The 71267-nt window shown below is 44.5% G+C and overlaps 2 protein-coding genes across 6 annotated transcripts; both read left to right on the forward strand.

The window, feature by feature from the left end:
• Positions 1 to 40735: 40735 nt before the first annotated feature.
• LOC148162099 (endogenous retrovirus group K member 13-1 Env polyprotein-like) lies at positions 40736 to 48148 on the forward strand. Of its 3 annotated transcripts, XM_088020294.1 has the most exons (3): positions 40736 to 40919; positions 45703 to 45813; positions 46134 to 48148. In XM_088020294.1, the coding sequence occupies exon 3, from the start codon at positions 46493 to 46495 to the stop codon at positions 48092 to 48094; it is 1602 nt and encodes a 533-aa protein (XP_087876420.1). In that variant the 5' UTR covers positions 40736 to 40919; positions 45703 to 45813; positions 46134 to 46492; the 3' UTR covers positions 48095 to 48148. The 3 variants fall into 3 exon arrangements, with proteins under 3 accessions (XP_087876420.1, XP_087876421.1, XP_087876419.1); XM_088020295.1 differs by lacking the exon at positions 45703 to 45813; XM_088020293.1 differs by lacking the exon at positions 40736 to 40919 and having other exon boundaries at positions 45397 to 45813.
• Positions 48149 to 52853: 4705 nt separating this feature from the next.
• LOC148162100 (endogenous retrovirus group K member 13-1 Env polyprotein-like) lies at positions 52854 to 60266 on the forward strand. 3 transcript variants are annotated; one of them, XM_088020291.1, is made up of 3 exons: positions 52854 to 53037; positions 57821 to 57931; positions 58252 to 60266. In XM_088020291.1, exon 3 carries the CDS (start codon positions 58611 to 58613, stop codon positions 60210 to 60212), a length of 1602 nt encoding a protein of 533 aa, XP_087876417.1. In that variant the 5' UTR covers positions 52854 to 53037; positions 57821 to 57931; positions 58252 to 58610; the 3' UTR covers positions 60213 to 60266. The 3 variants fall into 3 exon arrangements, with proteins under 3 accessions (XP_087876417.1, XP_087876418.1, XP_087876416.1); XM_088020292.1 differs by lacking the exon at positions 57821 to 57931; XM_088020290.1 differs by lacking the exon at positions 52854 to 53037 and having other exon boundaries at positions 57515 to 57931.
• Positions 60267 to 71267: the final 11001 nt, after the last annotated feature.

Here is a 71267-nt window from a genome sequence, read left to right on the forward strand (position 1 = left end):
TTGAGACCTGATTTGGGACCTAGGATGTGATCCATTCTGGAGAATGTTCCATGGGCACTAGAGAAGAAAGTGTATTCCGTTGCTTTGGGATGGAACGTTCTGCATATGTCTGTGAAGTCCATTTGCTCCAGTGTGTCATTTCAAGTCTTTATTTCCTTGTTGATCTTTTGCTTAGATGATCTGGCCATTTCCGTTAGGGGGGTGTTAAACTGCCCCACTATTATTGTATTGTTGTCAATGTGTTTCCTTGCTTTTCTTATTAATTGCCTTATATAATTGGATGCTCCTATGTTCGGGGCATAGATATTTACAATTGTTAGATCTTCTTGTTGGATAGACCCTTTAAGTAGGACATAGTGTCCTTCTTCATCTCTTATTACAGTCTTTGTTTTTTATTGCTTTGTTAATCACCATGTACTACATCATTTGTTTTTGTGTAGTGTTCCATGATTCATTGTTTGTTCCTAACACACGGTGCTCCATGCGGAATGTGCCCTCTTTAATACCCATCACCAGTCTAACCCATCCCCCTACTCACCTCCCGTCTTGAAACCTCAGTTTTTTTTTCAGAGTCCATCATCTCTCCTGGTTCGTCTCCCCGTCTGACTATCTCCCCTTCATTCTTCCTCTCCTGCTATCTTCTCCTTTTTCTTTATTCTTAAAATTTGTTGCTTTATTTGTTTCAGAAGTACAGATCTGTGATTCAACAGTCTTACACAATTCACAGCGCTCACCGTAGCTCATACCCTCCCCAACGTCTATCACCCAGCCACCCCATCCCTCCCACCCCCGACCACTCCAGCAACCCTCAGTTTGTTCCTGACATTAAGAATTCCTCATATCAGTGAGGTCATATGATACATGTCTTTCTCTGATTGACGTATTTCACTAATCATCGGACCCTCCTGTTCCATCCACGTCGTTGCACATGGCAAGATCTCATTCCTTTTGATGGCTGCATAATATTCCATTGTGTATATGTATACCACCTCTTCTTTATCCATTCCTCTGTCGATGGACATCTTGGCTCTTTCCACAGTTTGGCTATTGTGGACATTGCTGCTATAAACAACGGGGTGCACGTACAGCTTCGGGTCCCTACCTTTGTATCTTTGGGGTAAATACCCAGGAGTGCCATTGCTGGATCGAATGGTGCTCTAATTTCAACTGTTTGAGGAACCTCCATACTGTTTTCCAGAGGGGTTGCGCCAGCTTGCATTCCCACCAACACTGTAGGAGGGTTCCCCTTTCTCCACATCCCCGCCAACATCTGTCGTTCCCTGACTTCTTAATTTTAGCCCTTCTGACGGGTGTGAGGTGGTGTCTCATTGAGGTTTTGATTTGGATTTCCCTGATGCCGAGCCGTGTTGAGCACTTTTTCATGTGCCTGTTGGCCATTTGGATGTCTTCTTTGGAAAAATGTCTGTTCATGGCTTCTGCCCATTTCTTGATTGGGTTATTTGTTCTTTGGCTGTTGAGTTCGATAAGTTCTTTATAGATTTTGGATAGTAGCCCTTTATCTGATATGTCATTTGCAAATATTTTCTCCCATTGTGTCGGGTGTCTTTTGGTTTTGTGGACTGTTTCTTTTGCTGTGCCAAAGCTTTTTATCTTGATGAAATCCCAATAATTCATTTTGGCCCTGGCTTCCCGTGCCTTTGGTGATGTTTCTAGGAAGAAGTTGCTGCGGCTGACGTCGAAGAGCTTGCTACCTGTGTTCTCCTTTAGGATTTTGATGGACTCCTGTCTCACAGTGAGGTCTTTCACGCATTTGGAGTCTATTTTTGTGGGTGGTGTATGGAAATGGTCCAGTGTCATTCTTCTGCATGTGGCTGTCCAGTTTTCCCAACACCCGTTGTTGAAGAGGCTGTCTTTTTGCCATTGGACATTCTTTCCTGCTTTGTCAAAGGTAAGTTGACCATAGAGTTGAGGGTCCATTTCTGGGCTCTCGATTCTGTTCCATGGATCTATGTGTCTGTTTTTGTGCCAGTACCATACTGTCTTGACGAGGACAGCTTTGTCATAGCGCTCGAAGTCCAGAATTGTGATGCCGCCCGCTTTGCTCTTCTTTTTCAATACTCCTCTGGCTATTCGGGGTCTCTTCTGGTTCCATTCAAAATTTAGGATTATTTGTTCCATTCCTTTGAAAAAAGTGGATGGTATTTGATGGGGATTGCATTGAATGTGTAGATTGCTCTAGGGAGCATTGACCTCTTCACAATGTTGGTTCTCCCAATCCATGAGCATGGAACGTTTTTCCATTTCTTTGTGTCTTCTTCAATTTCATTCCTGAGTATTCTGTAGATTTCTGAGTACAGATCCTTTGCCTCTTTGGTTCAATTTATTCCTAGGTATCTTATGGTTTTGGGTGCAATTGTGAATGGGATCGACTCCTTGATTTGTCTCTCTTCTGTCTTGTTGTTGGTGTAGAGGAATGCCACTGATTTCTGTGCATTGATTTTATAGCCTGCTCCTTGACTGAATTCCTGTGTGAGTTCTAGCAGTTTTGGGGTGGAGTCTTTGGGGTTTTCCACATAAAGTATCATATCAACTGCAAAGAGTGAGAGTTTGACTTCCTCTCTGCCGATTGGGATGCCTTTGATATCTTTTTGTTGTCTGATTGCTGTGGCTAGGACTTCGAATACTATGTTGAGTAGCAGTGTTGAGAGTGGCTCTGCCTGCCGCGTTCCTGACCTTAGGGGAAAAGCTCTCAGCTTTTCCCCATTGAGAATGGTATTCGCTGTAGGTTTTTCGTAGATGGCTTTTATGATATTGAGGTATGTACCCTCTGTCCCTATACTCTGAAGAGTTTTGATCAAGAAAGGGTGCTGTACTTTGTCAAATGCTTTTTCTGCATCTATTGAGAGGATCCTATGATTCTTGTTCTTTCTTTTGTGAATGTATTTTATCACGTTGATTGATTTGCGGATGTTGAACCAGCCTTGCGGCCCAGGGATAAATCCCACTTGGTCGTGGTGAATAGTCCTTTTAATGTACTGTTGGATCCTCTTGGCTAGTATTTTGGTGAGGATTTTTGCATCGATGTTCATCAAGGATATGGGTCTGTAATTCTCCTTTTTGATGGGATCTTTGTCTGGTTTGGGGATCAAGGTAACGGTGGCCTCGTAAAATGAATTTGGAAGTTTTCCTTGCCTTTCTACCTTTGGGAACCGTTTCAGGAGACTAGGTATTATTTCTTCTTTAAATGTCTGATAGAATTCCCCTGGGAAGCCACCTGGCCCTGGGCTTTGGTTTCTTGGGAGACCGTTGATGACTGTTTCAATTGCCTTCGTGGTTATAGGACTCTTTAGGTTTTCTATTTCTTCCTGCGTCAGTTTTGGTAGTTGACACATCTCTAGGAAGGCACCCATTTCTTCCAGGTTATCTAATTTGCTGCCATAGCGTTGCTCATATTATGTTCTTATCATTGTTTGTATTTCTTTGGTGTTGGTTGTGATCTCTCTTCTTTCATTCCTGATTTTGTTGATTTGGGTCATTTCTCTTTTCTTTTTGATCAGCCTGGCCAGGGGTTTATCAACCTTGTGAATTCTTTCAAAGAACCAGCTCCTAGTTCCGTTGATCTGTTCTCCTGTTCTTTTCGGTTCTAGTTCATTGATTTCTGCTCTGATCTTCATGATTTCTCTTCTCCTGCTGGGTTTAGGCTTTCTTTGCCGTTCTTTCTCCAGCTCCTTTAGCTGTAGGGTTAGGTTGTGTATTTGAGACCTTTCTTGTTTCTTGACAAAGGCTTGTATTGCTATCTACTTTCCTCGCAGGACTGCCGTGGGTGTATCCCAACGATTTTGGGCAGTTGTGTTTTCATTTTCATTGGTTGCCGTGAGTTTTTTAAAATCTTCTTTAATTTCCTGGTTGACCCATTCATTCTTTAGTAGGAGGCTCTTTAGCCTCCATGTATTTGAGTTCTTTCCGACTTTGCTCTTGTGATTGAGTTCTAATTTCAAAGCATTGTGGTCTGAAAATGTGCAGGGAATGATCCCAATCTTTTGGTACCAGTTGAGACCTGATTTGGGACCTAGGATGTGATCCATTCTGGAGAATGTTCCATGGGCACTAGAGAAGAAAGTGTATTCCGTTGCTTTGGGATGGAACGTTCTGCATATGTCTGTGAAGTCCATTTGCTCCAGTGTGTCATTTCAAGTCTTTATTTCCTTGTTGATCTTTTGCTTAGATGATCTGGCCATTTCCGTCAGGGGGGTGTTAAAGTGCCCCACTATTATTGTATTGTTGTCAATGTGTTTCTTTGCTTTTCTTATTAATTGCCTTATATAATTGGATGCTCCCATGTTCGGGGCATAGATATTTACAATTGTTAGATCTTCTTGTTGGATAGACCCTTTAAGTAGGACATAGTGTCCTTCTTCATCTCTTATTACAGTCTTTGTTTTTTATTGCTTTGTTAATCACCATGTACTACATCATTTGTTTTGGTGTAGTGTTCCATGATTCATTGTTTGTTCCTAACACACGGTGCTCCATGAGGAATGTGCCCTCTTTAATACCCATCACCAGGCTAACCCATCCCCCTACCCACCTCCCGTCTTGAAACCTCAGTTTGTTTTTCAGAGTCCATCATCTCTCCTGGTTCGTCTCCCCGTCTGACTATCTCCCCTTCATTCTTCCTCTCCTGCTATCTTCTCCTTTTTCTTTATTCTTAAAATATGTTGCGTTATTTGTTTCAGAAGTACAGATCTGTGATTCAACAGTCTTACACAATTCACAGCGCTCACCGTAGCTCATACCCTCCCCAATGTCTATCACCCACCCACCCCATCCCTCCCACCCCCGACCAGTCCAGCAACCCTCAGTTTGTTCCAGACATTAAGAATTCCTCATGTCAGTGAGGTCATATGATACATGTCTTTCTCTGATTGACGTATTTCACTAATCATCGGACCCTCCTGTTCCATCCACGTCCTTGCACATGGCAAGATCTCATTCCTTTGGATGGCTGCATAATATTCCATTGTGTATATGTATACCACCTCTTCTTTATCCATTCCTCTGTCGATGGACATCTTGGCTCTTTCCACAGTTTGGCTATTGTGGACATTGCTGCTATAAACAATGGGGTGCACGTACCGCTTCGGGTCCCCACCTTTGTATCTTTGGGGTAAATACCCAGGAGTGCCATTGCTGGATCGAATGGTAGCTCTAATTTCAACTGTTTGAGGAACCTCCATACTGTTTTCCAGAGGGCTTGCGCCAGCTTGCATTCCCACCAACACTGTAGGAGGGTTCCCCTTTCTCCACATCCCCGCCAACATCTGTCGTTCCCTGACTTGTTAATTTTAGCCATTCTGACGGGTGTGAGGTGGTATCTCATTGAGGATTTGATTTGGATTTCCCTGATGCCGAGCCGTGTTGAGCACTTTTTCATGTGCCTGTTGGCCATTTGGATGTCTTCTTTGGAAAAATGTCTGTTCATGGCTTCTGCCCATTTGTTGATTGGGTTATTTGTTCTTTGGCTGTTGAGTTCGATAAGTTCTTTATAGATTTTGGATAGTAGCCCTTTATCTGATATGTCATTTGCAAATATTTTCTCCCATTGTGTCGGGTGTCTTTTGGTTTTGTGGACTGTTTCTTTTGCTGTGCCAAAGCTTTTTATCTTGATGAAATCCCAATAGTTCATTTTGGCCCTGGCTTCCCGTGCCTTTGGTGATGTTTCTAGGAAGAAGTTGCTGCGGCTGACGTCGAAGAGCTTGCTACCTGTGTTCTCCTTTAGGATTTTGATGGACTCCTGTCTCACAGTGAGGTCTTTCACGCATTTGGAGTCTATTTTTGTGTGTGGTGTATGGAAATGGTCCAGTGTCATTCTTCTGCATGTGGCTGTCCAATTTTCCCAACACCCGTTGTTGAAGAGGCTGTCTTTTTGCCATTGGACATTCTTTCCCGCTTTGTCAAAGGTAAGTTGACCATAGAGTTGAGGGTCCATTTCTGGGCTCTCGATTCTGTTCCATGGATCTATGTGTCTGTTTTTGTGCCAGTACCATACTGTCTTGATGAGGACAGCTTTGTCATAGCGCTCGAAGTCCAGAATTGTGATGCCGACCGCTTTGCACTTCTTTTTCAATACTCCTCTGGCTATTCGGGGTCTCTTCTGGTTCCATTCAAAATTTAGGATTATTTGTTCAATTCCTTTGAAAAAAGTGGATGGTATTTTGATGGGGATTGCATTGAATGTGTAGATTGCTCTAGGGAGCATTGACCTCTTCACAATGTTGGTTCTCCCGATCCATGAGCATGGAACGTTTTTCCATTTCTTTGTGTCTTCTTCAATTTCATTCCTGAGTATTCTGTAGATTTCTGAGTACAGATCCTTTGCCTCTTTGGTTCAATTTATTCCTAGGTATCTTCTGGTTTTGGGTGCAATTGTGAATGGGATCGACTCCTTGATTTGTCTCTCTTCTGTCTTGTTGTTGGTGTAGAGGAATGCCACTGATTTCTGTGCATTGATTTTATAGCCTGCTCCTTGACTGAATTCCTGTGTGAGTTCTAGCAGTTTTGGGGTGGAGTCTTTTGGGTTTTCCACATAAAGTATCATATCATCTGCAAAGAGTGAGAGTTTGACTTCCTCTCTGCCGATTGGGATGCCTTTGATTTCTTTTTGTTGTCTGATTGCTGTGGCTAGGACTTCGAATACTATGTTGAGTAGCAGTGGTGAGAGTGGCTCTCCCTGCCGCGTTCCTGACCTTAGGGGAAAAGCTCTCAGCTTTTCCCCATTGAGAATGATATTCGCTGTAGGTTTTTCGTAGATGGCTTTTATGATATTGAGGTATGTACCCTCTGTCCCTATACTCTGAAGAGTTTTGATCAAGAAAGGGTGCTGTACTTTGTCAAATGCTTTTTCTGCATCTATTGAGAGGATCCTATGATTCTTGTTCTTTCTTTTGTGAATGTATTTTATCACGTTGATTGATTTGCGGATGTTGAACCAGCCTTGCGGCCCAGGGATAAATCCCACTTGATCGTGGTGAATAGTCCTTTTAATGTACTGTTGGATCCTCTTGGCTAGTATTTTGGTGAGGATTTTTGCATCGATGTTCATCAAGGATATGGGTCTGTAATTCTCCTTTTTGATGGGATCTTTGTCTGGTTTGGGGATCAAGGTAACGGTGGCCTCATAAAATGAGTTTGGAAGTTTTCCTTGCCTTTCTACCTTTGGGAACCGTTTCAGGAGACTAGGTATTATTTCTTCTTTAAATGTCTGATAGAATTCCCCTGGGAAGCCACCTGGCCCTGGGCTTTGGTTTCTTGGGAGATCTTTGATGACTGCTTCAATTGCCTTCGTGGTTATAGGACTCTTTAGGTTTTCTATTTCTTCCTGGGTCAGTTTTGGTAGTTGACACATCTCTAGGAAGGCACCCATTTCTTCCAGGTTATCTAATTTGCTGCCATAGGGTTGCTCATATTATGTTCTTATCATTGTTTGTATTTCTTTGGTGTTGGTTGTGATCTCTCCTCTTTCATTCCTGATTTTGTTGATTTGGGTCATTTCTCTTTTCTTTTTGATCAGCCTGGCCAGGGGTTTATCAACCTTGTGAATTCTTTCAAAGAACCAGCTCCTAGTTCCGTTGATCTCTTCTCCTGTTCTTTTGGGTTCTAGTTCATTGATTTCTGCTCTGATCTTCATGATTTCTCTTCTCCTGCTGGGTTTAGGCTTTCTTTGCCGTTCTTTCTCCAGCTCCTTTAGCTGTAGGGTTAGGTTGTGTATTTGAGACCTTTCTTGTTTCTTGACAAAGGCTTGTATTGCTATCTACTTTCCTCGCAGGACGGCCGTGGGTGTATCCCAACGATTTTGGGCAGTTGTGTTTTCATTTTCATTGGTTTCCGTGAGTTTTTTAAAATCTTCTTTAATTTCCTGGTTGACCCATTCATTCTTTAGTAGGAGGCTCTTTAGCCTCCATGTATTTGAGTTCTTTCCGACTTTCCTCTTGTGATTGAGTTCTAGTTTCAAAGCATTGTGGTCTGAAAATGTGCAGGGAATGATCCCGATCTTTTGGTAACGGTTGAGACCTGATTTGGGACCTAGGATGTGATCCATTCTGGAGAATGTTCCATGGGCACTAGAGAAGAAAGTGTATTCCGTTGCTTTGGGATGGAACGTTCTGCATATGTCTGTGAAGTCCATTTGCTCCAGTGTGTCATTTCAAGTCTTTATTTCCTTGTTGATCTTTTGCTTAGATGATCTGGCCATTTCCGTTAGGGGGGTGTTAAACTGCCCCACTATTATTGTATTGTTGTCAATGTGTTTCCTTGCTTTTCTTATTAATTGCCTTATATAATTGGATGCTCCTATGTTCGGGGCATAGATATTTACAATTGTTAGATCTTCTTGTTGGATAGACCCTTTAAGTAGGACATAGTGTCCTTCTTCATCTCTTATTACAGTCTTTGTTTTTTATTGCTTTGTTAATCACCATGTACTACATCATTTGTTTTTGTGTAGTGTTCCATGATTCATTGTTTGTTCCTAACACACGGTGCTCCATGCGGAATGTGCCCTCTTTAATACCCATCACCAGTCTAACCCATCCCCCTACTCACCTCCCGTCTTGAAACCTCAGTTTTTTTTTCAGAGTCCATCATCTCTCCTGGTTCGTCTCCCCGTCTGACTATCTCCCCTTCATTCTTCCTCTCCTGCTATCTTCTCCTTTTCCTTTATTCTTAAAATTTGTTGCTTTATTTGTTTCAGAAGTACAGATCTGTGATTCAACAGTCTTACACAATTCACAGCGCTCACCGTAGCTCATACCCTCCCCAACGTCTATCACCCAGCCACCCCATCCCTCCCACCCCCGACCACTCCAGCAACCCTCAGTTTGTTCCTGACATTAAGAATTCCTCATGTCAGTGAGGTCATATGATACATGTCTTTCTCTGATTGACGTATTTCACTAATCATCGGACCCTCCTGTTCCATCCACGTCGTTGCACATGGCAAGATCTCATTCCTTTGGATGGCTGCATAATATTCCATTGTGTATATGTATACCACCTCTTCTTTATCCATTCCTCTGTCGATGGACATCTTGGCTCTTTCCACAGTTTGGCTATTGTGGACATTGCTGCTATAAACAATGGGGTGCACCTACCGCTTCGGGTCCCTACCTTTGTATCTTTGGGGTAAATACCCAGGAGTGCCATTGCTGGATCGAATGGTAGCTCTAATTTCAACTGTTTGAGGAACCTCCATACTGTTTTCCAGAGGGGTTGCGCCAGCTTGCATTCCCACCAACACTGTAGGAGGGTTCCCCTTTCTCCACATCCCCGCCAACATCTGTCGTTCCCTGACTTGTTAATTTTAGCCCTTCTGACGGGTGTGAGGTGGTGTCTCATTGAGGTTTTGATTTGGATTTCCCTGATGCCGAGCCGTGTTGAGCACTTTTTCATGTGCCTGTTGGCCATTTGGATGTCTTCTTTGGAAAAATGTCTGTTCATGGCTTCTGCCCATTTGTTGATTGGGTTATTTGTTCTTTGGCTGTTGAGTTCGATAAGTTCTTTATAGATTTTGGATAGTAGCCCTTTATCTGATATGTCATTTGCAAATATTTTCTCCCATTGTGTCGGGTGTCTTTTGGTTTTGTGGACTGTTTCTTTTGCTGTGCCAAAGCTTTTTATCTTGATGAAATCCCAATAGTTCATTTTGGCCCTGGCTTCCCGTGCCTTTGGTGATGTTTCTAGGAAGAAGTTGCTGCGGCTGACGTCGAAGAGCTTGCTACCTGTGTTCTCCTTTAGGATTTTGATGGACTCCTGTCTCACAGTGAGGTCTTTCACGCATTTGGAGTCTATTTTTGTGGGTGGTGTATGGAAATGGTCCAGTGTCATTCTTCTGCATGTGGCTGTCCAGTTTTCCCAACACCTGTTGTTGAAGAGGCTGTCTTTTTGCCATTGGACATTCTTTCATGCTTTGTCAAAGGTAAGTTGACCATAGAGTTGAGGGTCCATTTCTGGGCTCTCGATTCTGTTCCATGGATCTATGTGTCTGTTTTTGTGCCAGTACCATACTGTCTTGACGAGGACAGCTTTGTCATAGCGCTCGAAGTCCAGAATTGTGATGCCGCCCGCTTTGCTCTTCTTTTTCAATACTCCTCTGGCTATTCGGGGTCTCTTCTGGTTCCATTCAAAATTTAGGATTATTTGTTCCATTCCTTTGAAAAAAGTGGATGGTATTTTGATGGGGATTGCATTGAATGTGTAGATTGCTCTAGGGAGCATTGACCTCTTCACAATGTTGGTTCTCCCAATCCATGAGCATGGAACGTTTTTCCATTTCTTTGTGTCTTCTTCAATTTCATTCCTGAGTATTCTGTAGATTTCTGAGTACAGATCCTTTGCCTCTTTGGTTCAATTTATTCCTAGGTATCTTCTGGTTTTGGGTGCAATTGTGAATGGGATCGACTCCTTGATTTGTCTCTCTTCTGTCTTGTTGTTGGTGTAGAGGAATGCCACTGATTTCTGTGCATTGATTTTATAGCCTGCTCCTTGACTGAATTCCTGTGTGAGTTCTAGCAGTTTTGGGGTGAAATCTTTGGGGTTTTGCACATAAAGTATCATATCATCTGCAAAGAGTGAGAGTTTGACTTCCTCTCTGCCGATTGGGATGCTTTGATTTCTTTTTGTTGTCTGATTGCTGTGTCTAGGACTTCGAATACTATGTTGAGTAGCAGTGGTGAGAGTGGCTCTGCCTGCCGCGTTCCTGACCTTAGGGGAAAAGCTCTCAGCTTTTCCCCATTGAGAATGGTATTCGCTGTAGGTTTTTCGTAGATGGCTTTTATGATATTGAGGTATGTACCCTCTGTCCCTATACTCTGAAGAGTTTTGATCAAGAAAGGGTGCTGTACTTTGTCAAATGCTTTTTCTGCATCTATTGAGATGATCCTATGATTCTTGTTCTTTCTTTTGTGAATGTATTTTATCACGTTGATTGATTTGCGGATGTTGAACCAGCCTTGCGGCCCAGGGATAAATCCCACTTGGTCGTGGTGAATAGTCCTTTTAATGTACTGTTGGATCCTCTTGGCTAGTTTTTGGTGAGGATTTTTGCATCGATGTTCATCAAGGATATGGGTCTGTAATACTCCTTTTTGATGGGATCTTTGTCTGGTTTGGGGATCAAGGTAACGGTGGCCTCATAAAATGAGTTTGGAAGTTTTCCTTGCCTTTCAACCTTTGGGAAACGTTTCAGGAGACTAGGTATTATTTCTTCTTTAAATGTCTGATAGAATTCCCCTGGGAAGCCCCCTGGCCCTGGGCTTTGGTTTCCTGGGAGATTTTTGATGACTGCTTCAATTGCCTTCGTGGTTATAGGACTCTTTAGGTTTTCTATTTCTTCCTGGGTCAGTTTTGGTAGTTGACACATCTCTAAGAAGGCACCCATTTCTTCCAGGTCATCTAATTTGCTGCCATAGCGTTGCTCATATTATGTTCTTATCATTGTTTGTATTTCTTTGGTGTTGGTTGTGATCTCTCCTCTTTCCTTCCTGATTTTGTTGATTTGGGTCATTTCTCTTTTCTTTTTGATCAGCCTGGCCAGGGGTTTATCAACCTTGTGAATTCTTTCAAAGAACCAACTCCTAGTTCCGTTGATCTGTTCTCCTGTTCTTTTGGGTTCTAGTTCATTGATTTCTGCTCTGATCTTCATGATTTCTCTTCTCCTGCTGGGTTTAGGCTTTCTTTACCGTTCTTTCTCCAGCTCCTTTAGGTGTAGGGTTAGGTTGTGTATTTGAGACCTTTCTTGTTTCTTGACAAAGGCTTGTATTGATATGTACTTTCCTCGCAGGACTGCCGTGGGTGTATCCCAACGATTTTGGGCAGTTGTGTTTTCATTTTCATTGGTTTCCATGAGTTTTTTAAAATCTTCTTTAATTTCCTGGTTGACCCATTCATTCTTTAGTAGGAGGCTCTTTAGCCTCCATGTATTTGAGGTCTTTCCGACTTTCCTCTTGTGATTGAGTTCTAGTTTCAAAGTATTGTCGTCTGAAAATGTGCAGGGAATGATCCCAATCTTCTGGTACCGGTTGAGACCTGATTTGGGACCTAGGATGTGATCCATTCTGGAGAATGTTCCATGGGCACTAGAGAAGAAAGTGTATTCCGTTGCTTTGGGATGGAACGTTCTGCATATGTCTGTGAAGTCCATTTGCTCCAGTGTGTCATTGCAAGTCTTTATTTCCTTGTTGATCTTTTGCTTAGATGATCTGGCCATTTCAGTCAGGGGGGTGTTAAAGTGCCCCACTATTATTGTATTGTTGTCAATGTGTTTCTTTACTTTTCTTATTAATTGCCTTATATAATTGGATGCTCCCATGTTCGGGGCATAGATATTTACAATTGTTAGATCTTCTTGTTGGATAGACCCTTTAAGTAGGACATAGTGTCCTTCTTCATCTCTTATTACAGTCTTTGATTTTTATTGCTTTGTTAATCACCATGTACTACATCATTTGTTTTGGTGTAGTGTTCCATGATTCATTGTTTGTTCCTAACACACAGTGCTCCATGCGGAATGTGCCCTCTTTAATACCCATCACCAGGCTAACCCATCCCCCTACCCACCTCCCGTCTTGAAACCTCAGTTTGTTTTTCAGAGTCCATCATCTCTCCTGGTTCGTCTCCCCCTCTGACTAACTCCCCTTCATTCTTCCTCTCTTGCTATCTTCTCCTTTTTCTTTATTCTTAAAATATGTTGCGTTATTTGTTTCAGAAGTACAGATCTGTGATTCAACAGTCTTACACAATTCACAGCGCTCACCGTAGCTCATACCCTCCCCAATGTCTATCACCCAGCCACCCCATCCCTCCCACCCCCGACCACTCCAGCAACCCTCAGTTTGTTCCTGACATTAAGAATTCCTCATGTCAGTGAGGTCATATGATACATGTCTTTCTCTGATTGACGTATTTCACTAATCATCGGACCCTCCTGTTCCATCCACGTCGTTGCACATGGCAAGATCTCATTCCTTTTGATGGCTGCATAATATTCCATTGTGTATATGTATACCACCTCTTCTTTATCCATTCCTCTGTCGATGGACATCTTGGCTCTTTCCACAGTTTGGCTATTGTGGACATTGCTGCTATAAACAATGGGGTGCACGTACCGCTTCGGGTCCCTACCTTTGTATCTTTGGGGTAAATACCCAGGAGTGCCATTGCTGGATCGAATGGTAGCTCTAATTTCAACTGTTTGAGGAACCTCCATACTGTTTTCCAGAGGGGTTGCGCCAGCTTGCATTCCCACCAACACTGTAGGAGGGTTCCCCTTTCTCCACATCCCCGCCAACATCTGTCGTTCCCTGACTTCTTAATTTTAGCCCTTCTGACGGGTGTGAGGTGGTATCTCATTGAGGATTTGATTTGGATTTCCCTGATGCCGAGCCGTGTTGAGCACTTTTTCATGTGCCTGTTGGCCATTTGGATGTCTTCTTTGGAAAAATGTCTGTTCATGGCTTCTGCCCATTTGTTGATTGGGTTATTTGTTCTTTGGCTGTTGAGTTCGATAAGTTCTTTATAGATTTTGGATAGTAGCCCTTTATCTGATATGTCATTTGCAAATATTTTCTCCCATTGTGTCGGGAGTCTTTTGGTTTTCTGGACTGTTTCTTTTGCTGTGCCAAAGCTTTTTATCTTGATGAAATCCCAATACTTCATTTTGGCCCTGGCTTCCCATGCCTTTGGTGATGTTTCTAGGAAGAAGTTGCTGCGGCTGACGTCGAAGAGCTTGCTACCTGTGTTCTCCTTTAGGATTTTGATGGACTCCTGTCTCACAGTGAGGTCTTTCACGCATTTGGAGTCTATTTTTGTCTGTGGTGTATGGAAATGGTCCAGTGTCATTCTTCTGCATGTGGCTGTCCAATTTTCCCAACACCCGTTGTTGAAGAGGCTGTCTTTTTGCCATTGGACATTCTTTCCTGCTTTGTCAAAGGTAAGTTGACCATAGAGTTGAGGGTCCATTTCTGGGCTCTCGGTTCTGTTCCATGGATCTATGTGTCTGTTTTTGTGCCAGTACCATACTGTCTTGACGAGGACAGCTTTGTCATAGCGCTCGAAGTCCAGAATTGTGATGCCGCCCGCTTTGCTCTTCTTTTTCAATACTCCTCTGGCTATTCGGGGTCTCTTCTGGTTCCATTCAATATTTAGGATTATTTGTTCCATTCCTTTGAAAAAAGTGGATGGTATTTTGATGGGGATTGCATTGAATGTGTAGATTGCTCTAGGGAGCATTGACCTCTTCACAATGTTGGTTCTCCCGATCCATGAGCATGGAACGTTTTTCCATTTCTTTGTGTCTTCTTCAATTTCATTCCTGAGTATTCTGTAGATTTCTGAGTACAGATCCTTTGCCTCTTTGGTTCAATTTATTCCTAGGTATCTTCTGGTTTTGGGTGCAATTGTGAATGGGATCGACTCCTTGATTTGTCTCTCTTCTGTCTTGTTGTTGGTGTAGAGGAATGCCACTGATTTCTGTGCATTGATTTTATAGCCTGCTCCTTGACTGAATTCCTGTGTGAGTTCTAGCAGTTTTGGGGTGGAGGCCTTTGGTTTTTCCACATAAAGTATCATATCATCTGCAAAGAGTGAGAGTTTGACTTCCTCTCTGCCGATTGGGATGCCTTTGATTTCTTTTTGTTGTCTGATTGCTGTGGCTAGGACTTCGAATACTATGTTGAGTAGCAGTGGTGAGAGTGGCTCTCCCTGCCGCGTTCCTGACCTTAGGGGAAAAGCTCTCAGCTTTTCCCCATTGAGAATGATATTCGCTGTAGGTTTTTCGTAGATGGCTTTTATGATATTGAGGTATGTACCCTCTGTCCCTATACTCTGAAGAGTTTTGATCAAGAAAGGGTGCTGTACTTTGTCAAATGCTTTTTCTGCATCTATTGAGAGGATCCTATGATTCTTGTTCTTTCTTTTGTGAATGTATTTTATCACGTTGTTTGATTTGCGGATGTTGAACCAGCCTTGCGGCCCAGGGATAAATCCCACTTGGTCGTGGTGAATAGTCCTTTTAATGTACTGTTGGATCCTCTTGGCTAGTATTTTGGTGAGGATTTTTGCATCGATGTTCATCAAGGATATGGGTCTGTAATTCTCCTTTTTGATGGGATCTCTGTCTGGTTTGGGGATCAAGGTAACTGTGGCCTCATAAAATGAGTTTGGAAGTTTTCCTTGCCTTTCTACCTTTGGGAACCGTTTCAGGAGACTAGGTATTATTTCTTCTTTAAATGTCTGATAGAATTCCCCTGGGAAGCCACCTGGCCCTGGGCTTTGGTTTCTTGGGAGATCTTTGATGACTGCTTCAATTGCCTTCGTGGTTATAGGACTCTTTAGGTTTTCTATTTCTTCCTGGGTCAGTTTTGGTAGTTGACACATCTCTAGGAAGGCACCCATTTCTTCCAGGTTATCTAATTTGCTGCCATAGGGTTGCTCATATTATGTTCTTATCATTGTTTGTATTTCTTTGGTGTTGGTTGTGATCTCTCCTCTTTCATTCCTGATTTTGTTGATTTGGGTCATTTCTCTTTTCTTTTTGATCAGCCTGGCCAGGGGTTTATCAACCTTGTGAATTCTTTCAAAGAACCAGCTCCTAGTTCCGTTGATCTGTTCTCCTGTTCTTTTGGGTTCTAGTTCATTGATTTCTTCTCTGATCTTCATGATTTCTCTTCTCCTGCTGGGTTTAGGCTTTCTTTGCCGTTCTTTCTCCAGCTCCTTTAGGTGTAGGGTTAGGTTGTGTATTTGAGACCTTTCTTGTTTCTTGACAAAGGCTTGTATTGATATGTACTTTCCCCGCAGGACTGCTGTGGGTGTATCCCAACGATTTTGGGCAGTTGTGTTTTCATTTTCATTGGTTTCCATGAGTTTTTTAAAATCTTCTTTAATTTCCTGGTTGACCCACTCATTCCTTAGTAGGAGGCTCTTTAGCCTCCATGTATTTGAGGTCTTTCCGACTTTCCTCTTGTGATTGAGTTCTAGTTTCAAAGCATTGTGGTCTGAAAATGTGCAGGGAATGATCCCAATCTTTTGGTACCGGTTGAGACCTGATTTGGGACCTAGGATGTGATCCATTCTGGAGAATGTTCCATGGGCACTAGAGAAGAAAGTGTATTCCGTTGCTTTGGGATGGAACGTTCTGCATATGTCTGTGAAGTCCATTTGCTCCAGTGTGTCATTGCAAGTCTTTATTTCCTTGTTGATCTTTTGCTTAGATGATCTGGCCATTTCAGTCAGGGGGGTGTTAAAGTGCCCCACTATTATTCTATTGTTGTCCATGTGTTTCTTTGGTTTTCTTATTAATTGCCTTATATAATTGGATGCTCCCATGTTCGGGGCATAGATATTTACAATTGTTAGATCTTCTTGTTGGATAGACCCTTTAAGTAGGACATAGTGTCCTTCTTCATCTCTTATTACAGTCTTTGTTTTTTATTGCTTTGTTAATCACAATGTACTACATCATTTGTTTTGGTGTAGTGTTCCATGATTCATTGTTTGTTCCTAACACACGGTGCTCCATGCCGAATGTGCCCTCTTTAATACCCATCACCAGGCTAACCCATCCCCCTACCCATCTCCGGTCTTGAAACCTCAGTTTTTTTTTCAGAGTCCATCATCTCTCCTGGTTCGTCTCCCCGTCTGACTCTCTCCCCTTCATTCTTCCTCTCCTGCTATCTTCTCCTTTTTCTTTATTCTTAAAATATGTTGCGTTATTTGTTTCAGAAGTACAGATCTGTGATTCAACAGTCTTACACAATTCACAGCGCTCACCGTAGCTCATACCCTCCCCAATGTCTATCACCCAGCCACCCCTTCCCTCCCACCCCCGACCACTCTAGCAACCCTCAGTTTGTTCCTGACCTTAAGAATTCCTCATGTCAGTGAGGTCATATGATACATGTCTTTCTCTGATTGACGTATTTCACTAATCATCGGACCCTCCTGTTCCATCCACGTCCTTGCACATGGCAAGATCTCATTCCTTTGGATGGCTGCATAATATTCCATTGTGTATATGTATACCACCTCTTCTTTATCCATTCCTCTGTCGATGGACATCTTGGCTCTTTCCACAGTTTGGCTATTGTGGACATTGCTGCTATAAACAATGGGGTGCACGTACCGCTTCGGGTCCCTACCTTTGTATCTTTGGGGTAAATACCCAGGAGTGCCATTGCTGGATCGAATGGTAGCTCTAATTTCAACTGTTTGAGGAACCTCCATACTGTTTTCCAGAGGGGTTGCGCCAGCTTGCATTCCCACCAACACTGTAGGAGGGTTCCCCTTTCTCCACATCCCCGCCAACATCTGTCGTTCCCTGACTTGTTAATTTTAGCCCTTCTGACGGGTGTGAGGTGGTATCTCATTGAGGATTTGATTTGGAATTCCCTGATGCCGAGCCGTGTTGAGCACTTTTTCATGTGCCTGTTGGCCATTTGGATGTCTTCTTTGAAAAAATGTCTGTTCATGGCTTCTGCCCATTTGTTGATTGGGTTATTTGTTCTTTGGCTGTTGAGTTCGATAAGTTCTTTATAGATTTTGGATAGTAGCCCTTTATCTGATATGTCATTTGCAAATATTTTCTCCCATTGTGTCGGGTGTCTTTTGGTTTTGTGGACTGTTTCTTTTGCTGTGCCAAAGCTTTTTATCTTGATGAAATCCCAATAGTTCATTTTTGCCCTGGCTTCCCGTGCCTTTGGTGATGTTTCTAGGAAGAAGTTGCTGCGGCTGACGTCGAAGAGCTTGCTACCTGTGTTCTCCTTTAGAATTTTGATGGACTCCTGTCTCACAGTGAGGTCTTTCACGCATTTGGAGTCTATTTTTGTGTGTGGTGTATGGAAATGGTCCAGTGTCATTCTTCTGCATGTGGCTATCCAATTTTCCCAACACCCGTTGTTGAAGAGGCTGTCTTTTTGCCATTGGACAATCTTTCCTGCTTTGTCAAAGGTAAGTTGACCATAGAGTTGACGGTCCATTTCTGGGCTCTCGGTTCTGTTTCATGGATCTATGTGTCTGTTTTTGTGCCAGTACCATACTGTCTTGATGAGGACAGCTTTGTCATAGCGCTCGAAGTCCAGAATTGTGATGCCGCCCGCTTTGCTCTTCCTTTTCAATACTCCTCTGGATATTCGGGGTCTCTTCTGGTTCCATTCAAAATTTAGGATTATTTGTTCCATTCCTTTGAAAAAAGTGGATGGTATTTTGATGGGGATTGCATTGAATGTGTAGATTGCTCTAGGGAGCATTGACCTCTTCACAATGTTGGTTCTCCCAATCCATGAGAATGGAACGTTTTTCCATTTCTTTGTGTCTTCTTCAATTTCATTCCTGAGTATTCTGTAGATTTCTGAGTACAGATCCTTTGCCTCTTTGGTTCAATTTATTCCTAGGTATCTTCTGGTTTTGGGTGCAATTGTGAATGGGATCGACTCCTTGATTTGTCTCTCTTCTGTCTTGTTGTTGGTGTAGAGGAATGCCACTGATTTCTGTGCATTGATTTTATAGCCTGCTCCTTGACTGAATTCCTGTGTGAGTTCTAGCAGTTTTGGGGTGAAGTCTTTGGGGTTTTCCACATAAAGTATCATATCATCTGCAAAGAGTGAGAGTTTGACTTCCTCTCTGCCGATTGGGATGCCTTTGATTTCTTTTTGTTGTCTGATTGCTGTGGCTAGGACTTCGAATACTATGTTGAGTAGCAGTGGTGAGAGTGGCTCTCCCTGCCGCGTTCCTGACCTTAGGGGAAAAGCTCTCAGCTTTTCCCCATTGAGAATGATATTCGCTGTAGGTTTTTCGTAGATGGCTTTTATGATATTGAGGTATGTACCCTCTGTCCCTATACTCTGAAGAGTTTTGATCAAGAAAGGGTGCTGTACTTTGTCAAATGCTTTTTCGGCATCTATTGAGAGTCTCCTATGATTTTTGTTCTTTCTTTTGTGAATGTATTTTATCACGTTGATTGATTTGCGGATGTTGAACCAGCCTTGCGGCCCAGGGATAAATCCCACTTGGTCGTGGTGAATAGTCCTTTTAATGTACTGTTGGATCCTCTTGGCTAGTATTTTGGTGAGGATTTTTGCATCGATGTTCATCAAGGATATGGGTCTGTAATTCTCCTTTTTGATGGGATCTTTGTCTGGTTTGGGGATCAAGGTAACGGTGGCCTCATAAAATGAGTTTGGAAGTTTTCCTTGCCTTTCTACCTTTGGGAACCGTTTCAGGAGACTAGGTATTATTTCTTCTTTAAATGTCTGATAGAATTCCCCTGGGAAGCCACCTGGCCCTGGGCTTTGGTTTCTTGGGAGATCTTTGATGACTGCTTCAATTGCCTTCGTGGTTATAGGACTCTTTAGGTTTTCTATTTCTTCCTGGGTCAGTTTTGGTAGTTGACACATCTCTAGGAAGGCACCCATTTCTTCCAGGTTATCTAATTTGCTGCCATAGGGTTGCTCATATTATGTTCTTATCATTGTTTGTATTTCTTTGGTGTTGGTTGTGATCTCTCCTCTTTCATTCCTGATTTTGTTGATTTGGGTCATTTCTCTTTTCTTTTTGATCAGCCTGGCCAGGGGTTTATCAACCTTGTGAATTCTTTCAAAGAACCAGCTCCTAGTTCCGTTGATCTCTTCTCCTGTTCTTTTGGGTTCTAGTTCATTGATTTCTGCTCTGATCTTCATGATTTCTCTTCTCCTGCTGGGTTTAGGCTTTCTTTGCCGTTCTTTCTCCAGCTCCTTTAGCTGTAGGGTTAGGTTGTGTATTTGAGACCTTTCTTGTTTCTTGACAAAGGCTTGTATTGCTATCTACGTTCCTCGCAGGACTGCCGTGGGTTTATCCCAACGATTTTGGGCAGTTGTGTTTTCATTTTCATTGGTTTCCATGAGTTTTTTAAAATCTTCTTTAATTTCCTGGTTGACCCATTCATTCTTTAGTAGGAGGCTCTTTAGCCTCCATGTATTTGAGGTCTTTCCGACTTTCCTCCTGTGATTGAGTTCTAGTTTCAAAGCATTGTGGTCTGAAAATGTGCAGGGAATGATCCCAATCTTCTGGTACCGGTTGAGACCTGATTTGGGACCTAGGATGTGATCCATTCTGGAGAATGTTCCATGGGCACTAGAGAAGAAAGTGTATTCCGTTGCTTTGGGATGGAACGTTCTGCATATGTCTGTGAAGTCCATTTGCTCCAGTGTGTCATTGCAAGTCTTTATTTCCTTGTTGATCTTTTGCTTAGATGATCTGGCCATTTCAGTCACGGGGGTGTTATAGTGCCCACTATTATTGTATTGTTGTCCATGTGTTTCTTTGCTTTTCTTATAAATTGCCTTATATAATTGGATGCTCCCATGTTCGGGGCAGAGATATTTACAATTGTTAGATCTTCTTGTTGGATAGACCCTTTAAGTAGGACATAGTGACCTTCTTCATCTCTTATTACAGTCTTTGTTTTTTATTGCTTTGTTAATCACCATGTACTACATCATTTGTTTTGGTGTAGTGTTCCATGATTCATTGTTTGTTCCTAACACACGGTGCTCCATGCGGAATGTGCCCTCTTTAATACCCATCACCAGGCTAACCCATCCCCCTACCCACCTCCCCTCTAGAAACCTCAGTTTGTTTTTCAGAGTCCATCATCTCTCCTGGTTCGTCTCCCCCTCTGACTAACTCCCCTTCATTCTTCCTCTCCTGCTATCTTCTCCTTTTTTTTATTCTTAAAATATGTTGCGTTATTTGTTTCAGAAGTACAGATCTGTGATTCAACAGTCTTACACAATTCACAGCGCTCACCGTAGCTCATACCCTCCCCAATGTCTATCACCCAGCCACCCCATCCCTCCCACCCCCGACCACTCCAGCAACCCTCAGTTTGTTCCTGACATTAAGAATTCCTCATGTCAGTGAGGTCATATGATACATGTCTTTCTCTGATTGACGTATTTCACTAATCATCGGACCCTCCTGTTCCATCCACGTCGTTGCACATGGCAAGATCTCATTCCTTTGGATGGCTGCATAATATTCCATTGTGTATATGTATACCACCTCTTCTTTATCCATTCCTCTGTCGATGGACATCTTGGCTCTTTCCACAGTTTGGCTATTGTGGACATTGCTGCTATAAACAATGGGGTGCACGTACCGCTTCGGGTCCCTACCTTTGTATCTTTGGGGTAAATACCCAGGAGTGCCATTGCTGGATCGAATGGTAGCTCTAATTTCAACTGTTTGAGGAACCTCCATACTGTTTTCCAGAGGGGTTGCGCCAGCTTGCATTCCCACCAACACTGTAGGAGGGTTCCCCTTTCTCCACATCCCCGCCAACATCTGTCGTTCCCTGACGTGTTAATTTTAGCCCTTCTGACGGGTGTGAGGTGGTGTCTCATTGAGGTTTTGATTTGGATTTCCCTGATGCCGAGCCGTGTTGAGCACTTTTTCATGTGCCTGTTGGCCATTTGGATGTCTTCTTTGGAAAAATGTCTGTTCACGGCTTCTGCCCATTTCTTGATTAGACTATTTGTTCTTTGGCTGTTGAGTTCGATAAGTTCTTTATAGATTTTGGATAGTAGCCCTTTATCTGATATGTCTTTTGCAAATATTTTCTCCCATTGTGTCGGGTGTCTTTTGGTTTTGTGGACTGTTTCTTTTGCTGTGCCAAAGCTTTTTATCTTGATGAAATCCCAATAGTTCATTTTGGCCCTGGCTTCCCGTGCCTTTGGTGATGTTTCTAGGAAGAAGTTGCTGCGGCTGACGTCGAAGAGCTTGCTACCTGTGTTCTCCTTTAGGATTTTGATGGACTCCTGTCTCACAGTGAGGTCTTTCACGCATTTGGAGTCTATTTTTGTGGGTGGTGTATGGAAATGGTCCAGTGTCATTCTTCTGCATGTGGCTGTCCAGTTTTCCCAACACCCGTTGTTGAAGAGGCTGTCTTTTTGCCATTGGACATTCTTTCATGCTTTGTCAAAGGTAAGTTGACCATAGAGTTGAGGGTCCATTTCTGGGCTCTCGATTCTGTTCCATGGATCTATGTGTCTGTTTTTGTGCCAGTACCATACTGTCTTGATGAGGACAGCTTTGTCATAGCGCTCGAAGTCCAGAATTGTGATGCCGCCCGCTTTGCTCTTCTTTTTCAATACTCCTCTGGCTATTCGGGGTCTCTTCTGGTTCCATTCAAAATTTAGGATTATTTGTTCCATTCCTTTGAAAAAAGTGGATGGTATTTTGATGGGGATTGCATTGAATGTGTAGATTGCTCTAGGGAGCATTGACCTCTTCACAATGTTGGTTCTCCCAATCCATGAGCATGGAACGTTTTTCCATTTTTTTGTGTCTTCTTCAATTTCATTCCTGAGTATTCTGTAGATTTCTGAGTACAGATCCTTTGCCTCTTTGGTTCAATTTATTCCTAGGTATCTTCTGGTTTTGGGTGCAATTGTGAATGGGATCGACTCCTTGATTTGTCTCTCTTCTGTTTTGTTGTTGGTGTAGAGGAATGCCACTGATTTCTGTGCATTGATTTTATAGCCTGCTCCTTGACTGAATTCCTGTGTGAGTTCTAGCAGTTTTGGGGTGGAGGCCTTTGGTTTTTCCACATAAAGTATCATATCATCTGCAAAGAGTGAGAGTTTGACTTCCTCTCTGCCGATTGGGATGCCTTTGATTTCTTTTTGTTGTCTGATTGCTGTGGCTAGGACTTCGAATACTATGTTGAGTAGCAGTGGTGAGAGTGGCTCTCCCTGCCGCGTTCCTGACCTTAGGGGAAAAGCTCTCAGCTTTTCCCCATTGAGAATGATATTCGCTGTAGGTTTTTCGTAGATGGCTTTTATGATATTGAGGTATGTACCCTCTGTCCCTATACTCTGAAGAGTTTTGATCAAGAAAGGGTGCTGTACTTTGTCAAATGCTTTTTCTGCATCTATTGAGAGGATCCTATGATTCTTGTTCTTTCTTTTGTGAATGTATTTTATCACGTTGTTTGATATGCGGATGTTGAACCAGCCTTGCGGCCCAGGGATAAATCCCACTTGGTCGTGGTGAATAGTCCTTTTAATGTACTGTTGGATCCTCTTGGCTAGTATTTTGGTGAGGATTTTTGCATCGATGTTCATCAAGGATATGGGTCTGTAATTCTCCTTTTTGATGGGATCTTTGTCTGGTTTGGGGATCAAGGTAACTGTGGCCTCATAAAATGAGTTTGGAAGTTTTCCTTCCCTTTCTACCTTTGGGAACCGTTTCAGGAGACTAGGTATTATTTCTTCTTTAAATGTCTGATAGAATTCCCCTGGGAAGCCACCTGGCCCTGGGCTTTGGTTTCTTGGGAGACCGTTCATGACTGCTTCAATTGCCTTCGTGGTTATAGGACTCTTTAGGTTTTCTATTTCTTCCTGGGTCAGTTTTGGTAGTTGACACATCTCTAGGAAGGCACCCATTTCTTCCAGGTTATCTAATTTGCTGCCATAGCGTTGCTCATATTATGTTCTTATCATTGTTTGTATTTCTTTGGTGTTGGTTGTGATCTCTCCTCTTTCATTCCTGATTTTGTTGATTTGGGTCATTTCTCTTTTCTTTTTGATCAGCCTGGCCAGGGGTTTATCAACCTTGTGAATTCTTTCAAAGAACCAGCTCCTAGTTCCGTTGATCTGTTCTCCTGTTCTTTTCGGTTCTAGTTCATTGATTTCTGCTCTGATCTTCATGATTTCTCTTCTCCTGCTGGGTTTAGGCTTTCTTTGCCGTTCTTTCTCCAGCTCCTTTAGCTGTAGGGTTAGGTTGTGTATTTGAGACCTTTCTTGTTTCTTGACAAAGGCTTGTATTGCTATCTACTTTGCTCGCAGGACTGCCGTGGGTGTATCCCAACGATTTTGGGCAGTTGTGTTTTCATTTTCATTGGTTTCCGTGAGTTTTTTAAAATCTTCTTTAATTTCCTGGTTGACCCATTCATTCTTTAGTAGGAGGCTCTTTAGCCTCCATGTATTTGAGTTCTTTCCGACTTTGCTCTTGTGATTGAGTTCTAGTTTCAAAGCATTGTGGTCTGAAAATGTGCAGGGAATGATCCCAATCTTTTGGTACCGGTTGAGACCTGATTTGGGACCTAGGATGTGATCCATTCTGGAGAATGTTCCATGGGCACTAGAGAAGAAAGTGTATTCCGTTGCTTTGGGATGGAACGTTCTGCATATGTCTGTGAAGTGCATTTGCTCCAGTGTGCCATTTCAAGTCTTTATTTCCTTGTTGATCTTTTGCTTAGATGATCTGGCCATTTCCGTCAGGGGGGTGTTAAAGTGCCCCACTATTATTGTATTGTTGTCAATGTGTTTCTTTGCTTTTCTTATTAATTGCCTTATATAATTGGATGCTCCCATGTTCGGGGCATAGATATTTACAATTGTTAGATCTTCTTGTTGGATAGACCCTTTAAGTAGGACATAGTGTCCTTCTTCATCTCTTATTACAGTCTTTGTTTTTTATTGCTTTGTTAATCACCATGTACTACATCATTTGTTTTGGTGTAGTGTTCCATGATTCATTGTTTGTTCCTAACACACGGTGCTCCATGCGGAATGTGCCCTCTTTAATACCCATCACCAGGCTAACCCATCCCCCTACCCACCTCCCGTCTTGAAACCTCAGTTTGTTTTTCAGAGTCCATCATCTCTCCTGGTTCGTCTCCCCGTCTGACTATCTCCCCTTCATTCTTCCTCTCCTGCTATCTTCTCCTTTTTCTTTATTCTTAAAATATGTTGCGTTATTTGTTTCAGAAGTACAGATCTGTGATTCAACAGTCTTACACAATTCACAGCGCTCACCGTAGCTCATACCCTCCCCAATGTCTATCACCCAGCCACCCCATCCCTCCCACCCCCGACCACTCCAGCAACCCTCAGTTTGTTCCTGACATTAAGAATTCCTCATGTCAGTGAGGTCATATGATACATGTCTTTCTCTGATTGACGTATTTCACTAATCATCGGACCCTCCTGTTCCATCCACGTCCTTGCACATGGCAAGATCTCATTCCTTTGGATGGCTGCATAATATTCCATTGTGTATATGTATACCACCTCTTCTTTATCCATTCCTCTGTCGATGGACATCTTGGCTCTTTCCACAGTTTGGCTATTGTGGACATTGCTGCTATAAACAATGGGGTGCACGTACCGCTTCGGGTCCCTACCTTTGTATCTTTGGGGTAAATACCCAGGAGTGCCATTGCTGGATCGAATGGTAGCTCTAATTTCAACTGTTTGAGGAACCTCCATACTGTTTTCCAGAGGGGTTGCGCCAGCTTGCATTCCCACCAACACTGTAGGAGGGTTCCCCTTTCTCCACATCCCCGCCAACATCTGTCGTTCCCTGACTTGTTAATTTTAGCCATTCTGACGGGTGTGAGGTGGTTTCTCATTGAGGATTTGATTTGGATTTCCCTGATGCCGAGCCGTGTTGAGCACTTTTTCATGTGCCTGTTGGCCATTTGGATGTCTTCTTTGGAAAAATGTCTGTTCATGGCTTCTGCCCATTTGTTGATTGGGTTATTTGTTCTTTGGCTGTTGAGTTCGATAAGTTCTTTATAGATTTTGGATAGTAGCCCTTTATCTGATATGTCATTTGCAAATATTTTCTCCCATTGTGTCGGGTGTCTTTTGGTTTTGTGGACTGTTTCTTTTGCTGTGCCAAAGCTTTTTATCTTGATGAAATCCCAATAGTTCATTTTGGCCCTGGCTTCCCGTGCCTTTGGTGATGTTTCTAGGAAGAAGTTGCTGCGGCTGACGTCGAAGAGCTTGCTACCTGTGTTCTCCTTTAGGATTTGGATGGACTCCTGTCTCACAGTGAGGTCTTTCACGCATTTGGAGTCTATTTTTGTGGGTGGTGTATGGAAATGGTCCAGTGTCATTCTTCTGCATGTGGCTGTCCAGTTTTCCCAACACCCGTTGTTGAAGAGGCTGTCTTTTTGCCATTGGAAATTCTTTCCTGCTTTGTCAAAGGTAAGTTGACCATAGAGTTGAGGGTCCATTTCTGGGCTCTCGATTCTGTTCCATGGATCTATGTGTCTGTTTTTGTGCCAGTACCATACTGTCTTGACGAGGACAGCTTTGTCATAGCGCTCGAAGTCCAGAATTGTGATGCCGCCCGCTTTGCTCTTCTTTTTCAATACTCCTCTGGCTATTCGGGGTCTCTTCTGGTTCCATTCAAAATTTAGGATTATTTGTTCCATTCCTTTGAAAAAAGTGGATGGTATTTTGATGGGGATTGCATTGAATGTGTAGATTGCTCTAGGGAGCATTGACCTCTTCACAATGTTGGTTCTCCCAATCCATGAGCATGGAACGTTTTTCCATTTCTTTGTGTCTTCTTCAATTTCATTCCTGAGTATTCTGTAGATTTCTGAGTACAGATCCTTTGCCTCTTTGGTTCAATTGATTCCTAGGTATCTTCTGGTTTTGGGTGCAATTGTGAATGGGATCGACTCCTTGATTTGTCTCTCTTCTGTCTTGTTGTTGGTGTAGAGGAATGCCACTGATTTCTGTGCATTGATTTTATAGCCTGCTCCTTGACTGAATTCCTGTGTGAGTTCTAGCAGTTTTGGGGTGGAGTCTTTTGGGTTTTCCACATAAAGTATCATATCATCTGCAAAGAGTGAGAGTTTGACTTCCTCTCTGCCGATTGGGATGCCTTTGATTTCTTTTTGTTGTCTGATTGCTGTGGCTAGGACTTCGAATACTATGTTGAGTAGCAGTGGTGAGAGTGGCTCTCCCTGCCGCGTTCCTGACCTTAGGGGAAAAGCTCTCAGCTTTTCCCCATTGAGAATGGTATTCGCTGTAGGTTTTTCGTAGATGGCTTTTATGATATTGAGGTATGTACCCTCTGTCCCTATACTCTGAAGAGTTTTGATCAAGAAAGGGTGCTGTACTTTGTCAAATGCTTTTTCTGCATCTATTGAGAGGATCCTATGATTCTTGTTCTTTCTTTTGTGAATGTATTTTATCACGTTGATTGATTTGCGGATGTTGAACCAGCCTTGCGGCCCAGGGATAAATCCCACTTGGTCGTGGTGAATAGTCCTTTTAATGTACTGTTGGATCCTCTTGGCTAGTATTTTGGTGAGGATTTTTGCATCGATGTTCATCAAGGATATGGGTCTGTAATTCTCCTTTTTGATGGGATCTTTGTCTGGTTTGGGGATCAAGGTAACGGTGGCCTCGTAAAATGAGTTTGGAAGTTTTCCTTGCCTTTCTACCTTTGGGAACCGTTTCAGGAGACTAGGTATTATTTCTTCTTTAAATGTCTGATAGAATTCCCCTGGGAAGCCACCTGGCCCTGGGCTTTGGTTTCTTGGGAGACCGTTGATGACTGCTTCAATTGCCTTCGTGGTTATAGGACTCTTTAGGTTTTCTATTTCTTCCTGGGTCAGTTTTGGTAGTTGACACATCTCTAGGAAGGCACCCATTTCTTCCAGGTTATCTAATTTGCTGCCATAGCGTTGCTCATATTATGTTCTTATCATTGTTTGTATTTCTTTGGTGTTGGTTGTGATCTCTCCTCTTTCATTCCTGATTTTGTTGATTTGGGTCATTTCTCTTTTCTTTTTGATCAGCCTGGCCAGGGGTTTATCAACCTTGTGAATTCTTTCAAAGAACCAGCTCCTAGTTCCGTTGATCTGTTCTCCTGTTCTTTTGGGTTCTAGTTCATTGATTTCTGCTCTGATCTTCATGATTTCTCTTCTCCTGCTGGGTTTAGGCTTTCTTTGCCGTTCTTTCTCCACCTCCTTTAGGTGTAGGGTTAGGTTGTGTATTTGAGACCTTTCTTGTTTCTTGACAAAGGCTTGTATTGCTATCTACTTTCCTCGCAGGACTGCCGTGGGTGTATCCCAACGATTTTGGGCAGTTGTGTTTTCATTTTCATTGGTTTCCATGAGTTTTTTAAAATCTTCTTTAATTTCCTGGTTGACCCATTCATTCTTTAGTAGGAGGCTCTTTAGCCTCCATGTATTTGAGTTCTTTCCGACTTTCCTCTTGTGATTGAGTTCTAGTTTCAAAGCACTGTGGTCTGAAAATGTGCAGGGAATGATCCCAATCTTTTGGTACCGGTTGAGACCTGATTTGGGACCTAGGATGTGATCCATTCTGGAGAATGTTCCATGGGCACTAGAGAAGAAAGTGTATTCCGTTGCTTTGGGATGGAACGTTCTGCATATGTCTGTGAAGTCCATTTGCTCCAGTGTGTCATTTCAAGTCTTTATTTCCTTGTTGATCTTTTGCTTAGATGATCTGGCCATTTCAGTCAGGGGGGTGTTAAAGTGCCCCACTATTATTGTATTGTTGTCCATGTGTTTCTTTGCTTTTCTTATTCATTGCCTTATATAATTGGATGCTCCCATGTTCGGGGCATAGATATTTACAATTGTTAGATCTTCTTGTTGGATAGACCCTTTAAGTAGGACATAGTGTCCTTCTTCATCTCTTATTACAGTCTTTGTTTTTTATTGCTTTGTTAATCACCGTGTACTACATCATTTGTTTTGGTGTCGTGTTCCATGATTCATTGTTTGTTCCTAACACACGGTGCTCCATGCGGAATGTGCCCTCTTTAATACCCATCACCAGGCTAACCCATCCCCCTACCCACCTCCCGTCTTGAAACCTCAGTTTGTTTTTCAGAGTCCATCATCTCTCCTGGTTCGTCTCCCCGTCTGACTATCTCCCCTTCATTCTTCCTCTCCTGCTATCTTCTCCTTTTTCTTTATTCTTAAAATATGTTGCGTTATTTGTTTCAGAAGTACAGATCTGTGATTCAACAGTCTTACACAATTCACAGCGCTCACCGTAGCTCATACCCTCCCCAATGTCTATCACCCAGCCACCCCATCCCTCCCACCCCCGACCACTCCAGCAACCCTCAGTTTGTTCCTCACATTAAGAATTCCTCATATCAGTGAGGTCATATGATACATGTCTTTCTCTGATTGACGTATTTCACTAATCATCGGACCCTCCTGTTCCATCCACGTCGTTGCACATGGCAAGATCTCATTCCTTTGGATGGCTGCATAATATTCCATTGTGTATATGTATACCACCTCTTCTTTATCCATTCCTCTGTCGATGGACATCTTGGCTCTTTCCACAGTTTGGCTATTGTGGACATTGCTGCTATAAACAATGGGGTGCACGTACAGCTTCGGGTCCCTACCTTTGTATCTTTGGGGTAAATACCCAGGAGTGCCATTGCTGGATCGAATGGTAGCTCTAATTTGAACTGTTTGAGGAACCTCCATACTGTTTTCCAGAGGGGTTGCGCCAGCTTGCATTCCCACCAACACTGTAGGAGGGTTCCCCTTTCTCCACATCCCCGCCAACATCTGTCGTTCCCTGACGTGTTAATTTTAGCCCTTCTGACGGGTGTGAGGTGGTGTCTCATTGAGGTTTTGATTTGGATTTCCCTGATGCCGAGCCGTGTTGAGCACTTTTTCATGTGCCTGTTGGCCATTTGGATGTCTTCTTTGGAAAAATGTCTGTTCATGGCTTCTGCCCATTTCTTGATTGGATTATTTGTTCTTTGGCTGTTGAGTTCGATAAGTACTTTATAGATTTTGGATGGTAGCCCTTTATCTGATATGTCATTTGCAAATATTTTCTCCCATTGTGTCGGGTGTCTTTTGGTTTTGTGCACTGTTTCTTTTGCTGTGCCAAAGCTTTTTATCTTGATGAAATCCCAATAGTTCATTTTTCCCCTGGCTTCCCGTGCCTTTGGTGATGTTTCTAGGAAGAAGTTGCTGCGGCTGACGTCGAAGAGCTTGCTACCTGTGTTCTCCTTTAGGATTTTGATGGACTCCTGTCTCACAGTGAGGTCTTTCAACCATTTGGAGTCTATTTTTGTGTGTGGTGTATGGAAATGGTCCAGTGTCATTCTTCTGCATGTGGCTGTCCAATTTTCCCAACACCCGTTGTTGAAGAGGCTGTCTTTTTGCCATTGGACATTCTTTCCTGCTTTGTCAAAGGTAAGTTGACCATAGAGTTGAGGGTCCATTTCTGGGCTCTCGATTCTGTTCCATGGATCTATGTGTCTGTTTTTGTGCCAGTACCATACTGTCTTGATGAGGACAGCTTTGTCATAGCGCTCGAAGTCCAGAATTGTGATGCCGCCCGCTTTGCTCTTCTTTTTCAATATTCCTCTGGCTATTCGGTGTCTCTTCTGGTTCCATTCAAAATTTAGGATTATTTGTTCCATTCCTTTGAAAAAAGTGGATGGTATTTTGATGGGGATTGCATTGAATGTGTAGATTCCTCTAGGGAGCATTGACCTCTTCACAATGTTGGTTCTCCCAATCCATGAGCATGGAACGTTTTTCCATTTCTTTGTGTCTTCTTCAATTTCATTCCTGAGTATTCTGTAGATTTCTGAGTACAGATCCTTTGCCTCTTTGGTTCAATTGATTCCTAGGTATCTTATGGTTTTGGGTGCAATTGTGAATGGGATCGACTCCTTGATTTGTCTCTCTTCTGTCTTGTTGTTGGTGTAGAGGAATGCCACTGATTTCTGTGCATTGATTTTATGGCCTGCTCCTTGACTGAATTCCTGTGTGAGTTCTAGCAGTTTTGGGGTGGAGTCTTTGGGGTTTTCCACCTAAAGTATCATATCATCTGCAAAGAGTGAGAGTTTGACTTCCTCTCTGCCGATTTGGATGCCTTTGATTTCTTTTGGTTGTCTGATTGCTGTGGCTAGGACTTCTAATACTATGTTGAGTAGCAGTGGTGAGAGTGGCTATCCCTGCCGCCTTCCTGACCTTAGGGGAAAAGCTCTCAGCTTTTCCCCATTGAGAATGATATTCGCTGTAGGTTTTTCGTAGATGGCTTTTATGATATTGAGGTATGTACCCTCTGTCCCTATTCTCTGAAGAGTTTTGATCAAGAAAGGGTGCTGTACTTTGTCAAATGCTTTTTCTGCATCTATTGAGAGGATCCTATGATTCTTGTTCTTTCTTTTGTGAATGTATTTTATCACGTTGATTGATTTGCGGATGTTGAACCAGCCTTGCGGCCCAGGGATAAATCCCACTTGGTCGTGGTGAATAGTCCTTTCAATGTACTGTTGGATCCTCTTGGCTAGTATTTTGGTGAGAATGTTTGCACCGATGTTCATCAAGGATATGGGTCTGTAATTCTCCTTTTTGATGGGATCTTTGTCTGGTTTGGGGATCAAGGTAGCGGTGGCCTCCTAAAATGACTTTGGAAGTTTTCCTTGCATTTCTACTTTTTGGAACAGTTTCAGGAGACTAGGTATTAATTCTTCTTTAAATGTCTGATAGAATTCCCCTGGGAAGCCATCTGGCCCTGGGCTTTTGTTTCTTGGGAGATTTTTGATGACTGCTTCAATTGCCTTCGTGGTTATAGGACTCTTCAGGTTTTCTATTTCTTCCTGGGTCAGTTTTGGTAGTTGACACATCTCTAGGAAGGCACCCATTTCTTCCAGGTTATCTAATTTGCTGCCATAGGGTTGCTCATATTATGTTCTTATCATTGTTTGTATTTCTTTGGTGTTGGTTGTGATCTCTCCTCTTTCATTCCTGATTTTGTTGATTTGGGTCATTTCTCTTTTCTTTTTGATCAGCCTGGCCAGGGGTTTATCAACCTTGTGAATTCTTTCAAAGAACCAGCTCCTAGTTCCGTTGATCTGTTCTCCTGTTCTTTTGGGTTCTAGTTCATTGATTTCTGCTCTGATCTTCATGATTTCTCTTCTCCTGCTGGGTTTAGGCTCTCTTTGCCGTTCTTTCTCCAGCTCCTTCAGGTGTAGGGTTAGGTTGTGTATTTGAGACCTTTCTTGTTTCTTCACAAAGGCTTGTATTGCTATGTACTTTCCTCGTAGGACTGCCGTGGGTGTATCCCAAAGATTTTGGGCGGTTGTGTTTTCATTTTCATTGGTTTCCATGAATTTTTTAAATTCTTCTTTAATTTCCTGGTTGACCCATTAATTCTTTAGTAGGACGCTCTTTAGCCTCCATGTATTTGAGTTCTTTCCGACTTTCCTCTTGTGATTGAGTTCTAGTTTCAAAGCATTGTGGTCTGAAAATGTGCAGGGAATGATCCCAATCTTTTGGTACCGGTTGAGACCTGATTTGTGACCGAGGATGTGATCCATTGTGGAGGATGTTCCTTGGGCACTAGAGAAGAATGTGTATTCCGTTGCTTTGGGATGGAACGTTCTGAATATGTCTGTGAAGCCCCTTTGGTCCAGTGTGTCATTTAAAGTCTTTATTTCCTTGTTGATCTTCTGCTGAGATGATCTGGCCATTTCAGTCGGGGGGTGTTAAAGTGCCCCACTATTATTGTGTTGTTGTCCATGTGTTTCTTTCCTTTTCTTATTCATTGCCTTATATAATTGGATGCTCCCATGTTCGGGGCATAGATATTTACAATTGTTAGATCTTCTTGTTGGATAGACCCTTTAAGTAGGACATAGTGTCCTTGTTCATCTCTTATTACAGTCTTTGTTTTTTATTGCTTTGTTAATCACCGTGTACTACATCATTTGTTTTGGTGTCGTGTTCCATGATTCATTGTTTGTTCATAACACACAGTGCTCCATGCGGAATGTGCCCTCTTTAATACCCGTCACCAGGCTAACCCATCCCCCTACCCACCTCCCCTCTAGAAACCTCAGTTTGTTTTTCAGAGTCCATCATCTCTCCTGGTTCGTCTCCCCCTCTGACTAACTCCCCTTCGTTCTTCCTCTCCTGCTATCTCCTTCTTTTTCTTTATTCTTAAACTATGTTGCGTTCTTTGTTTCAGAAGTACAGATCTGTGATTCAACAGTCTTTCACAATTCACAGCGCTCACCGTAGCTCATACCCTCCCCAATGTCTATCAGCCAGCCACCCCATCCCTCCCACCCCCGACCACTCCAGCAACCCTCAGTTTGTTCCTGACATTAAGAATTCCTCATATCAGTGAGGTCATATGATACATGTCTTTCTCTGATTGACGTATTTCACTAATCATCGGACCCTCCAGTTCCATCCACGTCGTTGCACATGGCAAGATCTCCTTCCTTTTGATGGCTGCATAATATTCCATTGTGTATATGTATACCACCTCCTCTTTATCCATTCATCTGTCGATGGACATCTTGGCTCTTTCCACAGTTTGGCTATTGTGGACAATGCTGCTATAAACAATGGGGTGCACGTACCGCTTCGGGTCCCTACCTTTGTATCTCTGGGGTAAATACCCAGGAGTGCCATTGCTGGATCGAATGGTAGCTCTAATTTCAACTGTTTGAGGAACCTCCATACTGTTTTCCAGAGGCCTTGCGCCAGCTTGCATTCCCGCCAACACTGTAGGAGGGTTCCCCTTTCTCCACATCCCCGCCAACATCTGTCGTTCCCTGACTTGTTAATTTTAGCCATTCTGACGGGTGTGAGCTGGTCTCTCATTGAGGTTTTGATTTGGATTTCCCTGACGCCGAGCCGTGTTGAGCACTTTTTCATGTGCCTCTTGGCCATTTGGATGTCTTCTTTGGAAAAATGTCTGTTCATGTCTTCTGCCCCTTTCTTGACCGGATTATTTGCTCTTTGGCTGTTGAGTTCGATAAGTTCTTTATAGATTTTGGATAGTAGCCCTTTATCTGATATGTCATTTGCAAATATTTTCTCCCATTGTGTCAGGTGTCTTTTGGTTTTGTGGACTATTTCTTTTGCTGTGCCAAAGCTTTTTATCTTGATGAAATCCCAATAGTTCATTTTGGCCCTGGCTTCCCGTGCCTTTGGTGATGTTTCTAGGAAGAAGTTGCTGCGGCTGACGTCGAAGAGCTTGCTGCCTGTGTTCCCCTTTAGGATTTTGATGGACTCCTGTCTCACAGTGAGGTCTTTCAACCATTTGGAGTCTATTTTTGTGTGTGGTGTATGGAAATGGTCCAGTGTCCTTCTTCTGCATGTGGCTGTCCAATTTTCCCAACAGCCGTTGTTGAAGAGACTGTCTTTTTGCCATTGGACATTCTTTCCTGCTTTGTCAACGGTAAGTTGACCATAGAGTTGAGGGTCCATTTCTGGGCTCTCGATTGTGTTCCATGGATCTATGTGTCTGTTTTTGTGCCAGTACCATACTGTCTTGCTGATGACAGCTTTGTCATAGCGCTCGAAGTCCAGAATTGTGATGTCGCCCGCTTTGCTCTTCTTTTTCAATATTCCTCTGGCTATTCGGGGTCTCTTCTGGTTCCATTCAAAATTTAGGATTATTTGTTCCATTTCTTTGAAAAAAAGTGGATGGTATTTTGATGGGAATTGCATTGAATGTGTAGATTGCTCTAGGTAGCATTGACATCTTCACAATGTTGCTTCTCCCAATCCATGAGCATGGAACGTTTTTCCATTTCTTTGTGTCTTCTTCCATTTCATTCCTGAGTATTCTCTAGTTTTCTGAGTACAGATCCTTTGCCTCTTTGGTTCAATTTATTCCTAGGTACCTTATGGTTTTGGGTGCAGTTGTGAATGGGATCGACTCCTTGATTTGTCTCTCTTCTGCCTTGTTGTTGGTGTATAGGAATGCCACTGATTTCTGTGCATTGATTTTATGGCCTGCTCCTTGACTGAATTCCTGTGTGAGTTCTAGCAGTTTTGGGGTGGAGTCTTTTGGGTTTTCCACCTAAAGTATCATATCATCTGCAAAGAGTGAGAGTTTGACTTCCTCTCTGCCGATTGGGATGCCTTTGATTTCTTTTTGTTGTCTGATTGCTGTGGCTAGGACTTCGAATACTATGTTGAGTAGCAGTGGTGAGAGTGGCTCTCCCTGCCGCGTTCCTGACCTTAGGGGAAAAGCTCTCAGCTTTTCCCCATTGAGAATGATATTCGCTGTAGGTTTTTCGTAGATGGCTTTTATGATATTGAGGTATGTACCCTCTGTCCCTATACTCTGAAGAGTTTTGATCAAGAAAGGGTGCTGTACTTTGTCAAATGCTTTTTCTGCATCTATTGAGAGGATCCTATGATTCTTGATCTTTCTTTTGTGAATGTATTTTATCACGTTGATTGATTTGCGGATGTTGAACCAGCCTTGCGGCCCAGGGATAAATCCCACTTGGTCGTGGTGAATAGTCCTTTCAATGTACTGTTGGATCCTCTTGGCTAGTATTTTGGTGAGAATGTTTGCACCGATGTTCATCAAGGATATGGGTCTGTAATTCTCCTTTTTGATGGGATCTTTGTCTGGTTTGGGGATCAAGGTAGCGGTGGCCTCCTAAAATGACTTTCGAAGTTTTCCTTGCATTTCTACTTTTTGGAACAGTTTCAGGAGACTAGGTACTAATTCTTCTTTAAATGTCTGATAGAATTCCCCTGGGAAGCCATCTGGCCCTGGGCTTTTGTTTCTTGGGAGATTTTTGATGACTGCTTCAATTGCCTTCGTGGTTATAGGACTCTTCAGGTTTTCTATTTCTTCCTGGGTCAGTTTTGGTAGTTGACACATCTCTAGGAAGGCACCCATTTCTTCCAGGTTATCTAATTTGCTGCCATAGGGTTGCTCATATTATGTTCTTATCATTGTTTGTATTTCTTTGGTGTTGGTTGTGATCTCTCCTCTTTCATTCCTGATTTTGTTGATTTGGGTCATTTCTCTTTTCTTTTTGATCAGCCTGGCCAGGGGTTTATCAACCTTGTGAATTCTTTCAAAGAACCAGCTCCTAGTTCCGTTGATCTGTTCTCCTGTTCTTTTGGGTTCTATTTCATTGATTTCTGCTCTGATCTTCATGATTTCTCTTCTCCTGCTGGGTTTAGGCTCTCTTTGCCGTTCTTTCTCCAGCTCCTTCAGGTGTAGGGTTAGGTTGTGTATTTGAGACCTTTCTTGTTTCTTCACAAAGGCTTGTATTGCTATGTACTTTCCTCGTAGGACTGCCGTGGGTGTATCCCAAAGATTTTGGGCGGTTGTGTTTTCATTTTCATTGGTTTCCATGAATTTTTTAAATTCTTCTTTAATTTCCTGGTTGACCCATTAATTCTTTAGTAGGACGCTCTTTAGCCTCCATGTATTTGAGTTCTTTCCGACTTTCCTCTTGTGATTGAGTTCTAGTTTCAAAGCATTGTGGTCTGAAAATGTGCAGGGAATGATCCCAATCTTTTGTTACCGGTTGAGACCTGATTTGTGACCGAGGATGTGATCCATTGTGGAGAATGTTCCTTGGGCACTAGAGAAGAATGTGTATTCCGTTGCTTTGGGATGGAACGTTCTGAATATGTCTGTGAAGCCCCTTTGGTCCAGTGTGTCATTTAAAGTCTTTATTTCCTTGTTGATCTTCTGCTGAGATGATCTGGCCATTTCAGTCAGGGGGGTGTTAAAGTGCCCCACTATTATTGTGTTGTTGTCCATGTGTTTCTTTCCTTTTCTTATTCATTGCCTTATATAATTGGATGCTCCCATGTTCGGGGCATAGATATTTACAATTGTTAGATCTTCTTGTTGGATAGACCGTTTAAGTAGGACATAGTGTCCTTGTTCATCTCTTATTACAGTCTTTGTTTTTTATTGCTTTGTTAATCACCGTGTACTACATCATTTGTTTTGGTGTCGTGTTCCATGATTCATTGTTTGTTCATAACACACAGTGCTCCATGCGGAATGTGCCCTCTTTAATACCCGTCACCAGGCTAACCCATCCCCCTACCCACCTCCCCTCTAGAAACCTCAGTTTGTTTTTCAGAGTCCATCATCTCTCCTGGTTCGTCTCCCCATCTGACTAACTCCCCTTCGTTCTTCCTCTCCTGCTATCTCCTTCTTTTTCTTTATTCTTAAACTATGTTGCGTTCTTTGTTTCAGAAGTACAGATCTGTGATTCAACAGTCTTACACAATTCACAGCGCTCACCGTAGCTCATACCCTCCCCAATGTCTATCAGCCAGCCACCCCATCCCTCCCACCCCCGACCACTCCAGCAACCCTCAGTTTGTTCCTGACATTAAGAATTCCTCATATCAGTGAGGTCATATGATACATGTCTTTCTCTGATTGACGTATTTCACTAATCATCGGACCCTCCAGTTCCATCCACGTCGTTGCACATGGCAAGATCTCCTTCCTTTTGATGGCTGCATAATATTCCATTGTGTATATGTATACCACCTCCTCTTTATCCATTCATCTGTCGATGGACATCCTGGCTCTTTCCACAGTTTGGCTATTGTGGACGTTGCTGCTATAAAAATGGGGTGCACGTACCGCTTCGGGTCCCTACCTTTGTATCTTTGGGGTAAATACCCAGGAGTGCCATTGCTGGATCGAATGGTAGCTCTAATTTCAACTGTTTGAGGAACCTCCATACTGTTTTCCAGAGGGGTTGCGCCAGCTTGCATTCCCGCCAACACTGTAGGAGGGTTCCCCTTTCTCCACATCCCCGCCAACATCTGTCGTTCCCTGACTTGTTAATTTTAGCCATTCTGACGGGTGTGAGCTGGTCTCTCATTGAGGTTTTGATTTGGATTTCCCTGACGCCGAGCCGTGTTGAGCACTTTTTCATGAGCCTCTTGGCCATTTGGATGTCTTCTTTGGAAAAATGTCTGTTCATGTCTTCTGCCCCTTTCTTGACCGGATTATTTGCTCTTTGGCTGTTGAGTTCGATAAGTTCTTTATAGATTTTGGATAGTAGCCCTTTATCTGATATGTCATTTGCAAATATTTTCTCCCATTGTGTCGGGTGTCTTTTGGTTTTGTGGACTGTTTCTTTTGCTGTGCCAAAGCTTTTTATCTTGATGAAATCCCAATAGTTCATTTTGGCCCTGGCTTCCCGTGCCTTTGGTGATGTTTCTAGGAAGAAGTTGCTGCGGCTGACGTCGAAGAGCTTGCTGCCTGTGTTCCCCTTTAGGATTTTGATGGACTCCTGTCTCACAGTGAGGTCTTTCAACCATTTGGAGTCTATTTTTGTGTGTGGTGTATGGAAATGGTCCAGTGTCCTTCTTCTGCATGTGGCTGTCCAATTTTCCCAACAGCCGTTGTTGAAGAGACTGTCTTTTTGCCATTGGACATTCTTTCCTGCTTTGTCAAAGGTAAGTTGACCATAGAGTTGAGGGTCCATTTCTGGGCTCTCGATTGTGTTCCATGGATCTATGTGTCTGTTTTTGTGCCAGTACCATACTGTCTTGCTGATGACAGCTTTGTCATAGCGCTCGAAGTCCAGAATTGTGATGCCGCCCGCTTTGCTCTTCTTTTTCAATATTCCTCTGGCTATTCGGGGTCTCTTCTGGTTCCATTCAAAATTTAGGATTATTTGTTCCATTTCTTTGAAAACAGTGGATGGTATTTTGATGGGGATTGCATTGAATGTGTAGATTGCTCTAGGTAGCATTGACATCTTCACAATGTTGCTTCTCCCAATCCATGAGCATGGAACGTTTTTCCATTTCTTTGTGTCTTCTTCCATTTCATTCCTGGGGATTCTCTAGTTTTCTGAGTACAGATCCTTTGCCTCTTTGGTTCAATTTATTCCTAGGTACCTTATGGTTTTGGGTGCAGTTGTGAATGGGATCGACTCCTTGATTTGTCTCTCTTCTGTCTTGTTGTTGGTGTAGAGGAATGCCACTGATTTCTGTGCATTGATTTTATGGCCTGCTCCTTGACTGAATTCCTGTGTGAGTTCTAGCAGTTTTGGGGTGGAGTCTTTTGGGTTTTCCACCTAAAGTATCATATCATCTGCAAAGAGTGAGAGTTTGACTTCCTCTCTGCCGATTGCGATGCCTTTGATTTCTCTTTGTTGTCTGATTGCTGTGGCTAGGACTTCTAATACTATGTTGAGTAGCAGTGGTGAGAGTGGCTATCCCTGCCGCCTTCCTGACCTTAGGGGAAAAGCTCTCAGCTTTTCCCCATTGAGAATGATATTCGCTGTAGGTTTTTCGTAGATGGCTTTTATGATATTGAGGTATGTACCCTCTGTCCCTATACTCTGAAGAGTTTTGATCAAGAAAGGGTGCTGTACTTTGTCAAATGCTTTTTCTGCATCTATTGAGAGGATCCTATGATTCTTGTTCTTTCTTTTGTGAATGTATTTTATCACGTTGATTGATTTGCGGATGTTGAACCAGCCTTGCGGCCCAGGGATAAATCCCACTTGGTCGTGGTGAATAGTCCTTTCAATGTACTGTTGGATCCTCTTGGCTAGTATTTTGGTGAGAATGTTTGCACCGATGTTCATCAAGGATATGGGTCTGTAATTCTCCTTTTTGATGGGATCTTTGTCTGGTTTGGGGATCAAGGTAGCGGTGGCCTCCTAAAATGACTTTGGAAGTTTTCCTTGCATTTCTACTTTTTGGAACAGTTTCAGGAGACGAGGTATTAATTCTTCTTTAAATGTCTGATAGAATTCCCCTGGGAAGCCATCTGGCCCTGGGCTTTTGTTTTTGGGAGATTTTTGATGACTGCTTCAATTGCCTTCGTGGTTATAGGACTCTTCAGGTTTTCTATTTCTTCCTGGGTCAGTTTTGGTAGTTGACACATCTCTAGGAAGGCACCCATTTCTTCCAGGTTATCTAATTTGCTGCCATAGGGTTGCTCATATCATGTTCTTATCATTGTTTGTATTTCTTTGGTGTTGGTTGTGATCTCTCCTCTTTCATTCATGATGTTGTTGATTTGGGTCATTTCTCTTTTCTTTTTGATCAGCCTGGCCAGGGGTTTATCAACCTTGTGAATTCTTTCAAAGAACCAGCTCCTAGTTCCGTTGATCTGTTCTCCTGTTCTTTTGGGTTCTATTTCATTGATTTCTGCTCTGATCTTCATGATTTCTCTTCTCCTGCTGGGTTTAGGCTCTCTTTGCCGTTCTTTCTCCAGCTCCTTTAGGTGTAGGGTTAGGTTGTGTATTTGAGACCTTTCTTGTTTCTTGACAAAGGCTTGTATTGCTATGTACATTCCTCGCAGGACTGCCGTGGGTGTATCCCAAAGATTTTGGGCAGTTGTGTTTTCATTTTCATTGGTTTCCATGAATTTTTTAAATTCTTCTTTAATTTCCTGGTTGACCCATTCATTCTTTAGTAGGACGCTCTTTAGCCTCCATGTATTTGAGTTCTTTCCGACTTTCCTCTTGTGATTGAGTTCTAGTTTCAAAGCATTGTGGTCTGAAAATGTGCAGGGAATGATCCCAATCTTTTGGTACCGGTTGAGACCTGATTTGTGACCGAGGATGTGATCCATTGTGGAGAATGTTCCATGGGCACTAGAGAAGAATGTGTATTCCGTTGCTTTGGGATGGAACGTTCTGAATATGTCTGTGAAGCCCCTTTGGTCCAGTGTGTCATTTAAAGTCTTTATTTCCTTGTTGATCTTTTGCTTAGATGATCTGGCCATTTCAGTCAGGGGGGTGTTAAAGTGCCCCACTATTATTGTATTGTTGTCCATGTGTTTCTTTGCTTTTCTTATTCATTGCCTTATATAATTGGATGCTTGTCGGGAGCCATGAGCATCAATGGGGTTAATCGGGTAGAGCAAAGGCTCCCTGATCCCTTTGAACCATGGCCACCTGGCTGCCCCCATACAAAAACATGTTGTACTGGCTAGCTTGAGTTGTATATAGGCCAAGAAAACCACAGTGTTATTGATAAGCCCTGAAAAATAGCGCACCAGGCCCTTTGAAGGATGGGAGGAGACTATGTCCTTGAGGAACCTGGCCTTGGACCAAAAACTTGAGACGGAGCCAGGAGAGGGCAGGGAGAAAACTGTGGAACTTGTTTATGTCCTACTGTTATCTAACCTGAACTTATAAAAAGTGTGTAAGTAAGAATAAAGTTGTTGCTCGCGGCATCCCCGTGGGCAACCCTCCTGTTCCCATACTTTTATGTTTCATTCTCTTACCCTCACCCCTGTTCGACCTTGCACGCGGGCCTTGGCAAGTGGCGCCCGAACAGGGACCTGAGCACATGAAAGAGGATCCTGGACACTGACGTCGCAAGCAACCAGGTAAGAGAACCGGTCGTTTAACCGGCACGACAGGAGTAAGAAATTATGGGACAAAGTCAGTCCGCTAGTCATGCATATTTTCTGCGGACCCTGCAGATTTTATTGGCAGAGAGAGGGCATAAGGTGTCTTCCTCCACACTGCAGGAATTTTTCAGGAACATAAAAGATTTGTGCCCTTGGTTCCCACTAGAAGGAACAGCAAACCCAGAGGATTGGAGACGGGTGGGCCAAGAGATGAAAAATCAAATAAAGTTGCGGGGCTCCGGTGCCTTGCCGCCCAATACAATGGGCCTCTGGTCTCATATTTGTGAAATCCTGGAGCCACAACAAAAAATTGAGCTGATATCTTTAAAATCATGGGTTGAAGATGAGGAAAAAGATCCTATTAAAGTACCCCTGACTCCCACTGGGGTATCCTCTTTTGAGATCCTGGGCAATGATGCTAACATACCCACCCAGGATCCTTTCCCTCCTCCACCACCTCCTATACCCTTGGCGGGGAAAGCCCCTAAGGCTCAGAGTGGTGGGGATGAATTTGGCGACGATGATGTTTATCTTGATGATGACCCCATTCTGACTATGCCCACATCGTTGAAATCGGTCCTGCCTGCAGTCACAGCCTCTGGGCAGGGGATCAATTCTGTGACTAAGTGTACTCAAACTAGCATGCTGCAGGCTTTTCCCATTATGACCAATCAGCAGAGCGCTGCCAAGTCCCCTGTGTCCAACATTAGCCCTTTACAGAGGACTTTACTAACAACGCAGCAGGCAGGAGAAGACGTGGGAGAATTTAATGCCTACCCAGTAACCTTACAGGGAGGCCAACGGACTTATACTGCCCTAAATTTTAAAATGTTAAAAGACTTAAAGGCTGCCTGTAGTCAGTACGGGGCCACTGCTCCCTTTACCCTATCTATGATGGAGAACCTTACCAGAGAAGCTCTTTGCCCGGGAGATTGGAAGGTTGTTGCCCGGGCTTGCCTTAATGGGGGAGATTATTTGTTGTGGAAGGCCGAATTCGAGGAAAAGTGTAACAATCTGGCTATCTATAACAAAAGGACCCAAATCCCTGTCACATATGAGATGTTGGCTGGTACTGGAGCTTATTATGAAGTGGGTAACCAAATACATTTCCCTGAGATTGCTTATGTTCAAATCAATGAGGCTGTTTTGACTGCATGGAAAAAGTTACCGACCACTGGCTCAAGGACAGAGGAATTATCTAAAATAAGACAGGGGCCCGATGAACGCTATCAAGATTTTGTTTCACGGCTTTTACAAGCCGTGAGTAGGATTGTTGTGGACGGAGAGGCAGGAACTATTATAGTGAAGCAGCTAGCCTTTGAGAATGCCAATTCAGCATGCCAAGCGGCCATAAGGCCTTGGAAGTCCACGGGCACCCTTGAGGATTTTTTGCGGCTGTGTGCAGACATTGGTCCCAGTTATGTACAAGGAGTGACCTTGGCAGCAGCCCTTCGAGGAATTCCTCCGCAGCAGCTGCATACACAACTTCTTAAAAAACAAAAGGGAAAGTCCCCAATGAATTCTAAAGCTCGCATGCCCTGCTTTCTATGCGGGGAACTTGGACACTTTCGTAATGAGTGCCCTAAGGGCTCAAGGCAAGCCCCATCTTTCAACTTTCCCTCGGGGAACCCCCCTAATAAGCCACAGCCACCTTCTGTATGTTCCAGGTGTATGCGGGGACGGCACTGGGCCAATGAGTGTCGATCAAAAACTGACCGCTTTGGCCGCCCCCTGCAGCAGGGAAACTCCCAACGGGGCTTCCCGCAGCCCCACCAAACAATAGCGGCAATGCTCTCTCCCCCATCTCTGAGGTCAGAGCCAACACGGCCGACCTCCCTGGGATTGAATCCCTTCACCGAGGCACCCCAGCCAGTGCAGGATTAGATCTGGCCCCAAATAGTTCTGTTTATTTAGAAGCTGGCATGCCCCCTCAACCAATAAGTACAGGAATATGGGGACCTCTCCCCCCAAACACATGGGGCTTACTATTGAGTAGGTCTAGTTGGACCCTTAAAGGCTTAATAGTATATCCAGGAGTCATTGATGAAGATTACACTGGGGAAATTAAAATAATGGTTAGCTTACAACAAGGCACTATAACTTTGCAACCTAGTGTGCCCATTGCCCAATTGATATTACTTCCCCGTTTGGACACAGATAATCCATCATTGAAAGCTAAGCGAGGATCTAAAGGCTTTGGGTCAACTGATGCCTATTGGTTACAAAAGATTACAAAAGATAAACCCCTATTAACTCTGTCTATCAATGGTAAGATTTTCCAGAGACTCATAGACACGGGGGCCGATGTCTCTGTATTGACTCAGAAACAATGGCCTTCCTCCTGGCCCTTGCAGGACGCCATCACCCCTATAAGGGGAGTAGGATTGGCCTCAGCACCCAAGATAAGCTCCAGTCATCTTATTTGGAAATCTGATGATGGTCTGTCGGGAACTTTCCAACCTTTTGTTCTTGACATAGACCTCAATTTGTGGGGCGAGATATACTCTCAGAAATGGGGCTAACCTTGGAAACTGCCAACGTCCCACAGGTGTTCCAAAATCAGGTTGTGAAAAATATTATGTGTAACATGGGCTACGAACCAGGAAAAGGGCTTGGCAAGGGGCTTCAAGGTAACGTTGAGCCTCTTTGCTATGTCCCCAAATATGATAAAACGGGCCTGGGTTTTTCCCAGGGTCATTGATCCGACCTCATGCCCTACCAGTAGAATGGACCACCACCCGGCCAGTTTGGGTAGATCAATGGCCCTTACCTGAGGAGAAACAAAAGGCCGCCCGAAAACTCATAACTGAGCAACTTTCTCTTGGTCATTTGGAACCATCTTGTAGCCCATGGAACACACCCATTTTTGTAATAAAGAAAAAATCAGGTGAATGGCGCCTGCTACAGGATCTAAGAGCTGTAAATCTTGTAATGAAACCCATGGGGGCATTACAGCCCGGTCTTCCTGCCCCTTCCGCTATCCCTTTAAATTACCATTTGTTGGTGGCGGATTTGAAAGATTGCTTCTTTACCATTCCTCTAGCTGCAGATGACTGTGAGAAGTTTGCCTTCTCGGTACCCTCCACAAATTTACAAGCCCCCTATGAAAGATATCAATGGAAAGTCCTGCCTCAAGGCATGGCGAACAGCCCAACTCTTTGCCAAGAGTATGTGAGCAGGGCTCTTACACCCTTACGGAAAGATTTCCCTCAAGTTTACTGCATCCACTACATGGATGATATTCTTTTGGCTGCAGAAACCGAGCGTATGTTGACTGCCGCCTTCCGTCATCTCTTACAATGTTTGGAACAATATAATCTGGTCCTCTCCCCTGACAAAATACAACGTACGGCCCCTTTTGAATATCTGGGGCATATAATAGAAAAGCAAACTATTAAACCTCAGAAGGTTCAAATACGAACCCAGTCCCTAGTGACCTTGAATGATTTTCAAAAACTGATGGGAGACATAAATTGGATTAGACCCGCTTTAAATCTAACTACAGAACAATTGACCCCCTTGTTTGATATCTTAAAAGGTGATACTGATCCATCTTCACCTCGTACCTTAACACCTGCAGCCCAACAAGCCTTAGAGCTAGTCAACTCTCAGATCTCCAATGCTCAGATAACTAGAGTGGACATCAATTTACCATTGTACTTAATACTTTTACTCCCCGGACAATTGCCAATGGCCGTTATTTGGCAGCCTCATGGCCCTTTGGAATGGCTGCATCTTGCCCTTCATCAGCTTCATGTGATAAATTTGACATCTGACTTAATTGCCATGTTAGTATGTAAAGGCAAGACCCGAACAATCCAACTGTTCGGAAGAGAACCTAATTATATCATATTGCCAATACTAACCAAAAACCAATATGAACATCTTCTGCAACATCATTTAGCATGGCAAACTGCCTTGGCATCCTATCCAGGCCAAATAAACTTCCATTTACCCTCAGATAAACTCCTGCAATTTCTGGCCAAAACTGCCATTTGTGCTCAAAAAATCATTGTTCCCCAGCCACTTCCTTCTGCCCTCACTGTTTTCGTAGATGCAGACAAAAGAGGAAATATTGCCATACATGCTGTCTCACCACAACATAAAAATACCCAGCACCTGCATTATGACACTTCCTCTGTGCAGAGAGCAGAACTCAAAGCGATTGCACTCGCTCTAGAGCGCTACACTCAACCCCTCAACTTATTTACTGATAGTCAATACGCTGCCAGAACAATCCCGCAGCTACCTGAGGCCTACATACTGTCCAATGATGAAGAATTATTCCATCTATTCAAGTCAATCCAGCTCCTCCTATTACAGAGGCAGCACCCTCTATTTGTAACACACATCAGAGCTCACTCTAACCTTCCTGGCCCCCTAGCGGAGGGCAATCGCATAGCTGATGAAAATACACATATATTTTCTACAAACACCATTCAGACAACAAAAAGCAGCCATGCAAAATTCCATCAGAATGCACAGGCCTTACGGCGTCAATACGGCATCTCCCGGGAGGAATCCCGACAAATTGTACGAGAATGCCAGTCCTGTCCCCAATTTTTTAACCCCCCCTCATATGCCATTAACCCCAGAGGGCTCCTTCCTAACCACCTTTGGCAGATGGATGTAACCACTTACTTACCGTTTGGCCGCCTTAAATACATCCATGTCTCCATCGACACCTTCTCTAACTATATTTTTGCTACTGCACACTCCGGTGAAGCTTTTGTAGATGTCCAAAATCATCTTTTCGCAGCATTCGCAGTTCTGGGCATGCCGAAGGCTCTTAAGACCGACAATGGTTCAGCCTATACCTCTTCAGCATTCCAGACCTTTTGTGCAAATTTTCACATCACTCATACAACAGGTATTCCTTATAATTCTCAAGGTCAGGCCATTGTCGAAAGAGCCCATTCCACCCTCAAAATGTACCTCAAAAAATTAAAGGAGGGGGAAATACTACAGGGGAAAATAAAATATTCACCTCATTTACACCTCTCATTAGTACTCTTTGTTTTAAATTTTTTGAATGTTGACTCGGTTGGCCGCACTGCCGCCGAACGTTTTTGGCAGCCTGAGCAGGCTCCCCTCCTCTATGCAAAGTGGCGTGACCCCGCCACCGCGGAGTGGAGGGGACCCGACCCGGTCCTACGCCAGGGCCGAGGATGCGCTTGTATCTTTCCCCAGGATGAGGAGACGCCACGCTGGCTCCCGCTTCGATGCGTCCGCATTGTCCGTGATGGTTTGTAGAATGAGGCGGCTCCAGATCCGCTCCGGGAGGACGAGGAGACGCCCCGCCTCGGATCAGAGGAAAATAACATGCGGAGACATCAAAGCCCTGACCGCTCGAGCTGAGGCCACCGTGCGTGAGTCGGGCCAGCCAGTCACGGCTGTTGCCCTTTTCCTTGCCATGCTATCACTTTTAACCCTTGACTCTGCCCAGGCCTCTCCTTACTGGGCTTTTGTCCCGGACCCTCCTACCGCGAGGGCAGTCACCTGGAAGGATCCCTCACCCAGGGTGTTTACTAACTTCACAGACATTTTTGATGGGCCTGAGATTTCCGGCCTCACTCATGCTGTGGCGCCTTTTAACTGGACCAGCCTGGCTTCTGCCCCCCCCCATTTGTTTCCAGGCCATCGATGGCCCTGAGGCGCCCCATTATGGATGCGTGGTCACTTCATCAGTCTCCCGAAGAATCCGCTCTTGGTATGGAACTGAGCCACCTAGAGGAGACACTTTGACACCTCGTGTAATGGTGGAGAATTGGGACATCAACGAGGTTGTCCTTCAACATCGGAGGCCCCTGCCTGTTGGCCGTTTCGGACCCGCTTCCAGATCCCTTGAGACCCCATACCTTGACTATCCCCTCTGTAAATCTGACTTAACGTGGAAAACCTATGGACCCTCTTGGAAAACCTGCGTTCATCACAACCCAGAGATTGTGACTCCCCATGGCATACCTGACACTTATATAATTGACTGGTCAAAAGACAGGGATCTCCCTTTGCGCCGCTCCCCCCCGCCTTCAGGATACGGGCCATACGACCACAATAATTCTGCTCCCGGGGGACTGCTATCACTGGGGAGGATGAGACACCCGGACTTATGGAAAATTGTTGCGGCCATGAGAGATGTTAAAACTAATTCACCCCTTTTCCCTGGCTTCCCCACGGGCCCATTGACATTTCAAATTCAGGCATGTCTTTCCCCACCGTTCCTGTTTGTAGTGGGGGACGGATCTGTAGTACCCGAGGCTAAGGCCAATAGAACTCTTTACAAAATAACTTGTGAGGAGTGTTATCTCACCAACTGTTTGCCTTTACCCAGCGCCCCAAATCCAACAAAGAAGGTTTTCCTAGCCATGCAGCCCCCTTATCTAATGATGCCTGTAGAGGTGAGGGGGCCCTGGTATAGAGATTATGGCTACCAATTTGCGCAAGAATTGGAGGGCCTACTTAGCCGGGGGCGACGTTTCCTAGGCCTCCTAATAACTGGCATCACTGCCTTGGTGTCTTTGATAGCATCAGCTACTGTCTCCACGGTGGCACTGTCCCAGGGCATACATACTGCCGCTCATGTAAATAGCTTAGCTCATAATGTCTCCCAGACCCTTGCCACCCAGGGAAGCATAGATAGGAAGATCTTGGCTCGCCTGGATGGTTTAGAGCAGGCGGTCGAATATTTGGGCACCCAATATTCATTGTTACATACTCGTTTGTCCTTTGTGTGCCACGGAGGGTATGGTTCCATTTGTGTGACCCCCCTGAAAGCTGACAACGTCTCCTGGGAAACGGTGCAGAGGCACTTGCAAGGTATCTGGCATGAGACAAATGTAAGCCTAGATCTGTTTCAATTGCAAGAACAAATAAACAATATAGCCTCCTCCCATCTGCATGTAGTCACCCCCAGAGACATGGCACAATCCTTTCTACAAAAGCTACAGGGGTTTAACCCCTTTAATATCCTCCAACATTCCTTCTGGATTATGTGTGCTCTGGTTGTAGGGGTAACCTTATTACTCTGCTTATGGTGTGCTTGGAGTCGCTGTCTGTTTGCTTTCATGGCCAGTACCCAAGCAAATGTACACATGTTGCGTTTAAAGATAAAAGGGGGAAATGTCGGGAGCCATGAGCAACAAAGGGGTTAATCGGGTAGAGCAAAGGCTCCCTGATCCCTTTGAACCATGGCCACCTGGCTGCCCCCATACAAAAACATGTTGTACTGGCTAGCTTGAGTTGTATATAGGCCAAGAAAACCACAGTGTTATTGATAAGCCCTGAAAAATAGCGCACCAGGCCCTTTGAAGGATGGGAGGAGACTATGTCCTTGAGGAACCTGGCCTTGGACCAAAAACTTGAGACGGAGCCAGGAGAGGGCAGGGAGAAAACTGTGGAACTTGTTTATGTCCTACTGTTATCTAACCTGAACTTATAAAAAGTGTGTAAGTAAGAATAAAGTTGTTGCTCGCGGCATCCCCGTGGGCAACCCTCCTGTTCCCATACTTTTATGTTTCATTCTCTTACCCTCACCCCTGTTCGACCTTGCACGCGGGCCGTGGCAGATGCTCCCATGTTCGGGGCATAGATATTTACAATTGTTAGATCTTCTTGTTGGATAGACCCTTTAAGTAGGACATAGTGTCCTTGTTCATCTCTTATTACAGTCTTTGTTTTTTATTGCTTTGTTAATCACCGTGTACTACATCATTTGTTTTGGTGTCGTGTTCCATGATTCATTGTTTGTTCCTAACACACAGTGCTCCATGCGGAATGTGCCCTCTTTAATACCCGTCTCCAGGCTAACCCATCCCCCTACCCACCTCCCCTCTACAAACCTCAGTTTGTTTTTCAGAGTCCATCATCTCTCCTGGTTCGTCTCCCCCTCTGACTAACTCCCCTTCGTTCTTCCTCTCCTGCTATCTCCTTCTTTTTCTTTATTCTTAAACTATGTTGCGTTCTTTGTTTCAGAAGTACAGATCTGTGATTCAACAGTCTTACACAATTCACAGCGCTCACCGTAGCTCATACCCTCCCCAATGTCTATCACCCAGCCACCCCATCCCTCCCACCCCCGACCACTCCAGCAACCCTCAGTTTGTTCCTGACATTAAGAATTCCTCATATCACTGAGGTCATATGATACATGTCTTTCTCTGATTGACGTATTTCACTAATCATCGGACCCTCCAGTTCCATCCATGTCGTTGCACATGGCAAGATCTCCTTCGTTTTGATGGCTGCATAATATTCCATTGTGTATATGTATACCACCTCCTCTTTATCCATTCCTCTGTCGATGGACATCCTGGCTCTTTCCACAGTTTGGCTATTGTGGACATTGCTGCTATAAACAATGGGGTGCACGTACCGCTTCGGGTCCCTACCTTTGTATCTCTGGGGTAAATACCCAGGAGCGCCATTGCTGGATCGAATGGTAGCTCTAATTTCAACTGTTTGAGGAACCTCCATACTGTTTTCCAGAGGGGTTGCGCCAGCTTGCATTCCCGCCAACACTGTAGGAGGGTTCCCCTTTCTCCAAATCCCCGCCAACATCTGTCGTTCCCTGACTTGTTAATTTTAGCCATTCTGACGGGTGTGAGCTGGTCTCTCATTGAGGTTTTGATTTGGATTTCCCTGACGCCGAGCCGTGTTGAGCACTTTTTCATGTGCCTGTTGGCCATTTGGATGTCTTCTTTGGAAAAATGTCTGTTCATGTCTTCTGCCCCTTTCTTGACCGGATTATTTGCTCTTTGGCTGTTGAGTTCGATAAGTTCTTTATAGATTTTGGATAGTAGCCCTTTATCTGATATGTCATTTGCAAATATTTTCTCCCATTGTGTCGGGTGTCTTTTGGTTTTGTGGACTGTTTCTTTTGCTGTGCCAAAGCTTTTTATCTTGATGAAATCCCAATAGTTCATTTTGGCCCTGGCTTCCCGTGCCTTTGGTGATGTTTCTAGGAAGAAGTTGCTGCGGCTGACGTCGAAGAGCTTGCTGCCTGTGTTCCCCTTTAGGATTTTGATGGACTCCTGTCTCACAGTGAGGTCTTTCAACCATTTGGAGTCTATTTTTGTGTGTGGTGTATGGAAATGGTCCAGTGTCCTTCTTCTGCATGTGGCTGTCCAATTTTCCCAACAGCCGTTGTTGAAGAGACTGTCTTTTTGCCATTGGACATTCTTTCCTGCTTTGTCAAAGGTAAGTTGACCATAGAGTTGAGGGTCCATTTCTGGGCTCTCGATTGTGTTCCATGGATCTATGTGTCTGTTTTTGTGCCAGTACCATACTGTCTTGCTGATGACAGCTTTGTCATAGCGCTCGAAGTCCAGAATTGTGATGCCGCCCGCTTTGCTCTTCTTTTTCAATATTCCTCTGGCTATTCGGGGTCTCTTCTGGTTCCATTCAAAATTTAGGATTATTTGTTCCATTTCTTTGAAAACAGTGGATGGTATTTTGATGGGGATTGCATTGAATGTGTAGATTGCTCTAGGTAGCATTGACATCTTCACAATGTTGCTTCTCCCAATCCATGAGCATGGAACGTTTTTCCATTTCTTTGTGTCTTCTTCCATTTCATTCCTGGGGATTCTCTAGTTTTCTGAGTACAGATCCTTTGCCTCTTTGGTTCAATTTATTCCTAGGTACCTTATGGTTTTGGGTGCAGTTGTGAATGGGATCGACTCCTTGATTTGTCTCTCTTCTGTCTTGTTGTTGGTGTAGAGGAATGCCACTGATTTCTGTGCATTGATTTTATGGCCTGCTCCTTGACTGAATTCCTGTGTGAGTTCTAGCAGTTTTGGGGTGGAGTCTTTTGGGTTTTCCACCTAAAGTATCATATCATCTGCAAAGAGTGAGAGTTTGACTTCCTCTCTGCCGATTGCGATGCCTTTGATTTCTCTTTGTTGTCTGATTGCTGTGGCTAGGACTTCTAATACTATGTTGAGTAGCAGTGGTGAGAGTGGCTATCCCTGCCGCCTTCCTGACCTTAGGGGAAAAGCTCTCAGCTTTTCCCCATTGAGAATGATATTCGCTGTAGGTTTTTCGTAGATGGCTTTTATGATATTGAGGTATGTACCCTCTGTCCCTATACTCTGAAGAGTTTTGATCAAGAAAGGGTGCTGTACTTTGTCAAATGCTTTTTCTGCATCTATTGAGAGGATCCTATGATTCTTGTTCTTTCTTTTGTGAATGTATTTTATCACGTTGATTGATTTGCGGATGTTGAACCAGCCTTGCGGCCCAGGGATAAATCCCACTTGGTCGTGGTGAATAGTCCTTTCAATGTACTGTTGGATCCTCTTGGCTAGTATTTTGGTGAGAATGTTTGCACCGATGTTCATCAAGGATATGGGTCTGTAATTCTCCTTTTTGATGGGATCTTTGTCTGGTTTGGGGATCAAGGTAGCGGTGGCCTCCTAAAATGACTTTGGAAGTTTTCCTTGCATTTCTACTTTTTGGAACAGTTTCAGGAGACGAGGTATTAATTCTTCTTTAAATGTCTGATAGAATTCCCCTGGGAAGCCATCTGGCCCTGGGCTTTTGTTTTTGGGAGATTTTTGATGACTGCTTCAATTGCCTTCGTGGTTATAGGACTCTTCAGGTTTTCTATTTCTTCCTGGGTCAGTTTTGGTAGTTGACACATCTCTAGGAAGGCACCCATTTCTTCCAGGTTATCTAATTTGCTGCCATAGGGTTGCTCATATTATGTTCTTATCATTGTTTGTATTTCTTTGGTGTTGGTTGTGATCTCTCCTCTTTCATTCATGATGTTGTTGATTTGGGTCATTTCTCTTTTCTTTTTGATCAGCCTGGCCAGGGGTTTATCAACCTTGTGAATTCTTTCAAAGAACCAGCTCCTAGTTCCGTTGATCTGTTCTCCTGTTCTTTTGGGTTCTATTTCATTGATTTCTGCTCTGATCTTCATGATTTCTCTTCTCCTGCTGGGTTTAGGCTCTCTTTGCCGTTCTTTCTCCAGCTCCTTTAGGTGTAGGGTTAGGTTGTGTATTTGAGACCTTTCTTGTTTCTTGACAAAGGCTTGTATTGCTATGTACATTCCTCGCAGGACTGCCGTGGGTGTATCCCAAAGATTTTGGGCAGTTGTGTTTTCATTTTCATTGGTTTCCATGAATTTTTTAAATTCTTCTTTAATTTCCTGGTTGACCCATTCATTCTTTAGTAGGACGCTCTTTAGCCTCCATGTATTTGAGTTCTTTCCGACTTTCCTCTTGTGATTGAGTTCTAGTTTCAAAGCATTGTGGTCTGAAAATGTGCAGGGAATGATCCCAATCTTTTGGTACCGGTTGAGACCTGATTTGTGACCGAGGATGTGATCCATTGTGGAGAATGTTCCATGGGCACTAGAGAAGAATGTGTATTCCGTTGCTTTGGGATGGAACGTTCTGAATATGTCTGTGAAGCCCCTTTGGTCCAGTGTGTCATTTAAAGTCTTTATTTCCTTGTTGATCTTTTGCTTAGATGATCTGGCCATTTCAGTCAGGGGGGTGTTAAAGTGCCCCACTATTATTGTATTGTTGTCCATGTGTTTCTTTGCTTTTCTTATTCATTGCCTTATATAATTGGATGCTTGTCGGGAGCCATGAGCATCAATGGGGTTAATCGGGTAGAGCAAAGGCTCCCTGATCCCTTTGAACCATGGCCACCTGGCTGCCCCCATACAAAAACATGTTGTACTGGCTAGCTTGAGTTGTATATAGGCCAAGAAAACCACAGTGTTATTGATAAGCCCTGAAAAATAGCGCACCAGGCCCTTTGAAGGATGGGAGGAGACTATGTCCTTGAGGAACCTGGCCTTGGACCAAAAACTTGAGACGGAGCCAGGAGAGGGCAGGGAGAAAACTGTGGAACTTGTTTATGTCCTACTGTTATCTAACCTGAACTTATAAAAAGTGTGTAAGTAAGAATAAAGTTGTTGCTCGCGGCATCCCCGTGGGCAACCCTCCTGTTCCCATACTTTTATGTTTCATTCTCTTACCCTCACCCCTGTTCGACCTTGCACGCGGGCCTTGGCAAGTGGCGCCCGAACAGGGACCTGAGCACATGAAAGAGGATCCTGGACACTGACGTCGCAAGCAACCAGGTAAGAGAACCGGTCGTTTAACCGGCACGACAGGAGTAAGAAATTATGGGACAAAGTCAGTCCGCTAGTCATGCATATTTTCTGCGGACCCTGCAGATTTTATTGGCAGAGAGAGGGCATAAGGTGTCTTCCTCCACACTGCAGGAATTTTTCAGGAACATAAAAGATTTGTGCCCTTGGTTCCCACTAGAAGGAACAGCAAACCCAGAGGATTGGAGACGGGTGGGCCAAGAGATGAAAAATCAAATAAAGTTGCGGGGCTCCGGTGCCTTGCCGCCCAATACAATGGGCCTCTGGTCTCATATTTGTGAAATCCTGGAGCCACAACAAAAAATTGAGCTGATATCTTTAAAATCATGGGTTGAAGATGAGGAAAAAGATCCTATTAAAGTACCCCTGACTCCCACTGGGGTATCCTCTTTTGAGATCCTGGGCAATGATGCTAACATACCCACCCAGGATCCTTTCCCTCCTCCACCACCTCCTATACCCTTGGCGGGGAAAGCCCCTAAGGCTCAGAGTGGTGGGGATGAATTTGGCGACGATGATGTTTATCTTGATGATGACCCCATTCTGACTATGCCCACATCGTTGAAATCGGTCCTGCCTGCAGTCACAGCCTCTGGGCAGGGGATCAATTCTGTGACTAAGTGTACTCAAACTAGCATGCTGCAGGCTTTTCCCATTATGACCAATCAGCAGAGCGCTGCCAAGTCCCCTGTGTCCAACATTAGCCCTTTACAGAGGACTTTACTAACAACGCAGCAGGCAGGAGAAGACGTGGGAGAATTTAATGCCTACCCAGTAACCTTACAGGGAGGCCAACGGACTTATACTGCCCTAAATTTTAAAATGTTAAAAGACTTAAAGGCTGCCTGTAGTCAGTACGGGGCCACTGCTCCCTTTACCCTATCTATGATGGAGAACCTTACCAGAGAAGCTCTTTGCCCGGGAGATTGGAAGGTTGTTGCCCGGGCTTGCCTTAATGGGGGAGATTATTTGTTGTGGAAGGCCGAATTCGAGGAAAAGTGTAACAATCTGGCTATCTATAACAAAAGGACCCAAATCCCTGTCACATATGAGATGTTGGCTGGTACTGGAGCTTATTATGAAGTGGGTAACCAAATACATTTCCCTGAGATTGCTTATGTTCAAATCAATGAGGCTGTTTTGACTGCATGGAAAAAGTTACCGACCACTGGCTCAAGGACAGAGGAATTATCTAAAATAAGACAGGGGCCCGATGAACGCTATCAAGATTTTGTTTCACGGCTTTTACAAGCCGTGAGTAGGATTGTTGTGGACGGAGAGGCAGGAACTATTATAGTGAAGCAGCTAGCCTTTGAGAATGCCAATTCAGCATGCCAAGCGGCCATAAGGCCTTGGAAGTCCACGGGCACCCTTGAGGATTTTTTGCGGCTGTGTGCAGACATTGGTCCCAGTTATGTACAAGGAGTGACCTTGGCAGCAGCCCTTCGAGGAATTCCTCCGCAGCAGCTGCATACACAACTTCTTAAAAAACAAAAGGGAAAGTCCCCAATGAATTCTAAAGCTCGCATGCCCTGCTTTCTATGCGGGGAACTTGGACACTTTCGTAATGAGTGCCCTAAGGGCTCAAGGCAAGCCCCATCTTTCAACTTTCCCTCGGGGAACCCCCCTAATAAGCCACAGCCACCTTCTGTATGTTCCAGGTGTATGCGGGGACGGCACTGGGCCAATGAGTGTCGATCAAAAACTGACCGCTTTGGCCGCCCCCTGCAGCAGGGAAACTCCCAACGGGGCTTCCCGCAGCCCCACCAAACAATAGCGGCAATGCTCTCTCCCCCATCTCTGAGGTCAGAGCCAACACGGCCGACCTCCCTGGGATTGAATCCCTTCACCGAGGCACCCCAGCCAGTGCAGGATTAGATCTGGCCCCAAATAGTTCTGTTTATTTAGAAGCTGGCATGCCCCCTCAACCAATAAGTACAGGAATATGGGGACCTCTCCCCCCAAACACATGGGGCTTACTATTGAGTAGGTCTAGTTGGACCCTTAAAGGCTTAATAGTATATCCAGGAGTCATTGATGAAGATTACACTGGGGAAATTAAAATAATGGTTAGCTTACAACAAGGCACTATAACTTTGCAACCTAGTGTGCCCATTGCCCAATTGATATTACTTCCCCGTTTGGACACAGATAATCCATCATTGAAAGCTAAGCGAGGATCTAAAGGCTTTGGGTCAACTGATGCCTATTGGTTACAAAAGATTACAAAAGATAAACCCCTATTAACTCTGTCTATCAATGGTAAGATTTTCCAGAGACTCATAGACACGGGGGCCGATGTCTCTGTATTGACTCAGAAACAATGGCCTTCCTCCTGGCCCTTGCAGGACGCCATCACCCCTATAAGGGGAGTAGGATTGGCCTCAGCACCCAAGATAAGCTCCAGTCATCTTATTTGGAAATCTGATGATGGTCTGTCGGGAACTTTCCAACCTTTTGTTCTTGACATAGACCTCAATTTGTGGGGCGAGATATACTCTCAGAAATGGGGCTAACCTTGGAAACTGCCAACGTCCCACAGGTGTTCCAAAATCAGGTTGTGAAAAATATTATGTGTAACATGGGCTACGAACCAGGAAAAGGGCTTGGCAAGGGGCTTCAAGGTAACGTTGAGCCTCTTTGCTATGTCCCCAAATATGATAAAACGGGCCTGGGTTTTTCCCAGGGTCATTGATCCGACCTCATGCCCTACCAGTAGAATGGACCACCACCCGGCCAGTTTGGGTAGATCAATGGCCCTTACCTGAGGAGAAACAAAAGGCCGCCCGAAAACTCATAACTGAGCAACTTTCTCTTGGTCATTTGGAACCATCTTGTAGCCCATGGAACACACCCATTTTTGTAATAAAGAAAAAATCAGGTGAATGGCGCCTGCTACAGGATCTAAGAGCTGTAAATCTTGTAATGAAACCCATGGGGGCATTACAGCCCGGTCTTCCTGCCCCTTCCGCTATCCCTTTAAATTACCATTTGTTGGTGGCGGATTTGAAAGATTGCTTCTTTACCATTCCTCTAGCTGCAGATGACTGTGAGAAGTTTGCCTTCTCGGTACCCTCCACAAATTTACAAGCCCCCTATGAAAGATATCAATGGAAAGTCCTGCCTCAAGGCATGGCGAACAGCCCAACTCTTTGCCAAGAGTATGTGAGCAGGGCTCTTACACCCTTACGGAAAGATTTCCCTCAAGTTTACTGCATCCACTACATGGATGATATTCTTTTGGCTGCAGAAACCGAGCGTATGTTGACTGCCGCCTTCCGTCATCTCTTACAATGTTTGGAACAATATAATCTGGTCCTCTCCCCTGACAAAATACAACGTACGGCCCCTTTTGAATATCTGGGGCATATAATAGAAAAGCAAACTATTAAACCTCAGAAGGTTCAAATACGAACCCAGTCCCTAGTGACCTTGAATGATTTTCAAAAACTGATGGGAGACATAAATTGGATTAGACCCGCTTTAAATCTAACTACAGAACAATTGACCCCCTTGTTTGATATCTTAAAAGGTGATACTGATCCATCTTCACCTCGTACCTTAACACCTGCAGCCCAACAAGCCTTAGAGCTAGTCAACTCTCAGATCTCCAATGCTCAGATAACTAGAGTGGACATCAATTTACCATTGTACTTAATACTTTTACTCCCCGGACAATTGCCAATGGCCGTTATTTGGCAGCCTCATGGCCCTTTGGAATGGCTGCATCTTGCCCTTCATCAGCTTCATGTGATAAATTTGACATCTGACTTAATTGCCATGTTAGTATGTAAAGGCAAGACCCGAACAATCCAACTGTTCGGAAGAGAACCTAATTATATCATATTGCCAATACTAACCAAAAACCAATATGAACATCTTCTGCAACATCATTTAGCATGGCAAACTGCCTTGGCATCCTATCCAGGCCAAATAAACTTCCATTTACCCTCAGATAAACTCCTGCAATTTCTGGCCAAAACTGCCATTTGTGCTCAAAAAATCATTGTTCCCCAGCCACTTCCTTCTGCCCTCACTGTTTTCGTAGATGCAGACAAAAGAGGAAATATTGCCATACATGCTGTCTCACCACAACATAAAAATACCCAGCACCTGCATTATGACACTTCCTCTGTGCAGAGAGCAGAACTCAAAGCGATTGCACTCGCTCTAGAGCGCTACACTCAACCCCTCAACTTATTTACTGATAGTCAATACGCTGCCAGAACAATCCCGCAGCTACCTGAGGCCTACATACTGTCCAATGATGAAGAATTATTCCATCTATTCAAGTCAATCCAGCTCCTCCTATTACAGAGGCAGCACCCTCTATTTGTAACACACATCAGAGCTCACTCTAACCTTCCTGGCCCCCTAGCGGAGGGCAATCGCATAGCTGATGAAAATACACATATATTTTCTACAAACACCATTCAGACAACAAAAAGCAGCCATGCAAAATTCCATCAGAATGCACAGGCCTTACGGCGTCAATACGGCATCTCCCGGGAGGAATCCCGACAAATTGTACGAGAATGCCAGTCCTGTCCCCAATTTTTTAACCCCCCCTCATATGCCATTAACCCCAGAGGGCTCCTTCCTAACCACCTTTGGCAGATGGATGTAACCACTTACTTACCGTTTGGCCGCCTTAAATACATCCATGTCTCCATCGACACCTTCTCTAACTATATTTTTGCTACTGCACACTCCGGTGAAGCTTTTGTAGATGTCCAAAATCATCTTTTCGCAGCATTCGCAGTTCTGGGCATGCCGAAGGCTCTTAAGACCGACAATGGTTCAGCCTATACCTCTTCAGCATTCCAGACCTTTTGTGCAAATTTTCACATCACTCATACAACAGGTATTCCTTATAATTCTCAAGGTCAGGCCATTGTCGAAAGAGCCCATTCCACCCTCAAAATGTACCTCAAAAAATTAAAGGAGGGGGAAATACTACAGGGGAAAATAAAATATTCACCTCATTTACACCTCTCATTAGTACTCTTTGTTTTAAATTTTTTGAATGTTGACTCGGTTGGCCGCACTGCCGCCGAACGTTTTTGGCAGCCTGAGCAGGCTCCCCTCCTCTATGCAAAGTGGCGTGACCCCGCCACCGCGGAGTGGAGGGGACCCGACCCGGTCCTACGCCAGGGCCGAGGATGCGCTTGTATCTTTCCCCAGGATGAGGAGACGCCACGCTGGCTCCCGCTTCGATGCGTCCGCATTGTCCGTGATGGTTTGTAGAATGAGGCGGCTCCAGATCCGCTCCGGGAGGACGAGGAGACGCCCCGCCTCGGATCAGAGGAAAATAACATGCGGAGACATCAAAGCCCTGACCGCTCGAGCTGAGGCCACCGTGCGTGAGTCGGGCCAGCCAGTCACGGCTGTTGCCCTTTTCCTTGCCATGCTATCACTTTTAACCCTTGACTCTGCCCAGGCCTCTCCTTACTGGGCTTTTGTCCCGGACCCTCCTACCGCGAGGGCAGTCACCTGGAAGGATCCCTCACCCAGGGTGTTTACTAACTTCACAGACATTTTTGATGGGCCTGAGATTTCCGGCCTCACTCATGCTGTGGCGCCTTTTAACTGGACCAGCCTGGCTTCTGCCCCCCCCCATTTGTTTCCAGGCCATCGATGGCCCTGAGGCGCCCCATTATGGATGCGTGGTCACTTCATCAGTCTCCCGAAGAATCCGCTCTTGGTATGGAACTGAGCCACCTAGAGGAGACACTTTGACACCTCGTGTAATGGTGGAGAATTGGGACATCAACGAGGTTGTCCTTCAACATCGGAGGCCCCTGCCTGTTGGCCGTTTCGGACCCGCTTCCAGATCCCTTGAGACCCCATACCTTGACTATCCCCTCTGTAAATCTGACTTAACGTGGAAAACCTATGGACCCTCTTGGAAAACCTGCGTTCATCACAACCCAGAGATTGTGACTCCCCATGGCATACCTGACACTTATATAATTGACTGGTCAAAAGACAGGGATCTCCCTTTGCGCCGCTCCCCCCCGCCTTCAGGATACGGGCCATACGACCACAATAATTCTGCTCCCGGGGGACTGCTATCACTGGGGAGGATGAGACACCCGGACTTATGGAAAATTGTTGCGGCCATGAGAGATGTTAAAACTAATTCACCCCTTTTCCCTGGCTTCCCCACGGGCCCATTGACATTTCAAATTCAGGCATGTCTTTCCCCACCGTTCCTGTTTGTAGTGGGGGACGGATCTGTAGTACCCGAGGCTAAGGCCAATAGAACTCTTTACAAAATAACTTGTGAGGAGTGTTATCTCACCAACTGTTTGCCTTTACCCAGCGCCCCAAATCCAACAAAGAAGGTTTTCCTAGCCATGCAGCCCCCTTATCTAATGATGCCTGTAGAGGTGAGGGGGCCCTGGTATAGAGATTATGGCTACCAATTTGCGCAAGAATTGGAGGGCCTACTTAGCCGGGGGCGACGTTTCCTAGGCCTCCTAATAACTGGCATCACTGCCTTGGTGTCTTTGATAGCATCAGCTACTGTCTCCACGGTGGCACTGTCCCAGGGCATACATACTGCCGCTCATGTAAATAGCTTAGCTCATAATGTCTCCCAGACCCTTGCCACCCAGGGAAGCATAGATAGGAAGATCTTGGCTCGCCTGGATGGTTTAGAGCAGGCGGTCGAATATTTGGGCACCCAATATTCATTGTTACATACTCGTTTGTCCTTTGTGTGCCACGGAGGGTATGGTTCCATTTGTGTGACCCCCCTGAAAGCTGACAACGTCTCCTGGGAAACGGTGCAGAGGCACTTGCAAGGTATCTGGCATGAGACAAATGTAAGCCTAGATCTGTTTCAATTGCAAGAACAAATAAACAATATAGCCTCCTCCCATCTGCATGTAGTCACCCCCAGAGACATGGCACAATCCTTTCTACAAAAGCTACAGGGGTTTAACCCCTTTAATATCCTCCAACATTCCTTCTGGATTATGTGTGCTCTGGTTGTAGGGGTAACCTTATTACTCTGCTTATGGTGTGCTTGGAGTCGCTGTCTGTTTGCTTTCATGGCCAGTACCCAAGCAAATGTACACATGTTGCGTTTAAAGATAAAAGGGGGAAATGTCGGGAGCCATGAGCAACAAAGGGGTTAATCGGGTAGAGCAAAGGCTCCCTGATCCCTTTGAACCATGGCCACCTGGCTGCCCCCATACAAAAACATGTTGTACTGGCTAGCTTGAGTTGTATATAGGCCAAGAAAACCACAGTGTTATTGATAAGCCCTGAAAAATAGCGCACCAGGCCCTTTGAAGGATGGGAGGAGACTATGTCCTTGAGGAACCTGGCCTTGGACCAAAAACTTGAGACGGAGCCAGGAGAGGGCAGGGAGAAAACTGTGGAACTTGTTTATGTCCTACTGTTATCTAACCTGAACTTATAAAAAGTGTGTAAGTAAGAATAAAGTTGTTGCTCGCGGCATCCCCGTGGGCAACCCTCCTGTTCCCATACTTTTATGTTTCATTCTCTTACCCTCACCCCTGTTCGACCTTGCACGCGGGCCGTGGCAGATGCTCCCATGTTCGGGGCATAGATATTTACAATTGTTAGATCTTCTTGTTGGATAGACCCTTTAAGTAGGACATAGTGTCCTTGTTCATCTCTTATTACAGTCTTTGTTTTTTATTGCTTTGTTAATCACCGTGTACTACATCATTTGTTTTGGTGTCGTGTTCCATGATTCATTGTTTGTTCCTAACACACAGTGCTCCATGCGGAATGTGCCCTCTTTAATACCCGTCTCCAGGCTAACCCATCCCCCTACCCACCTCCCCTCTACAAACCTCAGTTTGTTTTTCAGAGTCCATCATCTCTCCTGGTTCGTCTCCCCCTCTGACTAACTCCCCTTCGTTCTTCCTCTCCTGCTATCTCCTTCTTTTTCTTTATTCTTAAACTATGTTGCGTTCTTTGTTTCAGAAGTACAGATCTGTGATTCAACAGTCTTACACAATTCACAGCGCTCACCGTAGCTCATACCCTCCCCAATGTCTATCACCCAGCCACCCCATCCCTCCCACCCCCGACCACTCCAGCAACCCTCAGTTTGTTCCTGACATTAAGAATTCCTCATATCACTGAGGTCATATGATACATGTCTTTCTCTGATTGACGTATTTCACTAATCATCGGACCCTCCAGTTCCATCCATGTCGTTGCACATGGCAAGATCTCCTTCGTTTTGATGGCTGCATAATATTCCATTGTGTATATGTATACCACCTCCTCTTTATCCATTCATCTGTCGATGGACATCCTGGCTCTTTCCACAGTTTGGCTATTGTGGACATTGCTGCTATAAACAATGGGGTGCACGTACCGCTTCGGGTCCCTACCTTTGTATCTCTGGGGTAAATACCCAGGAGCGCCATTGCTGGATCGAATGGTAGCTCTAATTTCAACTGTTTGAGGAACCTCCATACTGTTTTCCAGAGGGGTTGCGCCAGCTTGCATTCCCGCCAACACTGTAGGAGGGTTCCCCTTTCTCCAAATCCCCGCCAACATCTGTCGTTCCCTGACTTGTTAATTTTAGCCATTCTGACGGGTGTGAGCTGGTCTCTCATTGAGGTTTTGATTTGGATTTCCCTGACGCCGAGCCGTGTTGAGCACTTTTTCATGTGCCTGTTGGCCATTTGGATGTCTTCTTTGGAAAAATGTCTGTTCATGTCTTCTGCCCCTTTCTTGACCGGATTATTTGCTCTTTGGCTGTTGAGTTCGATAAGTTCTTTATAGATTTTGGATAGTAGCCCTTTATCTGATATGTCATTTGCAAATATTTTCTCCCATTGTGTCGGGTGTCTTTTGGTTTTGTGGACTGTTTCTCTTGCTGTGCCAAAGCTTTTTATCTTGATGAAATCCCAATAGTTCATTTTGGCCCTGGCTTCCCGTGCCTTTGGTGATGTTTCTAGGAAGAAGTTGCTGCGGCTGACATCGAAGAGCTTGCTGCCTGTGTTCCCCTTTAGGATTTTGATGGACTCCTGTCTCACAGTGAGGTCTTTCAACCATTTGGAGTCTATTTTTGTGTGTGGTGTATGGAAATGGTCCAGTGTCCTTCTTCTGCATGTGGCTGTCCAATTTTCCCAACAGCCGTTGTTGAAGAGACTGTCTTTTTGCCATTGGACATTCTTTCCTGCTTTGTCAAAGGTAAGTTGACCATAGAGTTGAGGGTCCATTTCTGGGCTCTCGATTGTGTTCCATGGATCTATGTGTCTGTTTTTGTGCCAGTACCATACTGTCTTGCTGATGACAGCTTTGTCATAGCGCTCGAAGTCCAGAATTGTGATGCCGCCCGCTTTGCTCTTCTTTTTCAATATTCCTCTGGCTATTCGGGGTCTCTTCTGGTTCCATTCAAAATTTAGGATTATTTGTTCCATTTCTTTGAAAACAGTGGATGGTATTTTGATGGGGATTGCATTGAATGTGTAGATTGCTCTAGGTAGCATTGACATCTTCACAATGTTGCTTCTCCCAATCCATGAGCATGGAACGTTTTTCCATTTCTTTGTGTCTTCTTCCATTTCATTCCTGGGGATTCTCTAGTTTTCTGAGTACAGATCCTTTGCCTCTTTGGTTCAATTTATTCCTAGGTACCTTATGGTTTTGGGTGCAGTTGTGAATGGGATCGACTCCTTGATTTGTCTCTCTTCTGTCTTGTTGTTGGTGTAGAGGAATGCCACTGATTTCTGTGCATTGATTTTATGGCCTGCTCCTTGACTGAATTCCTGTGTGAGTTCTAGCAGTTTTGGGGTGGAGTCTTTTGGGTTTTCCACCTAAAGTATCATATCATCTGCAAAGAGTGAGAGTTTGACTTCCTCTCTGCCGATTGCGATGCCTTTGATTTCTCTTTGTTGTCTGATTGCTGTGGCTAGGACTTCTAATACTATGTTGAGTAGCAGTGGTGAGAGTGGCTATCCCTGCCGCCTTCCTGACCTTAGGGGAAAAGCTCTCAGCTTTTCCCCATTGAGAATGATATTCGCTGTAGGTTTTTCGTAGATGGCTTTTATGATATTGAGGTATGTACCCTCTGTCCCTATACTCTGAAGAGTTTTGATCAAGAAAGGGTGCTGTACTTTGTCAAATGCTTTTTCTGCATCTATTGAGAGGATCCTATGATTCTTGTTCTTTCTTTTGTGAATGTATTTTATCACGTTGATTGATTTGCGGATGTTGAACCAGCCTTGCGGCCCAGGGATAAATCCCACTTGGTCGTGGTGAATAGTCCTTTCAATGTACTGTTGGATCCTCTTGGCTAGTATTTTGGTGAGAATGTTTGCACCGATGTTCATCAAGGATATGGGTCTGTAATTCTCCTTTTTGATGGGATCTTTGTCTGGTTTGGGGATCAAGGTAGCGGTGGCCTCCTAAAATGACTTTGGAAGTTTTCCTTGCATTTCTACTTTTTGGAACAGTTTCAGGAGACGAGGTATTAATTCTTCTTTAAATGTCTGATAGAATTCCCCTGGGAAGCCATCTGGCCCTGGGCTTTTGTTTTTGGGAGATTTTTGATGACTGCTTCAATTGCCTTCGTGGTTATAGGACTCTTCAGGTTTTCTATTTCTTCCTGGGTCAGTTTTGGTAGTTGACACATCTCTAGGAAGGCACCCATTTCTTCCAGGTTATCTAATTTGCTGCCATAGGGTTGCTCATATTATGTTCTTATCATTGTTTGTATTTCTTTGGTGTTGGTTGTGATCTCTCCTCTTTCATTCATGATGTTGTTGATTTGGGTCATTTCTCTTTTCTTTTTGATCAGCCTGGCCAGGGGTTTATCAACCTTGTGAATTCTTTCAAAGAACCAGCTCCTAGTTCCGTTGATCTGTTCTCCTGTTCTTTTGGGTTCTATTTCATTGATTTCTGCTCTGATCTTCATGATTTCTCTTCTCCTGCTGGGTTTAGGCTCTCTTTGCCGTTCTTTCTCCAGCTCCTTTAGGTGTAGGGTTAGGTTGTGTATTTGAGACCTTTCTTGTTTCTTGACAAAGGCTTGTATTGCTATGTACATTCCTCGCAGGACTGCCGTGGGTGTATCCCAAAGATTTTGGGCAGTTGTGTTTTCATTTTCATTGGTTTCCATGAATTTTTTAAATTCTTCTTTAATTTCCTGGTTGACCCATTCATTCTTTAGTAGGACGCTCTTTAGCCTCCATGTATTTGAGTTCTTTCCGACTTTCCTCTTGTGATTGAGTTCTAGTTTCAAAGCATTGTGGTCTGAAAATGTGCAGGGAATGATCCCAATCTTTTGGTACCGGTTGAGACCTGATTTGTGACCGAGGATGTGATCCATTGTGGAGAATGTTCCATGGGCACTAGAGAAGAATGTGTATTCCGTTGCTTTGGGATGGAACGTTCTGAATATGTCTGTGAAGCCCCTTTGGTCCAGTGTGTCATTTAAAGTCTTTATTTCCTTGTTGATCTTTTGCTTAGATGATCTGGCCATTTCAGTCAGGGGGGTGTTAAAGTGCCCCACTATTATTGTATTGTTGTCCATGTGTTTCTTTGCTTTTCTTATTCATTGCCTTATATAATTGGATGCTTGTCGGGAGCCATGAGCATCAATGGGGTTAATCGGGTAGAGCAAAGGCTCCCTGATCCCTTTGAACCATGGCCACCTGGCTGCCCCCATACAAAAACATGTTGTACTGGCTAGCTTGAGTTGTATATAGGCCAAGAAAACCACAGTGTTATTGATAAGCCCTGAAAAATAGCGCACCAGGCCCTTTGAAGGATGGGAGGAGACTATGTCCTTGAGGAACCTGGCCTTGGACCAAAAACTTGAGACGGAGCCAGGAGAGGGCAGGGAGAAAACTGTGGAACTTGTTTATGTCCTACTGTTATCTAACCTGAACTTATAAAAAGTGTGTAAGTAAGAATAAAGTTGTTGCTCGCGGCATCCCCGTGGGCAACCCTCCTGTTCCCATACTTTTATGTTTCATTCTCTTACCCTCACCCCTGTTCGACCTTGCACGCGGGCCTTGGCAAGTGGCGCCCGAACAGGGACCTGAGCACATGAAAGAGGATCCTGGACACTGACGTCGCAAGCAACCAGGTAAGAGAACCGGTCGTTTAACCGGCACGACAGGAGTAAGAAATTATGGGACAAAGTCAGTCCGCTAGTCATGCATATTTTCTGCGGACCCTGCAGATTTTATTGGCAGAGAGAGGGCATAAGGTGTCTTCCTCCACACTGCAGGAATTTTTCAGGAACATAAAAGATTTGTGCCCTTGGTTCCCACTAGAAGGAACAGCAAACCCAGAGGATTGGAGACGGGTGGGCCAAGAGATGAAAAATCAAATAAAGTTGCGGGGCTCCGGTGCCTTGCCGCCCAATACAATGGGCCTCTGGTCTCATATTTGTGAAATCCTGGAGCCACAACAAAAAATTGAGCTGATATCTTTAAAATCATGGGTTGAAGATGAGGAAAAAGATCCTATTAAAGTACCCCTGACTCCCACTGGGGTATCCTCTTTTGAGATCCTGGGCAATGATGCTAACATACCCACCCAGGATCCTTTCCCTCCTCCACCACCTCCTATACCCTTGGCGGGGAAAGCCCCTAAGGCTCAGAGTGGTGGGGATGAATTTGGCGACGATGATGTTTATCTTGATGATGACCCCATTCTGACTATGCCCACATCGTTGAAATCGGTCCTGCCTGCAGTCACAGCCTCTGGGCAGGGGATCAATTCTGTGACTAAGTGTACTCAAACTAGCATGCTGCAGGCTTTTCCCATTATGACCAATCAGCAGAGCGCTGCCAAGTCCCCTGTGTCCAACATTAGCCCTTTACAGAGGACTTTACTAACAACGCAGCAGGCAGGAGAAGACGTGGGAGAATTTAATGCCTACCCAGTAACCTTACAGGGAGGCCAACGGACTTATACTGCCCTAAATTTTAAAATGTTAAAAGACTTAAAGGCTGCCTGTAGTCAGTACGGGGCCACTGCTCCCTTTACCCTATCTATGATGGAGAACCTTACCAGAGAAGCTCTTTGCCCGGGAGATTGGAAGGTTGTTGCCCGGGCTTGCCTTAATGGGGGAGATTATTTGTTGTGGAAGGCCGAATTCGAGGAAAAGTGTAACAATCTGGCTATCTATAACAAAAGGACCCAAATCCCTGTCACATATGAGATGTTGGCTGGTACTGGAGCTTATTATGAAGTGGGTAACCAAATACATTTCCCTGAGATTGCTTATGTTCAAATCAATGAGGCTGTTTTGACTGCATGGAAAAAGTTACCGACCACTGGCTCAAGGACAGAGGAATTATCTAAAATAAGACAGGGGCCCGATGAACGCTATCAAGATTTTGTTTCACGGCTTTTACAAGCCGTGAGTAGGATTGTTGTGGACGGAGAGGCAGGAACTATTATAGTGAAGCAGCTAGCCTTTGAGAATGCCAATTCAGCATGCCAAGCGGCCATAAGGCCTTGGAAGTCCACGGGCACCCTTGAGGATTTTTTGCGGCTGTGTGCAGACATTGGTCCCAGTTATGTACAAGGAGTGACCTTGGCAGCAGCCCTTCGAGGAATTCCTCCGCAGCAGCTGCATACACAACTTCTTAAAAAACAAAAGGGAAAGTCCCCAATGAATTCTAAAGCTCGCATGCCCTGCTTTCTATGCGGGGAACTTGGACACTTTCGTAATGAGTGCCCTAAGGGCTCAAGGCAAGCCCCATCTTTCAACTTTCCCTCGGGGAACCCCCCTAATAAGCCACAGCCACCTTCTGTATGTTCCAGGTGTATGCGGGGACGGCACTGGGCCAATGAGTGTCGATCAAAAACTGACCGCTTTGGCCGCCCCCTGCAGCAGGGAAACTCCCAACGGGGCTTCCCGCAGCCCCACCAAACAATAGCGGCAATGCTCTCTCCCCCATCTCTGAGGTCAGAGCCAACACGGCCGACCTCCCTGGGATTGAATCCCTTCACCGAGGCACCCCAGCCAGTGCAGGATTAGATCTGGCCCCAAATAGTTCTGTTTATTTAGAAGCTGGCATGCCCCCTCAACCAATAAGTACAGGAATATGGGGACCTCTCCCCCCAAACACATGGGGCTTACTATTGAGTAGGTCTAGTTGGACCCTTAAAGGCTTAATAGTATATCCAGGAGTCATTGATGAAGATTACACTGGGGAAATTAAAATAATGGTTAGCTTACAACAAGGCACTATAACTTTGCAACCTAGTGTGCCCATTGCCCAATTGATATTACTTCCCCGTTTGGACACAGATAATCCATCATTGAAAGCTAAGCGAGGATCTAAAGGCTTTGGGTCAACTGATGCCTATTGGTTACAAAAGATTACAAAAGATAAACCCCTATTAACTCTGTCTATCAATGGTAAGATTTTCCAGAGACTCATAGACACGGGGGCCGATGTCTCTGTATTGACTCAGAAACAATGGCCTTCCTCCTGGCCCTTGCAGGACGCCATCACCCCTATAAGGGGAGTAGGATTGGCCTCAGCACCCAAGATAAGCTCCAGTCATCTTATTTGGAAATCTGATGATGGTCTGTCGGGAACTTTCCAACCTTTTGTTCTTGACATAGACCTCAATTTGTGGGGCGAGATATACTCTCAGAAATGGGGCTAACCTTGGAAACTGCCAACGTCCCACAGGTGTTCCAAAATCAGGTTGTGAAAAATATTATGTGTAACATGGGCTACGAACCAGGAAAAGGGCTTGGCAAGGGGCTTCAAGGTAACGTTGAGCCTCTTTGCTATGTCCCCAAATATGATAAAACGGGCCTGGGTTTTTCCCAGGGTCATTGATCCGACCTCATGCCCTACCAGTAGAATGGACCACCACCCGGCCAGTTTGGGTAGATCAATGGCCCTTACCTGAGGAGAAACAAAAGGCCGCCCGAAAACTCATAACTGAGCAACTTTCTCTTGGTCATTTGGAACCATCTTGTAGCCCATGGAACACACCCATTTTTGTAATAAAGAAAAAATCAGGTGAATGGCGCCTGCTACAGGATCTAAGAGCTGTAAATCTTGTAATGAAACCCATGGGGGCATTACAGCCCGGTCTTCCTGCCCCTTCCGCTATCCCTTTAAATTACCATTTGTTGGTGGCGGATTTGAAAGATTGCTTCTTTACCATTCCTCTAGCTGCAGATGACTGTGAGAAGTTTGCCTTCTCGGTACCCTCCACAAATTTACAAGCCCCCTATGAAAGATATCAATGGAAAGTCCTGCCTCAAGGCATGGCGAACAGCCCAACTCTTTGCCAAGAGTATGTGAGCAGGGCTCTTACACCCTTACGGAAAGATTTCCCTCAAGTTTACTGCATCCACTACATGGATGATATTCTTTTGGCTGCAGAAACCGAGCGTATGTTGACTGCCGCCTTCCGTCATCTCTTACAATGTTTGGAACAATATAATCTGGTCCTCTCCCCTGACAAAATACAACGTACGGCCCCTTTTGAATATCTGGGGCATATAATAGAAAAGCAAACTATTAAACCTCAAGAAGGTTCAAATACGAACCCAGTCCCTAGTGACCTTGAATGATTTTCAAAAACTGATGGGAGACATAAATTGGATTAGACCCGCTTTAAATCTAACTACAGAACAATTGACCCCCTTGTTTGATATCTTAAAAGGTGATACTGATCCCATCTTCACCTCGTACCTTAACACCTGCAGCCCAACAAGCCTTAGAGCTAGTCAACTCTCAGAATCTCCAATGCTCAGATAACTAGAGTGGACATCAATTTACCATTGTACTTAATACTTTTACTCCCCGGACAATTGCCAATGGCCGTTATTTGGCAGCCTCATGGCCCTTTGGAATGGCTGCATCTTGCCCTTCATCAGCTTCATGTGATAAATTTGACATCTGACTTAATTGCCATGTTAGTATGTAAAGGCAAGACCCGAACAATCCAACTGTTCGGAAGAGAACCTAATTATATCATATTGCCAATACTAACCAAAAACAATATGAACATCTTCTGCAACATCATTTAGCATGGCAAACTGCCTTGGCATCCTATCCAGGCCAAATAAACTTCCATTTACCCTCAGATAAACTCCTGCAATTTCTGGCCAAAACTGCCATTTGTGCTCAAAAATCATTGTTCCCCAGCCACTTCCTTCTGCCCTCACTGTTTTCGTAGATGCAGACAAAAGAGGAAATATTGCCATACATGCTGTCTCACCACAACATAAAATACCCAGCACCTGCATTATGACACTTCCTCTGTGCAGAGAGCAGAACTCAAAGCGATTGCACTCGCTCTAGAGCGCTACATTCAACCCCTCAACTTATTTACTGATAGTCAATACGCTGCCAGAACAATCCCGCAGCTACCTGAGGCTACATACTGTCCAATGATGAAGAATTATTCCATCTATTCAAGTCAATCCAGCTCCTCCTATTACAGAGGCAGCACCCTCTATTTGTAACACACATCAGAGCTCACTCTAACCTTCCTGGCCCCCTAGCGGAGGGCAATCGCATAGCTGATGAAAATACACATATATTTTCTACAAACACCATTCAGACAACAAAAAGCAGCCATGCAAAATTCATCAGAATGCACAGGCCTTACGGCGTCAATACGGCATCTCCCGGGAGGAATCCCGACAAATTGTACGAGAATGCCAGTCCTGTCCCCAATTTTTTAACCCCCCCCTCATATGCCATTAACCCCAGAGGGCTCCTTCCTAACCACCTTTGGCAGATGGATGTAACCACTTACTTACCCGTTTGGCCGCCTTAAATACATCCATGTCTCCATCGACACCTTCTCTAACTATATTTTTGCTACTGCACACTCCGGTGAAGCTTTTGTAGATGTCCAAAATCATCTTTTCGCAGCATTCGCAGTTCTGGGCATGCCGAAGGCTCTTAAGACCGGACAATGGTTCAGCCTATACCTCTTCAGCATTCCAGACCTTTTGTGCAAATTTTCACATCACTCATACAACAGGTATTCCTTATAATTCTCAAGGTCAGGCCATTGTCGAAAGAGCCCATTCCACCCTCAAAATGTACCTCAAAAAATTAAAGGAGGGGGAAATACTACAGGGGAAAATAAAATATTCACCTCATTTACACCTCTCATTAGTACTCTTTGTTTTAAATTTTTTGAATGTTGACTCGGTTGGCCGCACTGCCGCCGAACGTTTTTGGCAGCCTGAGCAGGCTCCCCTCCTCTATGCAAAGTGGCTGACCCCGCCACCGCGGAGTGGAGGGGACCCGACCCGGTCCTACGCCAGGGCCGAGGATGCGCTTGTATCTTTCCCCAGGATGAGGAGACGCCACGCTGGCTCCCGCTTCGATGCGTCCGCATTGTCCGTGATGGTTTGTAGAATGAGGCGGCTCCAGATCCGCTCCGGGAGGACGAGGAGACGCCCCGCCTCGGATCAGAGGAAAATAACATGCGGAGACATCAAAGCCCTGACCGCTCGAGCTGAGGCCACCGTGCGTGAGTCGGGCCAGCCAGTCACGGCTGTTGCCCTTTTCCTTGCCATGCTATCACTTTTAACCCTTGACTCTGCCCAGGCCTCTCCTTACTGGGCTTTGTCCCGGACCCTCCTACCGCGAGGGCAGTCACCTGGAAGGATCCCTCACCCAGGGTGTTTACTAACTTCACAGACATTTTTGATGGGCCTGAGATTTCCGGCCTCACTCATGCTGTGGCGCCTTTTAACTGGACCAGCCTGGCTTCTGCCCCCCCCATTTGTTTCCAGGCCATCGATGGCCCTGAGGCGCCCCATTATGGATGCGTGGTCACTTCATCAGTCTCCCGAAGAATCCGCTCTTGGTATGGAACTGAGCCACCTAGAGGAGACACTTTGACACCTCGTGTAATGGTGAGAATTGGGACATCAACAGAGGTTGTCCTTCAACATCGGAGGCCCCTGCCTGTTGGCCGTTTCGGACCCGCTTCCAGATCCCTTGAGACCCATACCTTGACTATCCCCTCTGTAAATCTGCTTAACGTGGAAAACCTATGGACCCTCTTGGAAAACCTGCGTTCATCACAACCCAGAGATTGTGACTCCCCATGGCATACCTGACACTTATATAATTGACTGTCAAAAGACAGGGATCTCCCTTTGCGCCGCTCCCCCCCCGCCTTCAGGATACGGGCCATACGACCACAATAATTCTGCTCCCGGGGACTGCTATCACTGGGGAGGA

This window comes from Eumetopias jubatus, unplaced genomic scaffold, assembly GCF_037043125.1.
Source record: "Eumetopias jubatus isolate StellerSeaLion01/CBP00866 unplaced genomic scaffold, mEumJub1_p1.0 scaffold_22, whole genome shotgun sequence".
Taxonomy (NCBI): Eukaryota; Metazoa; Chordata; class Mammalia; order Carnivora; family Otariidae; genus Eumetopias; species Eumetopias jubatus.

What these genes read in the sequence shown, in the direction of transcription:
- LOC148162099 (XM_088020294.1), top strand. Translation starts at nt 46,493, where the DNA reads ATGGGCCTGAGATTTCCGGCCTCACTCATGCTGTGGCGCCTTTTAACT.
- LOC148162100 (XM_088020291.1), top strand. Translation starts at nt 58,611, where the DNA reads ATGGGCCTGAGATTTCCGGCCTCACTCATGCTGTGGCGCCTTTTAACT.